Source organism: Papaver somniferum, chromosome 6 (genome assembly GCF_003573695.1).
Source record: "Papaver somniferum cultivar HN1 chromosome 6, ASM357369v1, whole genome shotgun sequence".
Classification (NCBI taxonomy): Eukaryota; Viridiplantae; Streptophyta; class Magnoliopsida; order Ranunculales; family Papaveraceae; genus Papaver; species Papaver somniferum.
This window is the reverse complement of record NC_039363.1, coordinates 50,369,006-50,441,094: the sequence shown is the minus strand read 5'-3', so window position 1 is coordinate 50,441,094 and position 72,089 is coordinate 50,369,006. Positions and strand designations below refer to the sequence as shown.

The 72,089-nt window shown below is 37.4% G+C and overlaps 1 long non-coding RNA gene across 2 annotated transcripts; it reads right to left on the bottom strand.

Annotated features, from left to right (window-relative positions):
- Positions 1-50,730: 50,730 nt before the first annotated feature.
- On the bottom strand, positions 50,731-53,971 carry LOC113285650. 2 transcript variants are annotated; one of them, XR_003328835.1, is made up of 5 exons: positions 53,845-53,971; positions 53,231-53,276; positions 51,989-53,100; positions 51,245-51,308; positions 50,731-50,957 (listed from the first exon to the last, which is right to left on the bottom strand). It is a non-coding gene; the product is annotated as an uncharacterized LOC113285650 (long non-coding RNA). The 2 variants fall into 2 exon arrangements; XR_003328836.1 differs by having other exon boundaries at positions 53,238-53,276.
- Between the last annotated feature and the right edge of the window lie 18,118 nt (positions 53,972-72,089).

Here is a 72,089-nt window from a genome sequence, read left to right as displayed (position 1 = left end):
GAAAATACTTTGGGCAGAAACTTCCAAAGAGAAACATGATTTATGTTTCTGGTACTCGTTGTAAGCTAGATAAGGCTTACTCCGATGCAACCTAGTTGTATGAAGAATGTGTACCTTCATCCAAATTTGTGGTCACATTTTTGGGATGAGGAAGCACATAAAACGAGAGCACGTGTTATTGTGTTTTTATCATAAAAATTGTGACAATTCTTGGATAAGTTGCGTATCCATCTTGTCTTTAAAAAAATATTCTTCATGTTTATCATGATCTTCCATAATTAGGTTTATTTGAAATTTTTGAATTTTAATATACCTTCCAGTTGTAGAAGTTTTGACAAAGGAAATAAAATATATTCTTAATATATTTTCGAAAATTCCATTGTATTTTTCGGTCCTAAAGTTGTCTATTCTAAAGAGAAACTTTCTCTTGCTTGTATTGTAAAACCCCTATTAATTCTTATTTAAATCCTTGAGCATGCCTCCAATAACTTGCAGTATTACAAAGGTAAATAAGAAGGAATTTCAAAGAGTTAAGGATTGTCAAGGAATCAATACAGAAAGGAAGAAGAAGATCATATCAAAAACCATGTCTGATTATGAATGTGATAGTTCTACTGGATCCCAAGATGAGTCATGTATGATGGCTTACAACCTTCAAGATCCAACAAAAACCAAGTGGATTTCTTATGATAGTATGATTAACTATATCCATGGTTTTGAAGAACTAAAAACCAATCTCATAATAACGGTTCGAATTCAAGATTGGCTGAAGGATATAATTGATGAAACAAAAGATGATCTTGCAGACATGAAGAAAAATGTTGAAAAGTTTGAAAAACAAGAGGTGGTTGCTGACAAGTCTCTCGAGACATGCTTCAACAGTTTGAACACTAAAGAAACCTAGTGAACAATCATAGCACCACTAGGGATTAAGTTATATGCTGTAATACTTGATCCACAAAATAGTTTCATTTGCTTCAATTATTGTATAAGGTCTATTTTGAATAAAACTATCATTATTTATCAATAAAATCATTTCTTTATAATTTTCTTGTGATAGTTACCGATTACATAGACTGTGAATGAATGTTTATATTTTTGCTATGTGTATTTGATTTATGGGATGTCTGATTTCGGTTTTCATTAACCTTAATATTCGATCTCACATGATGTAACCCTTATGGTTTGTGTGGCTTTTTGATTTAACGGGATTAAGTTCTAGCACATATTGGTAGCCTTTATCAAAGGATCATAAGGTGTTCCGTTTGAAACTCATATGTGAAAAATCACAATATGTTGAATCAATTTATGTTTACATGACTTATGTTTAGCATAACACATGTGTTTCGGGTTTTTCAACTTTTGCTATTGGCACGCATTAGTTAAAACCGTTTCAACCTTTCTCTGGTAAAGGTTTATTTTGTTGTTGTTCTTTTGTTCTTGTGAGAGGATGACAACCTACTGGGGGAGAGTTCTTACTTGAACTTTCGCTTAGTGGTATATCTTTCTGGGGAGAAGAGGCTGCGGAATATGAGGTAACAAATTTGTTAGTTAATCGTTTTCCTGTTTAAGAAAAGTCTGTTTATATTACATATATTTTGCTTTTTCTTAACAAAATTTCGGTACAATTGATATATTCCATTATTGTGTATGGATGTGTGTGTGTATGATTCAATTGTTTCCGGTTAAGAAAAACTGTGTCAATTTATTTGACTTATTGTTTCGTATATTCTTTATTGTTGGGTATCAAGTGTTTTTTCTTAACGAAATTCGGTGAAATTGCGGTGCTATAATGTCTATGTTTGTTTCAATTGCTTCCGGTTAAGAAAATAATTGTGTAAGTCAATTTATTTTGGTCTATATCTATTGTTTATGGCTTAACGAAATACGAGATCATTTGTTTAGTCCAAAACGATTCTGGATAAGAGGAACTAAGTTAATTATGATCTTAATTAGACTTATCAAATTGAAGGATTCGGTTATTCAAGTCTAACCGAATGCCTTGACAAGAAAAAACTAGTTAACTAACCTAGTGTTTATCTTGTCTAAAGAGAAAGGTCTAAGTTAGTATCTGAATAATTAAGAGCCTGATGAGAGAAATAAAGTTAATTCTGATCCTTGTTTTGGTCTTATCGAAATAAGTGATTGTATGTTTGCAATAAGTTTAACAAGGGAACTAAGTTTCTTAGTCCATTTGTTAAACTATTAGGGAAAATTTCTTCGTGCAATTGTTTCCTTGATAACATATTAAAACTAAATTACGTGTAGTTTCAGTTTTAATATTGGTTATCTAGAGTGGTATGTGAAACCTTCGTGGTTAACTCTTATAAGTTGTTTACAAGTCTTTTAGATTTGTAAGATCCGCTCGGTTTGTCCTTTATTTTCTCGAACTTTTGTCATTTTGTGACAAAAAGGGGGAGAAATATATGGAGTAAACAAGTGATTTGCAATCACTAATGAAAGTACAATTGTGCTTAAACGTTATATCTAACGAAAGAGTAAAACTTGACTAAGGGGGAGAAACATATCATATTGTTGTGTAGTAATTGTGACTACAAAAGGGGAATACCAAATATGTGAGCTAGGTAATAAAAATCTCTCATCTTTAGTGGGGGTATAAGCTTTTGTTATTCAAATGTCAACATTTATTGATTGAATATATGCAGGTTATTGTGCTGTTGAAACTTGGAATCAAGCGTATGTTAAATGAATTCTTATGTAATTTGTTTATCCATATGTAATAAGAGTTTTGTCACTAAAATTGACAAAGGGGGATATTGTTAGACCATAGCTCGGTTGAAAAACTCACCAAGCGTTGGTATGCCAAGTTTGGTTGCCATATTTTAGTGTGTCAAAACTCATCTAAAGTCGCTTGATTATTACTAGAGTCAACTTTGTTTAGGTTAGACTATAAAGTCTAGGAATTTTGAGACATACAAGTATTACTATGAAGGCCTGAAGAATGTGAAGAAGAAGCGAACTACAACGACAACATCATCCTTCCTCTTGAGGTTAGTAAACTTGACTTGAACTGTTTCATTCCTAACGTATCTTTCAAGTCTTGCTATACTGAAAACATAACTACAAAGTTGTATATACTTTACATATTGTATAATACTCTAGTGATGTGACATGGTCATATTTGTATGATCATAGTATTAGGTAATTAGACTACGAAGTATAACACTTATCTTTTGAACTTCGTAGATATGACATCGACATAATCTTGTATATACTATTATGATTATGTGAATGGGTTATGGTGAAGATTTCATACTTGGAAACAATGTTTTACATTTGTTTAAAGGAGGTACATTCATGAACTTTTGTTATGAATCGAAAGGGAAATTATTACGCTTATTGGTACGGCTATTCATTGCAAATCTTTGGATTACCAATATGTGTGAGATGGTAGAACCGATCGTAACTTTGTTATGTATCATGGTATAACTAATCACAATGCCCGACTTATGATTTGGTATGACTAGTTTTTATTAATTGGTGTAACTGATCCTAAGTAATCACCATGAGATGGTATGATCGATATTTGTAATTAGTATGACCGATCATAGTAATTGGTCTGACCGATCATAGAGTGTTGTGTAATCGATCCTTATAATTTGTAACCGGTCCTGGTAATTGGTGTAATCGATCCTAGTAACTGGTTTTACCGATCATAAGCAATACCATGAGAATATGGTAACCGGTCCTGGTAATTGATGTAACCGATCCTGGTAACTGATGTAACCGGTCCTGGTAACTTGTGTGACCGATCACAAGTATTTCCATATTGAGGTATAACCGATCCTAGTGATTGGTAGAACCGATTGAACCCATGTATGTGATTTTATATTTGATCAATCATATAGTAATCTTGGAATACAGGTGAACCAATTCTAAACTTGTTTGGAAGTGTGGTATAACCGATTCCAAGAATGTAAATCCATGTGAATATGAATAATGAATTACAATGGAAAGATGTCAACATACTTTGAACACGTACAACAACTCTTATCATTTATTGTTCAAAGATATTCCTTGTGATAATCCATTGTTAACAGACTCCGTTCTGTGTGTGATTGATCACAAGAGATTCAAGTGGTGTGTGCAGGTGCTTATTGAAGATCAAAGAAGATTTGAAGACAAAGAAGATTTCTTATTTAGTTCTCTTATCTTTGGTGTGGACAAACCTTGATCGGCTGGGATCCAACTAGAATCATATTTTTTCAATTGATCAGTTGCGTGAGATCGACATCACTTTATAATTTCTTGTTGAGATCTATACTGATTGATTGCGAATCTAAAATTGACTACTTTGGTAGTTATTGGATAGATTGATCCAACAAGGCAAAGGAGTTTATTAGATTAAACGGAAGAGCCTTTGCGTATGACTTTAGATATCTTTATCTTGAAATAATCAAAAAAGTTGTTACCAAACAGATTTGTTGTTCCTTTACTGTTTGGAATACGATATAAAGAAATTGTTCCAGTGCGTGAACTCATTGAAGTCGGAAGCGCAGGAATACTAAGGAAACAAAGTGAACTAGAAGTAGTTGCTTGGTCTCAACTATACGAAGTTGGTGTAGATTTTGTATAGCGGCTTAATTCTGAGAGTATTCAATTCAAGACTAGGTCCCAGGGTTTTTCTGCATTTGCAGTTTTCTTCGTTAACAAAATCTTGTCTTTTCTATTTCCGTAATTATAATTATTTACTATAATTAAAAGTAAAATATGCAAACGTTAACTTCGCATATACTTGATAGTGATCCTATAGAGTTTGGTTAAGTACGAACCTATTATCAAGTATCATACTTCGTTGTTGTATTGTCTCGATCTCGTATCCATAGACGAACACACGAAGTGTGAACCGATTTGTTGTGTTGTCTTGACTCAGTACATAAACAATCACGTTCGGTAAAGGACTTATAGGTGGATAAATAAAAGATTGTGGTGTATTTGGGTACCCTCTTCTTTTAAGCGTCTGTCTAGGTTAACCGTATGTCCTATCTCGTTTACATACTTCATTTTAAACATGAAAGTTGTTTTTTCTAAAGTCAGTAAGTTGAGGTAAAAATCCATTTTCCATCGGTGGAGTTGATCTTTTCGATGTTGTACTTGCAAATCCTCCATATCGTATGGTCGATGCACTATTGACTAAATGTGTAAAGAGTTCCTTTGGCCAATTGTTAGAGCATAGCTCGGTTGAACACACCAAGCGTTGGTATGTCAAGTTTGGTTGTCATATTTTAGTGAATCAAAACTCATTTAAAGAGTCGCTTGATTATATACTAGAGTCAACTTCGTATAGGTTAGCTTGAAAGTGTTAGGATATGAGACTTACAAGTATTACATGAAGACTTGAAGAATGTGAAGAAGCATGGATCTACAACGACAAAATCATCCCTCCTCTTGAGGTTAGTAATATTTGACTTGAACTGTTTCATTCCCTAATGTATCTTTCAAGTCGTGCATATTGAAAACATAACTGCGAAGCTGTGTATGATACTCTAGTTAGACATAATATTAAGGAATACAATACGAGGTTGATTGATTAACCATTAAACTTTGTATATAAGACATCGACATGAACATATGAATGCTATTGTGATTATGTATGGGTATGAGTGAAGATTTCATCCTAGGAAACAATATTTTACATTCATTTAAAAGAAGTAAGTTCATAAACTCGTTTTGTGAATCGAAAGGGAAACCACTGAGCTTATTGGTATTGTTATTCACTGCAAATCTATTTTGAATTACCAATATGTGTGTTTAGTATAAGCGCTCATAAACTTGTTTATGTATCTTGGTAAAACTATTCAGAAGGTCTGACTTATGTATTGGTATGACTTTTATTAGTGAAATCGATCTTAAGTAATCACTCAAGATGGTATGATCGATGCCTTGTAAGTAGCAACTTTTATCTAGTCATTGGGGAACCGATCCTAGTAAGTGGTGTGTTTGAGGGTGAAAACGGTTTCTGCTGGTTTTGGTAAATTCATGTATGTGGATGAGAAACGAGTCTAAATCCTAAACAATGTACTACACGGGAGTACTTTTGATTCGAGAGATCAATCTGTACAATCCTGTCCTAAACCAAGAAATGTCGTTCCAAGCTTGCTTCGGTCACAAAGTGAAGGAGAAGGGTTGGCCTTAGGGAGGGAAAGCGAAGAAAGTGTTGAAACCAGAATCGTTGATCCTGAAGGTGTGGTTGCTTATGACTTGTATCAGAAAGTAGAACTGGCTAGCAGAATGGAAAGCTACCAAGTGATATCTGGATACTATGTTGTTCTCCGACCAAAACTTGTTGTTTGGTGGAAATAGGTGAAACCTATTTATACAAGTCATAATAAAACGTACCCTGATCTCGTAGGAAGTGGAAACGAGTGGTGGAAGAGTGGAGTAACGTGTAACGTTAGAATTTATGCTTCCATGATGAAGGAAATGTTTACACCATTACTAACCACCCTTCTTCATGACACTTTCTTGTAACGGGCGTATTGCACGCCGCACGCTGTAAACCGCCAGACCAATACCCTGATGAGTATCCCCCAGTTTGTGACATGTTTGATGTCTCGAGTGTTCTTTGTGGAAAACATGTAACACTTTGGCAAGTCAAAATCACGAGACTTGCCGCAGGATAATAACATGTGATGCTATTAGACTCGTCTTGGATGGCCGCCTGAAACTTGCCACAAGTCTATCAGTTCGGTGGCGAACTTGGATGGATGAGATTGCACCTCATAAGGAAGGGTAGCCATTGATTATGGCTACCTTCTGTTGGCGCCTGATAATGGCACAACGACGCCTTTAGTGCATACCAGTGGCATTGCGGCATGGATGGCATAGTTTGTGCATGCTAGCTGCATGATGGTGTAAGTGGCGCCTGGCGTATCCATGGCCACGGGATTTAGGCGGCTGGTCGCCTAAAAGTTTCCACAAGTCTGTTAGTTTGGTGGCAAACTTGGATGGCCGAGATTGCTTCTTATGGGGAAGGGTAGCCGTTGATTGTGGCTACCTTCCGTTGGCGCCTGATAATGGCACAATGGCGCCTTTAGTGCATGCTAGTGGCATTGCGGCATGGATGGCATATTTTGTGCATGCCAGCAGCACGATGGTGCAAGTGGCACCTGGCGTAGCCATGGTCGCTGGATTTTTGGCACGTTGGTGTTAGATTCAAACGTGGTGTGGCAACATCAGTTTTAATGGCCACATTCATCCCCATGTTCTGTGGAACACTGTTTGGCTCGGTTGGCGTGGAAACTTTGCCTAAATTAGGGTTTGGCATGTTGAAACCCTAATTAGCGTATATGGCACGGTAGGTGGCACGTTTGGCATGTGCACTTGGCATGCCTATATGGCGTGTGCGATTGGCATGCTTATGGTATGTTTGGCATGTCGTTTGGCATGTGCGCCTGGCATGCGCGTTTGGCATGTTAGGCATGCCGTTTGGCATGTTTGGCATGCGCGTTTGGCATGTGCGTCTGGCATGTTTGACATGCCGTTAGCATGTTGGCATGGTTTTGGGAAGCCAACTTGGTAGGGTAACCTTTTGACACAATTTCCAACCTTTTTAAAGTTGTGGCAGGTTTAGAACAACCTGATTGGTCGATCAAAGAAGGGAGCCGGCTAAACATGAACGTGGCCACCCTTTTGGTGCGCGTGGCAGGTTTAGTGCGACCTGATTGGTCGACGGGAAATAAGGCCGGAAAATATGGACCCAGACACAACTTATGTGCGTATGGAGAGTTTAAGGCGACCTGATTGGTCAAGGGAAATAGGTCCGGTTTAGGATGGGGCGTGGCCAATGGCAAGTGGAGCCGTTTGGCCTAAGGCATGGCCACACCTCTCTTTGTTGCTGCTCCTATCCTGCGGCTCCTTGTTTTCTGATTCTTGGCAAGATTTTGCATCTGCTAATCCATGGCGGATTAATTACCTAGTTTGCCTAGGCTTAATTTCGATAAGCAAGGTCTGATATACTGCGCAAGGCGCAAAACCATAAATTTTTCAAATTAGTCAGGATAATTGATTGAATTCTATGTGTTGACACAGAGTTCTTTTAAGTTCGTTTCCAGAGAGCAACAAGCTTTCTGATTGAATAAATTATGCAAAGACCTTATCCTTGATATTTGGAAATTCGTGTTACTCTGCTGCGAGTGAACACAAATTGTCATGCCATATCAACATTAAGGGTTCAGCCGGGGAACATAGCACAGAAAGCATTCAAAGAAACTTATATTAATTAAGTGTAGGCAAGGTGCCAAAATTTACAGAATGCCTGGGATTGTTGCTTCATGAGCCAGTCAGGCTAAATTTCATGTAAGTATATTGAACGGATCAATAAACGTGCTAGAGGAGAGGTTGAAACTCATGGCTCTGTTTCCTCGCAGAGTGACGGCACATCAGATGCAAGGTTTTACAAATTTATCCCTGAGCTAAAAACCACCATCAACATTAAGTCCCCTGCTTAGCCCGTAACAATGGCATTGTTGTAGGGTAAGCATGAGATGGTGACAGACAAGGATAAAATCAAAACGGCAAGTCATGAAGAGATTGCCAGGAAAACTTGGCTAACCTTTGGCAGGAGGCATGAGGAATATGTGATCCTTGCGTCGGCGGCTCTGAGTAATTCCGGCTTGGCCATAGAGTGTTGGCGTCAGTGCTGCAACTTTGGATACTGATCGGCAGAGATGCCATTCCAACTTGGTCCGCAGAATAGGCGCTGGCTGGCTAGGTCACGAAACGTGCGGAGATGGTGCTTGACTTAGAACGGTGGAAACTGGAGAGAAGAAAGGAATAATTCTGCAAGGAGAGAAGACTCAGGGTCTTCTTTATATTTCACAAAGTTAACAAGATTCCGGGAAGAAAAGGAGTCTCTACTTGCCGTCTACAAAGGCTACAGACACGGGATGTCAATCAGTGGATGTTTATCGAATATTGGAGGGCAGCTGCCATGCAACAAGAAGGAACGCATCTTACCCAAGGAACAAGCCAGACTCCATCCTGGTAACACGCGCTGAAACCTTTCCTGTGAATTTCTTTTTATTTGTCACCATCTTATGCCTACCCCACAATAGTGCAACCATTATGTGCTAGGCAGGGGACTTAATGTTGATGGTGGATTTTAGTTCAGGGGTAAAATTGTAAAACTAGTATTAATGTGCTAACATCCTGTAAAGGGTAAAACTATTTAACCAGCGATAAGCGTAGAAAACCTCTTGCTTTATTTATTTGATTGAAGCAATTCAATAAATATACAAAATTCACCAAGAATGGTGCATGTATCAACAATCCCAAATTCTGTGAATTTATATCATTATTCATTAATGCATGAGTTTCCTTGTATTTCATGTGTTGTTCTCAGTAGGTTTCTCATTATTGGTGCGGCATGACGACTGAGTGATTACTCTCAGCATAGTAACACGAATCTCTAAGTGTCAATCATGAGGCATGCACGAAATACCCGTAGGCCCTACCATTCTCTGACAAAGAGAATCTCGTATCAACATGCTTATATTAGCCAAATCGAGCATGTTTAATTCCCCAATGGAAATCTGGACTGTCCATGTCAGTCTCAGAAACGATCACGGCCACGCAAGTTGGCCACATAATTTAACTAGCCTAGACGAACCCTAGCAGGAGCAGGCGACCGCCGCAACGACCACCGGCGGGCCCGCTTATGCCCCAGCCGGTCGAATATCACACGGACTCCTCCCAGCACGTCAAACGCCAACCGTAAAATAGAGTGGTTGCGCTGCTTTGGAAGAAGCTCGACGAGCTTAGATTGTTCAAGGCAGTCTTAAAATCATCACGACCGTCCAACTTCAACAGCCTGGTTGGACGGCTTAGATCATCCCGCGAATGACCAGTGAAGCGCTAATGCATACATTGGTAGGCCCACTCTGTACCTACCTGATCGGCTTGCTCACGACATGGTCACGGAACCATGAACGTTTTCCTAAAACATGATGGGCGTGAGGCTTATCGAGGGTCACGGAAATTCCACTAGCGTCTTAAATTGATCTCAACTATCCAACTTAACCAGCATGTTTGGATGGCTTAGATCGCGCCTAAGACCATCATGGATGTGCACATATGTTCACCGTCAGCCCAACGTGGGCCCCACAAGATCGATCTCTCCAAAGGAGAGGCATAGCTTGCTAAACCGATTAGCCAAAGTCACGCGTGCGTGACCGTTTTAAAACCCTAAATAGGGTTTGCGGCGTGGCATACATGTCGTAGTTTGATCACGACCATCCATCTTCGCCATCTTGGATGGAAGGTGCAGATATAGATTTAAGAGGTACCGAGAGTGTCAACGTGATCACTATGGGCCCACCTTTGCATGTGGCTGGCCGGCCTAGGAAGTCTAGGAGTCAGCACCTCGAAACGCGCTCCCCAAGGTGGCATGTCACGCGGCTTCCAAATCCGTTGCGGCAATGGATTTCTGTCGCAAATCGATCACGACCACTCATCTTTGCCAGTCAAATTGAGTGGCCTAGATCGAGCCTTCATGGGACGGAGAGGTATAGGCGTGCACAACAACATGCCGCCTTCATACATCGGTCCCACCAAAATTAATGCCCATGCTTGAGTTCGATCAAGCCAAATAGGGATGCTTGCACACCTCTTAAAAACCCTAAAATTCCATCAACGGTCGCAAATTTATGCCGTAAACTATCTCTTCCGTCCAACTTTGACAGCTTAGTCGGACAACCTAGGTTGAAAGCTAGACGACCAATGAAATACCTCGATAATCACCGTCCGCCACTCTTCCACATGGAGTGATCGTCCAGGAGATGGCTCTCCCAGGCGGCCTCCAAACGATAACTCGAAGATGGTTGTACGTGATGCTACTTTAATACGCTTAATCCGCGACTTATTCGGTTAAGCCTTAAAACATCGATGCGTCGTACATGTTAATTGTTTTCGATGCATTACATGCATCGAGCATACACGATATTTCATGAATATCGATTTCTTAAATAAATTAGTTATTTAACTTAGCACCGTATGCTACTTCTTGTGGGTCCCATGATTCACTCATTCGAGACATCAAGCATGTCACAAACTGGGGGATACTTACCGGGGTATTGGTCTGGTGGTTTATAGCGTGCAGAGTGCAACACGCCATTACGAGAACGTGTCAGGAGACATGGACGGTTAGCGATGATGGAAGAAGTGGGCAAAGACGTGATCGTGTGAAAATCACCTACACGACCCCACTACTCCATCACTTCACTCCCTCCACTTCCCACGAGATGAGGGTTGCGCTCAATGAATTGTATAAATAGGTTCTCCTATTTCCAAACAAGACAGACACAGAAACCAATTGTTGTCATTCGTATCCAGAAAACATCCAGAGCTGATTGCTTACATTATTGCAATCCAGTTCAACATTCTGATACAAGTAATAAACAGCCAACACCTTCACAATCTCAACACATTCTTCGCTTCCCTCCCTAATATCAACCCCATTTCCTTCATTTTGTGACCGAAGCAAGTCTGGAACGGCCATTTCTTGGTTTAGGCCATAATTGTATACATTGACCTCTCGAATCAAAAAGCACTCCCGTGCAGTGCATTTATTTAGGGTTTAGATTCATTTCTCATCCACACACACCCAAAATTACCAAAACCGGCAGAAATAGTGTTCACCCATAAATAACTGGCTTCAGTCCTCGGAATGGTGGAAACTGGCTTCAGTCCGCGGAATAGTGGAAGCGGCTTCAGTCCATGAAATGGTGGAAACGGCTTTAGTCCATGGTATGGTGGAAACGACACTGTTTTCTTGACCACGGGACGGGTAGAGATGGCGTTGAAACTTTGGCTCGACCGTGGAGTTGGAGGATGAAGATAGTGTTGATGGCTCCTGGTTCGTGGAGCGGTGGAAATGGCACTTGGTTTCAGTCCATGGAATGGTGAAAACGACACTTGGCTTCAGTTCGTGGAACGATGGATGGCGCTGCTACTTTGGCCACGGAGCGGTGATAATGGTGCTGCAACTTCGACCACGGAGCGATGATGGTGCTACTACTTCGACCAAGAACTGTTGATGTTGCTGCTCGGAGCGTTGGCGCTGGCTTGACCACGGGGTGCTGGTGGCATGGAGCGTTGGCGCTGGCCTGACCACGGAGCGTTGCAGGTTGAGCGACTGGTGTTCCTCGTGCTGGCGCGCTGCTGGTTCGGTCATGGAGCGGAGATATTGGCACACGGCTTGTTCGACTATGGAGCATGAGTATGATGCGCCCAGTCATCTATTCCCGTTCATGGAACAAGGAGGAATCCTTCTTCTGTTCAAACTCTAGAAACTCCGTTCGTATGAAAAGGGATATCGACCCTCTTTTGTTTTTGTTGCTCGTCCGACTCCGTGCTTTCGTCTGCAGCGTACGACTTCTCTTCATCATTTTTTAGCGGTGATAGAGCGAGCATTAACGATAACAAATCAATCTCCAGTAGTTATAATCAGCAGAAAGGCGAGCCTAGAGAACTCAAGGTAGGTGCTCTTTTCCATTTTGCGCATGTAGCCACTCAACAGTACCATCGATCTTTTCCAGAATGTGTAATAAGGTTCTAACTCCAGAAGAATGAGTATATAACCTCTCCAGTAGATTTCAAAATTTACCAAACTCCATTGCACTCTTGGGATGGATGGATGAAACATATGCTCGGCAATGATCATGTCATGGCTAATCTTGGAGATTGTGGTTGCGTTGTTGGTTCATCCTTGACTTTAGGTTATATGGTGCATGTACTTTCTGATTGCAATGATGATATATTGTGGATTCTTGCATGGCCAAAATCTTCTGGAGCCATTGGGTTAGGTAGACGAGCTGAGAGCGTTCCGTTGCCGATGTGCTGCTATCAAGTCTTCAAGGTCTTTGTTCCAAGCGACATCCTTTGAACCATCTTCTGAATCTTGAACTGTTGTATGGAATGGGATGCAGTGAGCAGTCCCCAGTTATACTTCTATTAGATCCAATGGCGTTGCCGGATATGTGAATGTATCTCTGTGACGTGCTTTTGGAGTATTTGATGCACGTGTACGGCTTCATGTTGAGGAATTCTTGCGGCTTGTAAAACTTCGACAGTGATGATGTTGAAATAAAAAATAACCTGGTTGAAGGGAGTGAAAGCATCCCATGTTGGTAGTCCCCATGTGTAATTATCCTGATCCTTTTTTCTCGTATAAGATTTGCTTCTACTGCATTCACCGGTAAGTTGGTGACTGCGTTCAAACTTCTAAACCTGAAGAAGTCTTCAGTCCCCAACTGTAGCCTACTTTAATTGCATCGCCTTGAATCCATGCTTATGGGATTTGATACAAGCTTATTATACTCTTCTGGATGTGATACTGGGATTCTTGGAATCATCTCATGGACGAAAAATTCTGGATATCGAAAAGGTAGAAGTGGGAGAGTTATGTCGTTAATCGTGGATCCCTGTGTCTCTTCAAGAAAAATGTTTCAGCCACTTCTCTGGAGTTATCTCATGAATGCTTGATTGTTGTCAGGGATGGACTGCGATGAGAAGTCCTCAGTCACACTTCTCTTTGGTTACTAAAAATTGTTTCCTCTGAGTAGGCTTGGGATCCGTCGTGGGCCTCGTAAAGTGTTGCACACGCCTTCTGGGAAGTGAGGTGATGATATCCTTACGCTACACATTTGAAGAGTAGATGACCTTGTCGTGGCTATGACTTTTGGGTTGACCGTGCCTCCTGAGCTTTGTAGTGGTTGTTGTTACAGTAAACCTCTGACTGGTATCAACAAACGAGCAACAACAGTTCTTGTAAGTAGATGTGATCCGAAGAGACTACATTGTCGTGGAAATAAAATAGGTTGGCTGGAATTGCATGGGCGTCCATGGAAGCAAAGGGATTGGATGTATGCATAAGCGAGTAAACTGTCAATGACCACGAGATTTAGAGAGATGGATCAAAAAGTGGCCACAACTATGAACCTTGGCTGGTTGTGATCACGATCCTTGACATGGAGGAGTGGCGACTTCTGGAGAGAACGTTGAAGCGGCTTCTGGAGAAAAAAATTGAAATGGCCCCTGGAGCGAAACGTTGAAGCGGAACGGCTTCTGGATCGAAACGTTGAAGAGGCTCCTTCTGAGTTGTGGACATGTCCATCTGAGTTTTGGCAAGAAATTCTTGTCTCTCCATCAAATCGATAATGATAATGGGAAAGGTTGGTTTACTCTGGCTCTTCCAGTCTCGCATCCTGACGAAGAGGTGGTGGCAGCCCTGGTGATGATTGGAGGCGTCATGATCTAAGAAATATTAGGAGTAGCGGCGGCTCTGGATCTAGTAATAAGAGGTGTCACGTCAGAGGGGATGATTCTTGTGTTGCTGGTGTTGGTGGTAGAGGATGTAACACCATGGTTTTGGTTATTCCCTTTTTTCTCTCGTCCGGTATGACCACATACTCTATTCTCTTAGGGGTCTCTCCACAAAACTGAATCTATCTTTTCTTGGACGATGCGCTTCAGAGCATTGTATTCACTGGTAGGAATTTTGACGAACCTGTGGTAATGGAAATACTTGAGATTTGCCATTTGTTCTTCAGTTGGTAGGCGCCTAACATGAGGTAGTTTGATGGCATTTTCTTGAATCCATACTTCTAGGAGTTCGATTACTTTCTCGATCGTGAACGGGAAGTTTGGAGCAGCATCTCCAGTTTCTTGTTGTTGCACAGGAATCTTAGCCGCGACCTTCCGGGGTGAAGCCGTATGATGCGCTGGTGCCATACGTTTGGGTTGTTGTTCCGCTGCTGAAGTTTTTCTCTTTCTTCCTTCATTAGCGATTGACTGGAGGTTGGATATTTTATTAGAAAGGCACCTGCTTTCCTGAAAGTTTTTACGAGCATCTTCATTCTGGAACGGTTCGGATCGATTGAGTAAAGCAGCGGCGGATTTCTTAGCAGCTTCTGATACCATATCAGAATTGATATTTTCCAATAAGGATGCACATAATGAAATCACCTTTTCATTGCGAGGAATCTGATGAGAACGTGATAAATCCCACGAGTCTTCTTTATGATTTTGAGGAAACATCTTTTGACCTTCAAGAGTAGACAAGTTAGCTTGGTGGATACCTTTCTATTCAGCGTGACCATAGGCTTCATTCTCCTCACTAGGAGTAGGAATATGAATCTTGGAAAAAGGACTACCACCATCAGCATTGATCCAAAATGAATGGTTGATAGCGTTTCCTACAGAATGAATACGTGTCGGTTCCTTTGACAGTTGATCCGTGAGCGCTTTCAGAAGTGTAAATACTCCGTCATGCGTCTTGAAAATAGTAGCTTGATTCTCGACAATATCATTCAGGATTTTCGTCAAATCATGAATAATTGTTAAATATCGAGACTCCATAGCCTCGACAATGGTTTTGAATGAAAGAACGGATTCAGGGATAACATATGGAGTATTTTCGGTGCCTGGAGAAGTAAAATTGGGATTGAGGGTTTCTGAATTATTCCTAAGATCAACCATCCTGAGAAATTAAGGAAATTGAAAATGGGTTTGAATTTGCAACCGAGAGATTTAATCTCCCACTGTGGTCGCCAATTGTTTGAGGGTGAACACGGTTTCTGCTGGTTTTGGTAAATTCGTGTGTGTGGATGAGAAACGAGTCTAAACCCTAAATAATGTACTGCACGGGAGTACTTTTGATTTGAGAGATCAATCTGTACAATCCTGGCCTAAACCAAGAAATGACCGTTTCAGGCTTACTTCGGTCACAAAGTGAAGGAGAAGGGTTGGTCTTAGGGAGGGAAGCGAAGAAAGTGTTGAGAGCAGAATCGTTGATCCTGAAGGTATGGTTGCTTATGACTTGTATCAAAAAGTAGAACTGGCTAGCAAAATGGAAAGCTACCAGGTGATTTCTGGATACTATGTTGTTCTCCGACCAAAACTTGTTGTTTGGTGGAAATAGGTGAAACCTATTTATACAAGTCATAATAAAACGTACCCTGATCTCGTAGGAAGTGGAAATGATTGAGTGGCGGAAGAGTGGAGTAACGTGTAACATTAAAATTTATGCTTCCATGATGAAGGAAACGTTTACACCATTACTTCTTTCCATTACTAACCTCCCTTATTCATGACACTTCTTGTAACGGGCGTATTGCACGCCGCACGCTGTAAACCTCCAGACCAATACCCTGATGAGTATCCCCCAGTTTGTGACATATTTGACGTCTCGAGTGTTCTTTATGGAAAACATGTAGCACTTTGGAAAGTCAAAATCACGAGACTTGCCGCAGGAAAATATCATGAGATGCTATTAGACTCATCTTGGCTGGCCGCCTGAAACTTGCCATAAGTCTATCAGTTTGGTGGCGAACTTTGATGGCTGAGATTGCATCTAATGAGGAAGGGTAGCCATTGATTATGAATACCTTATGTTGGCGCCTGATAATGGAACAGTGGCGCCTTTAGTGCATGCCAGTGGCATTGCGGCATGGATGGCATAGTTTGTGCATGCCAGCGGCATGATGGTGTAAGTGGCGCCTGGGGTAGCTATGACCACGAGATTTAAGCGGATGGTCACCTAAAAGTTGCCACAAGTCTGTTAGTTTGGTGGCAAACTTGGATGGCTGAGATTGCATCTTATGGGGAACGATAGTCGTTGATTGTGGCTACCTTCTGTTGGCGCCTGATAATGGCACAGTGGCGCCTTTAGTGCATGCTAGTGGCGTTGCGGCATGGCTGGCATAGTTTGTGCATGCCAGCGGCACGATGGTGCAAGTGGCGCCTGGCGTAGCCATGACCGCTGGATTTTTGGCACGTTGGTGTTAGATTCAAACGTGGTGTGGAAACATCAGTTTTAATGGCCACATTGATCCCCATGTTATGTGGAACATTGTTTGGCTCGGTTGGCGCGACAACTTTGCCTAATTTTTTTTTTTCTTAAATGTCAAAACCCTAATTAGCGTATATGGCATGTAGTATGCGGTAGGTGGCACGTTTGGCATGTGCACTTGGCATGCCTGTTTGGCGTGTGCGATTGGCATGCTTTTGGTATGTTTGGCATGCCGTTTGGCATGTGCGCATGGCATGCACGTTTGGCATGTGCGTCTGGCATGTTTGACATGTCGTTAGCATGTTGGCATGGTTTTCGGAAGCCAACTTGGTACGGTAACCTTTTGACACAATTTCCATCCTTTTTAAAGCTGTGGAAGGTTTAGAGCAACCTGATTGGTCGATGAAAGCAGGGATCCGGTTAAGCATGGGCGTGGCCACACTTTTGGTACGCGTGGTAGGTTTAGTGCGACCTGATTGGTCGATGGGAAATAGGGTCGACAATTATGGGCCCAGACACAACTTATGTGCGTATGACGAGTTTAAGGCGACCTGATTGGTCGAGGGAAATAGGGTCGGTTTAGGATGGGGCATGGCCAATAGAAAATGGTGTCGGTTGGCCTAAGGCATGGCCACGCCTCTCTTTGTTGCTGCTCCTATCCTGCGGCTCCTTGTTTTCTGATTTTGGGCAAGATTTTGCATATGCTAATCCATGGCGGATTAATTACCTAGTTTGCTTAGGCTTAATTTTGACAAGCAAGGTATGATATACCGCGCAAGGCGCAAAACCCTAACTTTTGCAAATTAGTCGGGATAATTGATTGAATTCTATGTTTTGACACAGAGTTACTTTAAGTTCGTTTCCAGAGAGCAGCATGCTTTCTGATTAAGTACCTTATGCAAAGACCTTATCCTTGATATTTGGAAATTCGTGCTACTCTGCTGCGAGTGAACACAAATTGTCATGCCATATCAACATTAAGGGTTCATCCGGGGAACATAGCACAAAAAGCATTTAAAGAAACTTATATTAATTGAGTGTAGGCAAGGTGCCAAAATTTACAGAATGCCTGGGATTGTTGCTTCATGCGCCAGTCTGGATAAATTTCATGTAAGTATATTGAATGACTCAATAAACGTTCCAGAGGATAGGTTGACACTCATGGCTCTGTTTCCTCGCAGGGTGACGGCACATCAGATGCAAGGTTTTACAAATTTAGCCCTGAGCTAAAAAACACCATCAACAAGGTGCAACAAATTTACAAGAGGGAATCGATCCTTGTAAGAGGTATAACACGTTTTTAGTAGATGAGGGAACCGATCCTATGAACATGTGCAACAACTTTATAGTTTTGGGGGAATCGATCCTATGGACATGTGCAACCGAATACAGGTAGTTACCGTAAGTTGTGGGGAACCGATCCTAGTACCTAGTCAATCGAATTTAGGTAACTAGCATGACTATGCACAATACTCACATGGAGGTAGAACCGAACTTGTTTTGGTAGACCCGTGAAACCCATAATTGGTGATTTGATAGGATAATCAATCACATAGTTCTTGGAATTCAGATGAACCAATTCTAAACTTGTTTGGAAGTGTGCCAAACCGTTTCCAATATTGTAAGTATGAAAAAGGACTTGCAAAGCAAAGATTTCGACATACTTTGAACATGTGCAGTAACTCTTATCATTAATTGTTCAAAGATATTCCTTAATAGCTAAAGGAGAATCACAGGATCGAAATAAATTGAGAATATTTTAATTAAGGTTTCTTAGTTTTTGTATGCTATTTAATTTCCAGCAATTAAATGCATATCTTTAGAAAATAATAATTAGTAAAGTGCATTTACTGATTATAGATTTTTCTATTGGGATTTCGGTCAATATTTGGACAGTGCATTTCTAGGAGTTATGAAAACCGATTTTGTGTTTATTGCATAACTTTGAGAATATTCGGTTTTGGAAATTCCTTGGTGTCCAAACTTCCTTGTATATAAATATTGAAGTTTGCATTTCTAGGAAACTAATCCCCAGAGCCAGCAAACCTACCTAGTTGTGTTGTTACTGGTGGAGCCGCCTATTCGGAGAGGAAAGTAACCTAATTAGGAGATATCTCTTACGACCGCTCGGTTTAAAGACTTCTTTAGGATTCATAAGCTCTATTAGTACCTTTGGTGGGAAACTAGATAATTGCGGTTTATTAGTAGTTTTCGATTGATTTGATTGACTAACGGTTGTTGAAATTTGATTGCACCTAGTTTGTTTATGCTTGAGAATCTTCTCTTCTGATATAAGATTCACTCAAACTAGATCGAAGTTTCGATGGGGATATTTATACTGTTTGTAGATCCAAAGACATCTTGTGATAATCCATTGTTAACAGACTCCGTTCTGTGTTTGATTGATCACAAGATATTCAAGTTGATTGTGTGCAGGTGTTTATTAAAGATCTAAGTCTGATTTTGGTTCATAATCTTTGGTGTGCACAATACTTGTTTCTGTTAAAGAGGATCCAACTATAACCGGTTCATCCTTTGTGGTAGATTGGATTGATTAGTTGAGTAGATCTGCATCAATACAATTCTTTGTGATTCAAAGTATTGATTGCAATATCTTGACAATTACTTTGGTAGTTGTTATTAAATAGATCTAAGAACTTGACAAAGGAGTTTGTTGGTTAAACGGAAGAGCCTTTGTCAAACTCATATCACGTTGTTTGAAAAGAATTGTTACCGAACAGATTTGTTGTTCCTTTACTGTTTGGAATACGAACCAAATGAGCTGTTCCAAGTGCGTGACTTATTTACAAGTTGGAGGCGCAGGGATATTGAGGGAACTAGGTGAACTATAGGTTTAGTTGCTTGGTCTCAACTATACGAAGTTGGTTTGATTTTGTATAGCGGCTTCATCCCGAGAGTATTCAATTCTGGACAAGGTCCCGGGGTTTTTCTGCATTTTTGGTTTCCTCGTTAACAAAATCTTGCTGTGTCTTTTACTTTTCTATTTCCGAAATTATAATGGTTTTTATTATAATTAGAAGTAAAATACACAAACATTAATTCCTATTTACTTGATAGTAGTCCTATTGTGTTTGGTTAAGTCCGAACCATTTATCAAGTAAACATACTTCGTTGTTGTATTGTCTCGATCTCGTATCCATAGACGATCACATGACGTGTGAAATGATTAGTTGTATTGTATCGACTCAGTCCATAGACAATCACTTTCGGAGAAAGGAATTATAGATGGAAAGTTTTAGATTGAGGTATATTTGTGTACCCTCGTCTTTTCAATTGGTATCAGAGCAGGCAAAAACGAAAAGATCTAACAATCTGTTTTTGGTGCGATCCAACCTATAAGACTGGAATCTAAAAATAGTTTTTATATAACCTGATAATGATTCAGTTAACGTAAAGCAACACATATAGAGTTTTATATTAACACTTGATGATGACATCTACGATTCAATATCTGAAGACCCTCATGAAAGGGAATCTACTAGACAAGTTCATCTTGTTAATGATGTAGAAACTGGTGATAACTGGGAATCTTGCCTAGAAAATGAGTTGGATGAAATATCCGATGATGGTGACTCAGATATTGATCGAGATGTGGATGATGAAATCTCAAAATACTCCAAGATACTGAAGCCTTTGGGAAAGAGTAAACTCAAAACTTCTGATGTCATTGATCTCATGACTCCTCTATGTCGACAGAACAAGAAGTTGAGAAAATTTTTTGAAGGACAATATTGTGGTTCTCGCACTACTGAATATCTTTTTAATGATCGTACAAACGATCAAAATTCTAAGAAATTATAATGTGAAAATCTTCGAAGAGATCTGTTTTTGTCGGAAAAGAAACATGCATAATCGGAAGCAATGTTTAATTCTCGAAAAATACAAGGTCTTGAAGAAAAAGTCAGTGCTAGTTTCTCTCAAACAAAATTATTAGAGAAAGAGCGTGATATTGTTCAAAATAATTCACTTCTTGAAAGAGAAACTTGTTGAATCTGATGCAAGGATTAACTCTCAACAAAAGAGTTTTGAAGATAAAGAAGGTATATATCTCTCACGAGAAAAACACCTTGAGGCTGATCTAGCTGGTGCTCTTGATAAAATCAAGATGTTGGAAGAAGAAAATTTTTACTTGAAAAAATCCAATGATAGCAGAAACAATTTATCCTCATTGTTAGAAGTAGGAAGATATCATGGTGATACACGGGGATTAGGATATAAGGAATCAGATGCTTCCAATGATAACAATGAGATAAAATTTGTTAAAGCTACAAATTCTTCTCAACCAGAGGCTTCCACTGATGATAAAGATGCTCATATTTCTTGTAAAGAATAAAAGTCTGTCAAGCCTAAGAATAGTGTTCAACCAACAGTAATCAAAGAAGGCATTTCTGCTAATGTCAAGAAAGAAACGTTGAACAAAGACAAGAAGAAGAAGAAAACTCTTCGAGATCCAATGCAAGAGGATCCACAAAAGGTAACATCAAAACTCATACTTCGTATATTTATACTAAGCATTGTTATTATTGTGGTAATAAAGGACACTTGCAATGGGGATGCAAAGTTCGTAAGATACAAGATGCAGTTTCTTTGGTATCAAACGAATTGGATAAGTTTTCTCCTCATAAGAACTCAGATCGTTATTGTCCTAAGTTTAGGAAAAAATTTGTTATAATGATAGTTCAAATTTTGCATATCGCTCGATAAGGTCATCTCATAAAAGACCCGAATATAGAAAGAGAGGTAACTTTGTAAATGCAAAGACAAGATCTGATATTCCAAATTGAAGAAAGGGTGTTTCACAAAATATTCAAAAGGACAATGATCCTAATGGTATGAAGGAGAAAGCTGCTCCTGCGAAACCCAACTCTGAATGGAGGAGAAAGATGCTCCTGCGAAACCCAACTATGAATGGGTCCCAAAGTCCTCTATAGTCGAGAAGGGACCAAAAGTTAGTCACAAGAATGACTCCCAGCTGTTAATTGTTGGCGACAATAATTATAAGAGTTTTCTTGAAAGACTAAAGAAAGACATCATGTCAGAAATTTCTTGTACTAGTAAACGTAGTGATAATGACACTCTTCATCATAAGTCAAAGAAGAAAAACAAGAGACGGAACAAGAAAACACAAACCAAGCAAGAGGTCAAGAATGATGATTTTGTCTTAGTCACTCGTGACGAACAAGACAAGGTTCAACTCAACACAACCTAGTTGTGTTAGAATGTGCATGCTCACCTTGGTGCTCAATCTTTTGAAAGGTGAGGAAGCACATGAAAAACTGAGCACATGATCTCTCGGTTATTATATGACTAATTAACATCTTTAGGGAGATTTCTTGTCTTATAATCTCATACCTTCTCTATCTATATTTGAACTTTTGATAGAAACGGTAATTTTAACTTCATGATGTTGATATCTACTTATCATATATGTGTAGCTCTTGTTTTTACAGTTAAAACAAGCCAAAAATCATTAAATTCGGACATCGTATGCAAAAGTTATGTCAAAAACAGTTTAGTATTGTGATCCTTCACTAGCAACACATGGGTACCGATCCTAGTGAGAGGTGCAACACATGGATACCGATCCTAGTGAGAGGTGCAATACGAAGGAGTGTAAAACTGTTTTGCCTATAGCTTCTTCCTCCGAACTCGGAATGACCTCATTCTTTTTGCGTTGGTTTCGTAATTCAATTTCCTACATGATTGAGGCAATTGCAATACTTGATTTCATGTTGAATATTTATGGTGTATTGCAAATTTAATTATGAGATGTATGTTTTCGGTCTTCATAACCTTAATATTCGATCTCATATGTTGTGGACCTTTATGGTTTGAGTGACTTTTTGATTTAGCGGGATTAAGTTTTATCCCAAGTTGGTAGGCTTTATCAAAGTATCATGAGGGGTTCCGGTAAACAATATGTGAAAAAGTCACAATATGTTGAATCTCTTGGTTTAGCATAAAAGCATATGTGTTTCGAGGTTTCAACTTTTGCATCGCATAGTTAAAACCGGTTTTCAACCTTTCTCTGGTAAAGGTTTCTCTTTGTTGTTGTTCTTTTGTTTTGGCGGGAGGATGACAACTTTAATGGGAGAGAGTTCTAAGTGAGATTGCGCTTAATGACATATCTTAAGAGGAGAAGAGGATGCAGAATTTGAGGTAACAATCTTGTTAGTTAATTGTTTTCTTGTTAAAGAAAAACATGATTTCATTTCATATCCTTATTGCTTTTGCTTAACAAAATTTCGGTACAATTGATGTTGATTCCATTATTTGTATATGGATGTTTGATTGTGATTCAATTGTTTCCGGTTAAGAAAAACTATTGTTATCTTTCGTTATTTTTTGGTATCAGTTGTTTAGGCTTACAAAATTTCGGTGCAATTGTGGTGCTATAATGTCTATGTTTGTTTCAATTGCTTCCGGTTAAGATAAATGATTATGCAATTTGATTTATTTGGTTTGTATGGATTGTTTATGGCTTAACAAAAGTGTTTCGGGATCATTTGTTTAGTCCAAGTGATTTCCGGATAAGAGAAACAAGTTTTTCGTATCTTAGTTAGACTTATCAAATGTGAAGGTTTCAATTATTCAAGTCTAACCGAATGCCTTAACAAGAATTGCTAGTTAACTAACCTAGTATTGGCTTATTTAAAAGTGAAAGGTCTAAGTTATTTTTGAGAATAATTAGAGCCTGATGAGAAAAATAAAGTTAATTCTGATCTTTATTTTGGTTTTATCGAACAAGCGATTGTATTTGTACAATCGTTTTAGCAAAAGAACTAAGGTGCTTAGTCGATTTTTGATGTGCTAAAATATTAGGGAAAATTGCTTCGTGAAATTATTTCCTAGATAACATGTTAAAACCAAATTAGTTGTAGTTTCGGTTTTGAAATTGGTTATCTAAAATGGTGTGTAAAACCCTCGTGGTCAACTCTTATAGGTTTGCAAATTCTCTTTGTGAGATTTGTAAGATACTTTCGTTTTGTCCTTTATTTTTTCGTTTCTTTGTAATTTTGTGACAAAAAAAGGGAGAAATATATGGAGTGAACAAGTGATATTGACTTGTTGTGAGTTGGTATCACTAAGGGAAAGGACATTTTTGCTAAAACGTTTATTCTAACGAAAATAGTGAAAGTATAGACTAAGGGGGAGTCACATACCATATGATATGTAGTTATGAGGAACTACATGAAAATAACAAAGACGTGCGGATTGAAAATCTACCTATCTTACCTTTAGGGGGGGTATTATCTTTGTTATTATAATGTCAGCAATGGCATTTAAGGATTGAATTTAATGCAGGTTTTGTGTTGTTGAACTTGGAATCAAGCATATGTGTATAATGAATTTTTGTAATTTGTTTATCCATATGATGTAAGAGTTTTGTCACTAAAATTGACAAAGGGGGAGATTGTTAGAGCATAGATCGGTTGAACCCACCAAGCGTTGGTATGTCAAGTTTGGTTGTCATATTTTAGTGAATCAAAACTCATTTAAAGAGTCGCTTGATTATATACTAGAGTCAACTTCGTATAGGTTAGCTTGAAAGTGTTAGGATATGAGACTTACAAGTATTACATGAAGACTTGAAGAATGTGAAGCAGTATGGAGATACAACGACAACATCATCCTTCATCTTGAGGTTAGTAATATTTGACTTGAACTGTTTCATTCCCTAATGTATCTTTCAAGTCGTGCATGTTGAAAACATAACTGCAAATCTATGTATGATACTCTAGTTATACATAGTATTAAGGAATAAAATACGAGGTTTATTGTTTAACCATTAAACTTTGTATATAAGACATCGACATGATCATATGAATGCTATTGTGATTATGTATGGGTATGAGTGAAGATTTCGTCCTAGGAAACAATGTTTTACATTCATTTAAAGGAAGTAAGTTTATAAACTCGTTTTGTGAATCGAAAGGGAAATCGCTAGGATTATTGGTATTGTTATTCATTGCGAATCTATTTTGAATTACCAATATGTGTGTTTAGTATAACCGCTCATAAACTTGTTTATGTATCTTGGTAAAACTATTCACAAGGCCTGACTTATGTATTGGTATGACTTTTATTAATGAAACCGATCTTAAGTAATCACTCAAGATGGCATGATCAATGCCTTGTAAATAGAAACTTTTATCTAGTCATCGGGGAACCGATCCTAGTAAGAGGTGCAACAAATTTACAAGATGGAATCGGTCCTTGTAAGAGGTAAAACACATTTTTAGTAGATGGCGGAACCGTTCCCATGAACATGTGCAACAAGTTTGTAGTTTTTGGGGAACCGATCCTATAGACATGTGCAACCGAATGCAGGTAGTTACTATAAGTTGTTGGGAACCGATCCTAGTACCTAGTCAACCGAATTTTGGTAACTAGCGTGACTATGCACAATACTCATATAGAGGTAGAACCGAATTTGTTTTGGTAGAACCGTGAAAACCATAATTGGTGATTTGACAGGATAATCAATCACATAGTTCTTGCAATTCAGACGAACTAATTTTAAACTTGTTTGGAATTGTGGCAAATCGTTTCCAAGATTGTAAGTATGAAAAAGGACTTGCAAATCAAAGATGTCGACATACTTTGAACATGTGCAGTAACTCTTTTCATTAATTGTTCAAAGATATACCTTAATATCTAAAGGAGAATCCCAGGATCGAAATAAATTGAGAATCTTTTAGTTAAGGTTTCTTAGTTTTTATATGTTATTTAATTTCCAGCAATTAAATGCATATCTTTATAAATAATAATTAGTAATGTGCATTTACTGATTATAGATTTTTCTATTGGGATTTCGGTTAATATTTGGACAGTGCATTTCCAGGAGTTATGAAAATCGATTTTGTGTTTATTGCATATCTTTGAGAATATTAAATTTTGGAAATTATTTGGTGTCCAAACTTCCTTGTCTATAAATATTGAAGTTTTCATTTCTAGCAAACTAATCCCTGGAGCCAACAAAACTACCTAGTTGTGTTGTTACTGGTGGAGCCGCTTATTCGGAGAAGAAAGTAACCTAATTAGAGAAATCTCTTACGACCGATTAGTTTAAAGACCTCTTTGGGATTGAGAAGCTCTATTAGTATCGTTGGTGGGAAACTAGATAATTGCGGTTTATTATTAGTTTTCGATTTATTTGTTGACCAACGGTTGTTGAACTTTGATTGCACCTAGTTTGTTTATGCTTGAGGATCTTCTCTTCTGATATAAGATTCACTCAAACTAGATCGAAGTTTCGACGGGGATCTTTAGGCTGTTTGTAGATCTAAAGACGTCTGGTGATAATCCATTGTTAATAGACTCCGTTCTATGTGTGATTGATCATAAGAGATTCAAGTTGATTGTGTGCAGGTGTTTATTGAAGATCTAAGAAGATTTGAAGATGAAGAATATTTATAATTTGGGTTCATAATCTTTGATGTGCACAATACTTGTTTCGGTTAAAGAAGATCCAACTATAATCGGTTTATCCTTGTGGTAGATTGGATTGATTAGTTGAGTAGATCAACATCAATATAATTCTTTGTGATTCAAAGTATTGATTGCAATATCTTGACAATTACTTTGGTAGTTGTTATTAGATAGATCTAAGAACCTGAAAAATGAGTTTATTGGTTAAACAGAAGAGCCTTTGTCAAACTCATATCATGTTGTTTGAAAAGAGTTGTTACCGAAAAGATTTGTTGTTCCTTTACTGTTTGGAATACGAACCAAAGGAATTATTCCAAGTGCGTGACTTATTTACAAGTTGGAGGCGCAGGGATACTGAGGGAACTAGGTGAACTATAGGTTTAGTTGCTTGGTCTCAACTATACGAAGTTGGTTTGATTTTGTATAGCGGCTTAATCCTAAGAGTATTCAATTCTGGACAAGGTCCCGGGGTTTTTCTGCATTTGCGGTTTCCTCGTTAACAAAATCTTGTTGTGTCTTTTACTTTTCTATTTCCACAATTATAATTATTTTTATTGTAATTAGAAGTAAAATACAAAAACTTTGATTCCTATTTACTTGATAGTAATCCTATTGTGTTTGGTTAAATCCGTACCACTTATCAAGTAAACATACTTCGTTGTTATATTGTCTCGACCTCGTATCCATAAACGATCACACGAAGTGTGAACCAATTAGTTGTATTGTCTCAACTCAATCCATAAACAATCACTTTCGGAAAAAGGACTTATAGGTGGAAAAGTTATAGATTGAGGTATATTTGGGTACCCACGTATTTTCACCAATATCCTATTGGTTCGCTTATATCAGCTGTCAATCCAACGCTTAACCACAAGTCTTTACTTATCGGGTCTCGTCATGTAAATAGTTATGGAGATACCTTAACTTTTTTTTAACAATATAAATTTTAGCTCAATTCTAAGTTGGTATTTACTATTTACGTATCCTGATATGTATATGAAGAAAAAACAGACGCTTATAAAGAAAAAAAGTCAAAAGTACTTCTTACTCGACGCACAATAAGAAAATAATTATATGCTACTTGCCCGTATATTGATGACTGGAATTGTTGACCAAACGTTATAGCGCGATTAACTTGAACGAAGCTGGGGCACATCATATTATAACAACCTGTTGTTTGGTGTCTATCATCCTGTAATTAACATTAGACATAAGAAAGTTATTATTTTATTTTCATGCTATAACGACTTGTTCTTTGTTTGTCTCACATACTTACAAATATCCGTAATACAAAACAGAAGGGGTTTTTGAGCTTTGGACGACCAGATAACATTTTGAGAGATAAACGTTGCATCCTACCATCCCAGTGTCATCTTAGCGAAAGACATCTGACGGATGCAAGAGTTGTAACCTATAATTATTATGATTATACATTAATTGGGTTCTATCATAATTAGTGTTAGAGCACTGCTCGGTCGAACTCGCATGCGTTGCTATCTCAAGCATGTTTGTCAATGTTAGTGATCAAAATTATAAGTCTTGATTTCTAGTCTACTATTAGCTAAGTCTCGGACTAGGATAGAAAGTGTAGTTAAGCTCAAGACTCCATGGCGATCATCATACAAAGACGAAGAAATTCTCAAGGAACTGGTGGAAATTCATCGACTAAAAGGTATGTGGAGACTTGAACTTATCTATCACTCAAAAGTCTATCTAATTTATCTCCTATCTTGAGACAAAATTCGTTTTGCTATATAGACTTTGATTATGCACATTTGCTATTTCGAGCCGAGTTTATCTCGCTTATCTATTTATTGAAATATGTGTTGGTAAGCTTTCGCTTTGGCCAAGTTCATCTTTAATAGTGACTAAAGGCATGTTAAGTTTCAATCACTTGAAAATGGCTTTAACGAAAAAAATGGTTTGTGAACAACAACTATATAACATCCTCAAAGAATGTTTCAATTATTGAAATGAGAGTTTAGATTATATAACTATTGTTGGATATAAGAATTGTGTGGTAACTCATACATGTATAAGTCCTTATTTTTTGAACCAAAGTATGCGTATTTTTCTGCTCAGGAAAAACCGGAACAGAGTCCGCGAACCCCGTCCGCATACCCGGTCCGCGTACTGTCGGAGGTTCTCTTCCCTAGAAAATATGCTGGAGTTTGTAAACTATTTACAAACTTATTCCGGGTACTTAAGTCCGTGTACTTATATTGGTTATTTTCTAAAACTTATTATTTGTGAACTTAAACTTATATAAACTAAGGAATGCAAGTTTGCAAACCGTGGCTATAAAGTTCATGAATCGATTCGAGTGAATCAAATCGTTTTTGTTTCAATTGTGTCTATTATAAAGATCTAAGCAATTGAAAAACTCTCTAACTAGTTCATTTGAGTCATTTGAACTAGTTGTGGTAAAGAAGAATATGGTTGATATGAAAGTGCTCATATGGCTAACCATTTGGTTAACTACTGTTGAACCAACTAAATGTACAAGCTTGGGTACGGTTACACAAACCTATAAACATGCATTTCATTTGTTTGTAACAAGCTAAGTTTCGATCTAACGGTTGAAAGATATTATCTTGAATCTAATCAGGTTTTCATCTAACGGTACATATTGAATGCTTTGCTACTAAGATAACATTGATTGCAAACTCTGATTTGAAACACTATATAAGGAAGAACTCTAGCAACTGGGAAACCTAATCCCCACACCTCCTATGCGATACTAGTTGTGTTAGCTAGAGTTGATTCTCCTTTAACCTTGGATTTCTATGATACTACTTTCTCGTAGTTGTGTGATCTGATCTTGCTATTTCTATCGTACTAAGTATAATCGTAAGGATTGACTTGAGATTGATTTCTCCGATAGGAAAGATATAAAAGTAGTACCAAACATCTTCGTCTCATCGTTTGTGATTCCACAATATCTATTTTCGCCATCATACTATTTAGACTTTTATGAGGTGATTGATAATACTGATATGTTCTTCGGGAATATAAGTCTGGTTTATCAATTGGTTCCTGTTCACCTTGATTTATCAAAAGACGGAACAAATACTCGTAGGTATTTCTATGGGAGACAGATTTATCTATTACCGTAGACTTTTCTCTGTGATACAGATTTGTTTATTAAAGTCTTCGACTTTGGATCATAGCAACTCTTAGTTGTGGGTGATATCATCTAAGGGAATCAAGTGCGTAGTATCCTGCTGGGATCAGAGACGTAGGACCGCAACTGTACCTTGGATCAGTGTGAGATTGATTGGGGTTCAACTACAGTCCAGACCGAAGTTAGTTTGTAGTAGCCTAGTGATAAGCATGTAAATGCTACATTTTATACCCAGATTTATATTAGCTAGGACTCAATATTTTGGTTAATAATACTATTTTAGTGCTTTTGTAGAAAGTACAAGTGAATTCGATCATCCAGCAAATAAACAACAAAATGTGAAACTTAATGTATCAGCAACCACAATGATGAAATGGGGTTGACCTGATATTTCCATGTCAGCAACCACAATGATGAAATGGGGTTGGCCTGCTATCTCCATGTATTAGAAACCACAATGATCAACTATCCTGGCCTGGTATTTTTATATATCAGCAGCACTTATTATGCTGGCCTGGTATTGCATTTTTATATATCAACAACACTTATTATGCTGGCCTGGTATTTCTATATATCAGCAGCACTTATTATGCTGGTCTGGTATTTTCTATGTATCAGCAAAACATAAGCCAGCTCGTCACCACCTGATTTAATGGAATAAAGAATTGTGTTTGGTTGCCAAACATGCCAGCTGCATAAGGGGTAGAAGGAGTTGGACGTGTCCATTTCATTTCCACATCTGCCTTCGTGATTCAAGCAGCATCTCTTTTTGTATCATAACAATAAAAAGAATGTTTCTCAAGTCTCATTTCTGAAACCAAGAACCATCTTCTGACAGACTCAGAGCTGGTAAATGGGAATTGTGGATGGTGTCATTGTCTACTAGCTAGACGCTGTGTACTTGCCATTGTCTACTAGTTAGACGTTGTGTACTTGCAGTATATTATTGTAGGTTTCCCAACCTACCAAGTTTTTGGCGCCGCTGTCGGGGAGTGGTAGCACAATACTCTCTTGGTGATACCAATTTTTCTTGTACAAAGTTATTTTACTTTATTTTTCTTTTTGTACATAATTTATTTTTATTTTAGTTCTTTTTACGCAGTTTGTTTGATTTTTTTTTAGGTACTTTAGTTTGAAGTGCGGGCGAAAAGAAAGTATGCACTCGCAAAACATTTGTAAGAGCCACTTGGAAGATCCATTAGAGGTTTGGTTAGCTCATTTTGGGTATGATTTTGATGATGATAGTGTTATTTGTGAAGTCAATGCCTTATTAGACTCCACACCACTGCTAGACACTAATAAATGGAAGCCCAAACTAGAACCTCTAGTTCTATCCGAATCTCGACTAGTTCAAATAGTCGAGAATGCTCCTACCTTGACCCATAAACCATTAAGTTCTGAATTTTTTTGTCTTGATGATATTCATAATGAAACCGTTTTAGATGATAATGGGTCTAAGAGTCGTGATATTATTGCTCCATTGAGGCCTTGTTCAACGAGTGAATTTGAAAAAATATTAGTCGTGGAAGTTATTTCCGCTGACTTAGAACCAGATTTAGGGAGTACAATAACTGTTCAATTCTTTAGGCAATCTTTAGTAATCATCTGCGAACCTAATTTACTTTATATTAAAGGTTCGAATTATGCTTTAAATAAGATTGAATTCAGTTTTATCTCTCCGGGTATTAATCTTTCTTACTCTAGGTTCATGTTTTCAACTAATCAGATTAGTTGGGTTGATCCCCAACTCTTCAGGCTATATATATATATATAATTCGCAGCTTACCCACATTGTTTGAGAATGTGCTACTGGCAAGTCGGAAAACAAATACATTTCGTTTCATGGGCGTCAACCCATCAGATTTGTTCCCTGCACTTTATCTTTTATTTTTAATTCTTTAGTTTTTGCATATGTATTTTAGAATTTCCCACCTTAATTTCTACGTTGGATGACTCAATTACATTGAGGACAATGTAATGTTTAAGTGTGGGGGAGTGGTGCTTTTGTTAGGATTTTCTTAAAAAAAATGCATAATATCTTTGTTTTGCTCGAGGACTAGAAAAATATAAGTGTGAGGGTATTGATAAGCATGTAAATGCTACATTTTATACCCAGATTTATATTAGTTAGGACTCAATATTTTGGTTAATAATACTATTTTAGTGCTTTTGTAGAAAGTATAAGTGAATTCGATCATCCAGCCAATAAACATCAAAATGTGAGACTTAATGTATCAGCAACCACAATGATGAAATGGGGTTGGCCTGGTATTTCCATGTATCAACAACCACAATGATGAATGGGGTTGGCCTGGTATCTCCATGTATCAGCAACCACAATGATGAAATGAGGTTGGCCTGGTATTTCCATATATCAGCAACCACAATGATCAACTATGCTGGCCTGGTATTTCTATATATCAGCAACACTTATTATGATGGTCTGGTATTGTATTTCTATATATTAGCAGCACTTATTATGCTGACCTGGTATTTCTATATAACAGCAACACTTATTATGCTGGTCTGGTATTTTCTATGTATCAGCAAAACATAAGCCAGCTCGTCACCACCTGATTTAATGGAATAAAGAATTGTGTTTGGTTGCCAAACATGCCAGCTGCATAAGGGGTAGAAGGAGTTGGACGTGTCCATTTCATTTCCACATCTGCCTTCGTGATTCAAGCAGCATCTCTTTTTGTATCATAACAATAAAAAGAATGTTTCTCAAGTCTCATTTCTGAAACCAAGAACCATCTTCTGACAGACTCAGAGCTGGTAAATGGGAATTGTGGATGGTGTCTGCATTTAATTAATCTTGAGAAGTTCAGGGAGAAAGGGAATTCGTGTTGATGGTCGATGTCGAGAAGAATCAGCGAGAGAACATTGTGGAGCTGGTGCTGTAGTTGGTTGCATGGAGAGTTTATTTATTGAACGTGACTGAGATCGAAATGGAGAAAGGTGTTGATGGCTAGATGGACAGTGGTGAAGAAGTTCAGTTTTTGTCGCCGGAGTTTGCTAATGGACTGAATTGCAGTCGACAGCCTGAGTGCTGTTGTCAGGTTGAGATGAATATACAAACAATGGTGGATGTGAACTGAAGTGTATGAGATGGGTGTTGATCGTTTTTGTTAGCTGAAGTTATTTATAAATGGGTTTGGTGGCTTATTGGCACGAACTAGAAGTGGTCTGCGAATGGACTGAGGCCGGCAAGAGTTGCTGTGGATGATTGGGTTTATTCTCAGTCGGGAGAAATGGTTTGAAGCAGCTTCCGTTGTTACATCTGTTGGCGATCATTTTTGACCGAGAAATCATTACAAGAAGCAGTGGTGTTCATCTGCCAAGGGTTTGCTGCGCATGAATGGAATGGAGTTTGATTGTTGCAGAGAAGAAGATGGAAACAAGAGCAGTAAGAAATGGTATTTTTGTTGCTGCCAGTCGAGAAGAAATTGCTGTCAGTGGACTCACTGGTGGTGGCTAGTTTGAATGGTGTTGATTGGATGTTGTTTATGTTGAACATGGAAGAAACAAAAAGGAAGGTGATGCTGTGATCGGTACTGTAGAGAGTTGGTTGTTCACGGTGAGAAGATGGGTTTGTTGAGCTGTGCAGTTGTGTCTGGTGGACGAAGTTATGTTCCAGTCGAGATGATGTCAGATTGGGAAGGACCTGAATTTGGATGGTTATCGGACTGGGCCTGGCAGTTGCTAAGGGTTCTTTTATTACTTGGGCTTTCGGACTCGCAATAGAGATATATAACTAGAGAGAAAAAGAGAAGATGGGGGGTGTGTGTGTGTGTTGCGGCTGAGAGCCAAAACCAGAGGAGAAAGGAGGCGGCTACACTTCCGTTTGGTGAGAGTGGAGCAAGAGGAAGACGACGACGATCCTTTGGGTTTAATCTCTCTATCTTGTCTTATTTGTTTTGATGGATTTTGAGAAATCCATTGTCATGTTTTGCTAGATGTTTTGTAGCTAGGGTTTATGGTTAAAACTACTTGGGTATTAGGACATTTTTAATTGAATTGAATTATGAAGCATTAGACCATTATGATTTGAATAAATTAATTCTTGATATTGTTTATCGATTTATTGAAAACGAGTTGCTGCATTGCCGGTTCTAGAAACCTATGTACTTAATTGATAATCTTACAAATATTTTTGGTCTCATTATTTGATAATTCATACTTGGGTTAAATTCTTTGATGAGTTATGCTTAGAATAGTCAAACAATATTTGTGAATTAATTATTAGTTTCGTATAACTTTCTCGCTGATGCGTTTTGATGGTGCATGCTTAGATTTATTCTTTTGATGCGCTATACTTAGGGTATACCAGTGACGTTTACGACTCTATGCTTATAATAGGTGATGCCAATAGAACAAAAGATAAATACATATTCAGAATTATGTTTCTTATCAGTAATTGAATAGAAATAGTAGTTGATTCCATAAAACCCTAATTACCGACTCTCACATCCTTGGTTACATTTTTATTATTTTGATTTCATTGTTTCAAAAAATTCTGAAATATTGAATTTGTTTGGTTACTTTTTGGTATTAGTTAGTAGCAGTATTTTCACACTCCTTGTGGAAACGACATGTACTTGCCATTGTCTACTAGTTAGACGCTGTGCACTTGCAGTATATTATTGTAGGTTTCCCAACCTACCAGCTAGTGTCTGTAGTGGCTTAATATAGTGTGTGTTCAATTTGGACTAGGTCCCGGGGTTTTTCTGCATTTGCGGTTTCTTCGTTAACAAAACTTCTAGTGTCTGTGTTATTTCTTTTCCGCATTATATTTTGTTATATAATTGTAATATCACAGGTTTTGCGTTTGAATCAATCAATTGGGAAATCCAACCTTTGGTTGTTGATTGAAATTGATTGATACTTGAACACTGATCTTTGGTACCGTTCAAATGATTTCTCTTGTATTCAATTAGACTCGCAGATTTCTATTTGCTTGAGTAAGTATTGAATCGATAAAGAGAGTTATAACTCTTTGATACACTTTCATTAAGATTAAGTCTAACTGACTAGTTGATTCTCTTAAAAGTATATTGGAGTTAGTCTATAGAGATTGCTAATCGAAATATTGGGTGTGGTTGTTAGACCCCCGCTTTTTCAATTGGTATCAGAGCAGGCAAACACGTTTAAAGACCTTACAAGTCTGTGTTTGTAGTGATCTGACTCTATGGACATGAATTCTATTTCCATAAACGTACCACCAGTCCTCGATGACTCAAACTACCTATGGTGGAAAATTGCTATGCGTACTTTTCTTCAAGCTCATGATTTTCAAACATGGGTACGTTTTGTTAATGGATATGATCCTCCGGTTAATACAAAAGGCGATGTATCTATACCTAAGGATATTTGTAGATATAGTCCAGAAGAAATCCTTGCTGCAAAACAAAATTCTGATGGCTTAAATGCTATTATACATGCCATTATCCCAGATCTTCAACACAATGTGACTACGTGCACTAAGTCTAAAGAAGCCTGGGATATCTTAGAAACTGTATTTGAAGGAAATACCAGTGAGAAATAAGCTAGACTTCAAAATCTAAATTCGGATTGGGAAAACCTTCGTATGGCAGATGAAGAAACATTTGATGAGTTTAATCACAAAGTGTCTGAAATTGTTAATGCATCTTTTGCATTGGGTAACACCATTCCTGAAAAGGACAATGTGATGAAAATTTTCAGATCGTTGCCATCTAGATACGATTCTAAGAAGCATGCCATCGTTGAAGGAAATAATCTCGCAACACTTTCTAGAAATACTCTGGTTGGGAAGCTAAAGATCTTTGATCATGAGCACACGTCCAAGTCCAGTAAGGATGTTGCTTTCAAAGCACTAAAGAACACTAAATTACTTGACAAAAGTGAAAGTGTTTACATCTCTGAAGATGATCTTTCTGAGGCTGACTCATCAGATGAAGATCTTGACAAGTCAGTCTCATTGATCACAAGACAATTTAGGGATCTTCTTTTGAAGAGAAGTAAACGGTTCTTCAGTGATAAATCCAAGTCATCAGATAAACCACATAATCGTGTTCCTCCTAAAAATAGGGATAATGATGAAACTGATGACGAGGATATGCCTCAGTGCTTTAAGTGTAAAGGCTTTGGTCATTTTGCAAATGAGTGTCCAAATCGAAAGAAATACACTGGGAACAAAGGTCTTGCTGCAACTCTTGATGAAATGTCTGATAACTGTGATTCTAATGAAGACGAAAAATCAAGTGTTGCACTTCTTTGTGAAAATATTGATTTTGATAATTGTAGCAATACATACATCAATCTTGATATTCTTTCAGAAGAAAACTCAACCAATCTGGAAGATAAAACTGACCTTTCTATTGGAAACTTATTGAATAATGTTTCAAGTTCAACTATGTGTCTAGCAGCTTGCACATCTCAGATGTCTGAGTTACATTCAAGGTTGACGTGTTCATATTGTTCTCTCAAAGTTCATGAACTATCAAAGTGTTACAAGTATAAACACAAATTGAGACATGTCAACAAACTTCAACGAAGATCAAATCGATTAGCAAACAAGCTCAAACTTGTTCAAAAAACCGCTGAGGTATGTAAGATTTTATCTTCGTCTAAGAAGTAGTTTCCAAGGATAAAACAAGACCATTAGAGAATAAAGTATGGTCCAATCGTTTTGATAGACTGAGGTCTATAGATTCCTCTCAAGAGGAACATGGTGGACAGATTTTTGTTCATCGCAACACAACTTGATTTTGTTGTTGTGTTGATCTTGTCTCACGTGCCTGATCAAAAGAGACAAGGTTGTGCACCTCTCAGGCTTTAAGAAAAGTTTTTTTTTCTTTTCTTAGTTTTGTTTTGATGCAAAATTGGAATTTCATGTTTGTCAATAAAGGAGGGATATTCTCGATAATTCCACTCTCTCTAGGGTTCAGAATTGTACGTGCACGAACCTATTAAAGGTTGCGTAACCCTATATTCCTTTTTCTTTCCGTGGAACTTCTTTTATCTTAAGACTGCTTGTTGATTTGAATTGTGATTTCCTCTCACAAACCATACGCTTATGGATACTCCAAGTATTATGTCTTCTTATGGAAAAGATGTTAATATGATTGTCAAGCCATCAATCATGAAGGAAAAAGAGAAATCTCCGTTGCCTCCAACTTTGAAAAGAAAAAGAAGGAATGTGAGGAATCCAAGGGTCGTTCCTTCAAATTCTCAGAAGTTTTCTGATGTTCTTGAAGTATTGAAGGAGACACGAAAGGAGATTCAACAGATAAATGATGTTGTAGTCAACACTCCTGAGATTCATAATGCCCTGGTTCGACATCAGTCAAGAAGGTTTATTGATATTAACTCCTATATTCGTGAACCTTATTAATGACTATTGATGACAAGGAGTTCGGGGACGATCAGTGGCGGAGCTGGAAAATAAAGGTTGGGATGGCTTGAAAACTAATTAGATTGGTTGGGGGTGGCTTAAGCCTATGATTTAGGCATGAAATTATTTTTCCAAAGTTAAAACAATGGTAAAAATTTGTATTTCTCTGGCTTAAGCCAGCCAAGTCTACACATAGTTCCGCCACTGGGACGATAAAGAATTCTTCAAAGGTCTTAATGTATAGTAAATCTTCTTATAAGAGTTTTATTCTTGTGTTTTTAGGAAGAATAACTAGAGTTTGAAATAGCCATTATTGTGATTACACATAGCTATGTCCAACGTTTTCATCTTTATTGTTTTTAGATTTATTTGATTAAATTATAAAAAGTTGTTTGGAAGATGATGCGTGTCTTAACCACAACAAATTAATCAAGATATTTCCCACTAATTAACTAGTAACATAGCGATAGTAAGAGATCCTTCCCAAAGAGAGTTGTGTAATTGACAGGTTATTTAGATAACAAAATAAGATAAAACAAAGGGGGATTGGTTTATGAAATAAATAAAAAGAATAAGAAAAAGAATAAGATAAAAGGGATGATCAAGGAGTCCTTCGCCGTTACCAAACGTTGACTCAATAGTATACTTATCTATCTTCGTTAGAACCATTCATCACCAACCGTAGGAAAGCAGTTAGAGCAGTGATATCCCCAAAGTTCCTTGTGTAACCGGATACCGAAGCGCTCGCATATCAAGTTCTATCCAACCGAACCACCAAGTAGTAGAGCACTCAAGGCGTAACCCAGCGGGAGCTTTAAGTAATGTGAACTTAGGTTGATCCTAGCAGTTAGACTCTTAGCGCAAGGTCCACTTACTAGTGTTGTCTTCACACACGATTGCTCCACAGAATCCCTCTGCGAGGTCTCACGTTCTCCACTTGTGTAAGGATTATTCAACAATTACAAGGATATCCTAACTCTTTACTATCAATAGAATGATCAAAAGATTAATCCAGCGTGCACTCCAAATAATCTAATTAATCAATCATAAACCCTAGAAATAGTGAAACAAACGATTATGTGATTATAACTCCGAATAGATTTACATAACTAATAATGCTTCACGCTAGGACATTAAATTCATCCTTAATCAACAAAAGTTTAGCTTCTCATGATTACACCGTTTCTCGGTTTCCTCCTAAAGGGGTAAACCCTAAAATATTGATGAAGAATAAAAGTGTATTATGAGATGTAAATGTATGATATTAGGTTAAGAATTGTTTCTTATATAGTCTCCAAATTGTACAAGTGCCCATGTCGAATCCCGTGCAAAGTAGGTTGCCAAATTTGGTCGGTTGTCAGCCGACGCAAAAATAATTTAAGTCCTTTCACTTCACAATTCTCTATATAGTAACAGAGTTTTTTTAAAGTGTTCTCATTCACCGGAGCTCCACGTTCACTAGAGCTCCACGTTGATTCTCACTTCTAGTTGATTCTGGTCCCACCAACTTTTTTTTTTGTAAAGTTATTAAATTTAGACCACTAAAATTCAAGGAAAATATTCTTTTATTCCAATAATAAAACAACTAAAAATCTTAAATATTCTTCTAACCCAAAATAGCTAGATTTTAAAAATCTCATAACATGCCAAATATATATTAATGGATAGATTAATCACAAAAACACGATTTCATCATGATAATCAACAAATTAAATAACAAAATCCACGATATCATCATGATAATCAACGAATTATGCATAGATCCCACAACAAATCAAATGATCATCACATACATAATAAATAAATAAGTAACGTCCAATGTTCAGTGTCCACTTAAAGTCTTAAAAAAAATAATCCTAATTACAACCCCGAACTATCAATGAAACTCCAAAATTGATAAATCGAAAAAGAACAGAAAAACTGATTAGACCGATCATGGGTATTAACCTTTTGCCCGACGATGAATCTCTTTTGCGCGTATCTTTGTTAGTGGTCCTGCACATCGGTTGCAAATTTTGTTAGTATTTTAGATAAATAAATGAGAGCAAAGGTTATAATCAAAAAGAAATTAACACAAAACATACGAGCATAAAAAAAACACCAAAACAATCAATAATCCTCCTAATTTCATTATTAATTTTCTTAACTTTATTTTTTTCCATAATTAAAAATAAATACCTAGAAACACTAATTACGGCAATATGAGGTTTCAATATTACTCTCTTAATATATTTCATACCATAAGAAAAAAAAAGATTGTTTCCAGTTAGTAAATGTTGTTATCTAAAAATATAGCGATTTTCCAAAACTAGAAAAGATTTATGGATCACAAATATTCAGTGCACTAGAAAAGATATTTTAAATTAAACACAATTGGTAACCGGTGCCAAAAATATAGAAAATATAGAAATTCTAAATATATATTTTAATATTGATTAATATCATTTTCAAAAAAGAAAAAAAGAATCTACAAATTTCCAACACAGAAGTCTTTTATTTATGGATTTAGTAGCTCTATATAAATCATCCGAGAAAAAGAAAAATCCTATTGTTTTCCATTTCTTTCACTCTAATAATATTTTGCTGGTTTTTTCTATTTCTTGCGTTGTCTGTCTGATCCCGTTTGTTGTTTGTTTTGCAGATATATACGAAACTGCAGTTGCCACAGCGTGTCAACGTCTGTTATTGGTTCTTTTGCTCCAGCTGGTACGAATTAAATTTGCATAAAAAAAATTAAATCATGTTCTTTTGGTATATATTCCTGGTATTTTCGATGATTTGGTTTTGCAGTTGGTGATACCTCTCCTCTGTAAATGATGAGGCGATGGAATAGATTTGGTTCAGTTTTGTAGTTGATGTGTGAACTAAATAACCAGAAAATACAAGGCCTTGCTACAAGGGTGAGGTGATGGATTTAATTTTTTGTTTCTTTTCTTTCTAGGGTGTCCTTTTTGTTTTGTTTTGTTTTGTTTTGGTTTACAATCTACAAATCAGAATATACAAGGAATTCTGTCACGGCATAGCATGGCTTTTGATAAATCCAATGTAGGGATATTTGTTCTCCCATGCCAGTAATAAACTCAAGTTAAAAAAAAAAACGCAAGTAAAAATTACAGCTCAATTTTTGTAATATACTTATATAGTATGGTATATATTTTTGTAACTTAACTGATGGGCATATTATTGTATATGATTCTTTTTAGCCGAAAAAATATGATTGAAATGCGTTACTCTTCTATTAGAACATTTCAAGTATTTGTGTCTTTTTGTAATTGTGCTGGAGTAATTTGGTGTGCTTTTTTTTTAATTTGTTTCAGAATTGAAGCTAGCAAGTGTTGATAGCTATTGTTTGTGCAAGCCTGAGAAGAGATGGTAGAAGCAGGGATGCAAATAAATGTAATTTTTGATGTATAGTGAATTGGCACTACAAATGTTAACTTTCAGTAGGATTCCTACAAGATTGTCGCATGGAAAGAGATTTGATAGCATAAATAGTGGTAAATCACTTCGTCTCTTTCAAATTTGGTGTCCAACGTTTGTGGCTCTCTATCTCTATGCTGAAACCAATTTTTGCCCGGGGTTTGAAGTAGAGATGAATTATCAAACTAAACACGTACAAACATAAAAAATCACAAGATGCATATATGGGATCAAATACACTGTTTTTGGGATTTTGATGTGCCAGAACTGTAGAACCTGTTACCTGCTACTCACTTCATTTTTGTATGCACGTGTTTTGTCAATTGTGAAGGATAGTGGGAGTTTAGTTGTTGCATGTAGTTTAATTTTTTCTAATCAATAACGAAATTTGACAAAATAAATGACAGAAAGTGGACTCGAAAGCATATCATTTTTTAAATGCATTAGGATTAAGTTAGTATTTTTTTTCCTCCTTGGTTAATTCAATGTTTCTGGATACCTTTTCGGTTGCTTAGTTAATTCTACTACATCGTTATATTGTAGCAGCTCTGTAAACCACAATCTATGACAATGTAACGTATTAGAGTAAAAAATATGTTAGTGATCTGAAAAAACAAAATTACATGCCGAAAGTGTGTATATGTGTGGTGGTCTTAGATTAGAAATACATCAACTTAAAATACGTAGTTCTTTGATAATGTGCATTCTAGCTAGCCTCTGCCTCTGTCTATATGTATTTTTGTATTTTTATGTTGCTGCTCAATTCCATCTTCACGAGTTTTAGTTGGTTAGTGACTCTCTGACTCTCTTTATTTGATTCAGTGTGATGCGTTGTTACTCATTTTAATTTTTTTTATCAAATTTGTGCATATCTCATTAGCTCATGTAGGATGTAGTCTTGGCAAAGAAATAATTTTAGGTTTTTGTAGAGAAAGAAAATCATAAAAAAAATTATTAGGTTATCAAAGAAAACCAATACTTGATATCCATTTCAAAGTATCGACAAAATCAAGTATAATCATGACGAAAAAGAGGAGTTTATGAAAATCAAATGGATGGTGTGATATATCTGTTAATGAAGCAAAGACATATAATATTTAGGTGAACCAAAGAGGTAAGATCATATAAAAAAATCAAAAGTATGGGCTCTCAAAATTTGGAGAAAACTTGAACGGCATAACTTTAATCAATTTGTCAAGTTGAAATAAGTATTATAGGCTCTGAGCAAGCCCATTTTTAGCATTGTGTTTTTTTAGTGTAATGAATATTTTATCATTTCTTTTTTATCTAATGAATATTTTCGAGATACTGAACCGTGCGTAGCGCGGGTGAGAAATTAGTTATAAATAATAATATAGTTATAAGAACAGATTCGTTCCACAGGGAGATATGGGTTGTTATTCGTATTTGAAAACTTAAGTAATCTGGGGGGATTTTTGATTGAGTCTAAAATAATTAAACTAATAATAATAGGAAAGAATGAATAAAGAGAATCAAAAAGTTGAGTATACTGGTTAAGGGTTCATCATCAATCATAATACATGCACTTCGACTAATAAGTAGTGTTGTCACTCAATCATTCATTATCAAGAGTCCTAAAGTACCCCATCGAGATCATACTCCGGTAAATTCCTTATATCATAAAATACTATAACAATGAATATGTGAATACTTCTCATCGAACAACCTAATGCAACGTGCTATTAGGTTTAATCCTCTAAGAGTCTTAAGTTCTATGAATTAGACTAATTCATGCAATAGAAATACTACGAGTAAACTATTTAATATGGGTCAAGCTTCTACTTGCAATCACACAAAGGTTTTGAATACAATTGGTAATCACAATATGCTACTTATGACAAGGTTCATCAACAATTACGTATCTCAAAACCCTAGTTTAGCAATAGATATGCATTCATTGTCATTTAGTAGCGCTCCTAAACAAATAATCATGCAATCATATATGGCGATAATAAATGGTAGAACAAGACAATAATAATTTGATTGAGAAAACAAAACCAATTTATTAATTTAGTAGCATGTTTATGATATCCGACTACATTCTTAACCAATATGGAGTGTTTAGCTACTCATCATGGATTTCTTAAAACCCATGTAAAATTTTAAGAAGAAATCAAATAACCAAACCCTAGGAATCGTGATAGCAATCGCAACTCCAAGCCCTAGATCCTCTTTTTCTTCTCTTCAAAAGTATGATATATGATAAAAAAATATCCTTGATAAAAGATCTCAATTCTCTTTTTATAATGCCCGTGCACCAATTCCCGTGTTGGATGGTCGCCAAGACCTTCCATAACACGAGTCGAATAGCTCACTTCCTAGGGGTGTGCAACGGACGAACAGATGCGGGTTAGGGGTCACCCGCGTCCGATACGTCAATGTTGCGGATTTGAAAAATCCAACCATGTCCGGTCCAATCACCTGTGGATTTAACATACGCGGATCAGCGAGTGTTGCGGACCGGATGCAGATTAACCACAAATTTAGTCAAGAATAAATAAATAAAACAAATAAAAATATGTTGGATTAACCGTGAATTTAGTCAAGAAAAAAGAAAAGAAAATGTAAAACAAATAAAAGTACGTTGGATTGTGGTACATATATCGCATGAGAAATGTAATTTCCTCTGTACAACTTGCTGTTACTTCCGTTCATGAAATGGAAAATGAGTTCAACATTTGGTCCTTCAATGGAAAGCTACTGTACACTGTACAGGCACTCAAGGGATCAGACGCCTTAGGAAATACAGCAAGAAGAGATTAAGGACCAAGATGTCAGTGCTCAATTGAGCGAGAATGATAGGAAGGAAGCTGCAAAGATGGTAACAAATGCATGAAGTGGATAAGGAAGTGTGGCCAGTGATGATGAAGAAGAATAATATGAAGCCAAAGAAGTTAAGGTCGAGGAAATTTTGGATGTTACGAGTTTGATCAAGAGTGTAGTTGAAATTCTACTGAAAGTTTCTCTGATAGAGACTCCCAGCCCCAGGTGTGAATGTATTTGTGTAATAGCATAAAAATATTACCCTTAATACTTTTATAATTTTTTTTATTGTCCTACGGTGCGGGTGAATCCGCGGGTTTCAAAGTCCAACCGTAACCAAACCACTAAAAATGCGAATTTGGAAAATTCAACCGTGTACGGCCCATAAATCTTGCGGATAGGGTTTCACACGTAATTTTACGGAAAGATACGGATGAAATCCGTGGTTCCAGACTTTTTGCTCACCCCTATCACTTCCATAAGCTTACGGGTAAAGAAGTGCTAACACAACCATTGGGCTTGCATAGGTTGCAAAATGCCCAATCCTATGGTTTCTCCATCCACGGACGGTCTTGTATCCATGAAATAATTTTTTCCCTGAGTTTTATTTTTCCAGCAACAACTCCCAGGGCACTTCTCCGTTCTTCACCAGCTCAGAGGCCACCAACCCTGTGAAAACCCAATCAACTCGAGCTGAGCTTCATCACTGCCATGACAAACGTCTACAGACTCCATCACTACACCATGAGAATCGCCGGCAGCCACCAGCCATCATTCTTTATCACTGCCATGAACGGAATGACAACAGTCTCGAGCTTTTCTTCAATCTCCCTGACCTGCTAACTCTCTGCCACTGAATACTCAGAAATCGCAGATGCAGCAACATCTCTTTTTCTTCAGTTTCCAACAGCAGCCATCTGTTGGATTAACTTCAACATAGAAGTCACTAACAAGCTGGTTAGGACAAGATTAGGAAATTGATGTAATCCTAAGGGAATTAGAAGTCATCTAGTTCTAAGAAAAGGTAAGGCATGTAATAAGGTAATAGGACTAGGAAAAGGAATTCATAGTTCTATATATATATGATCACCAAAGTTGTGGTCTGATCATATGAGCAAGATTAGAGCTTGTGTTTAGTTTTGAGAGATTTTCTAAACATCAATAAAGAGAGATGTCTTTATATAAGCTAAGTTTCATCTTGAAGTTGCCATTAATTGGTATCAGAGCTTGTTTCTGAGCCATGGAAAACGAAACCACCATTGTGGGTGCAAAACAGTTCACGCCACCATCAATACAAGTTCCAATCCTCAACGCCACAAACTACACAGTATGGGCCATGAGAATGAAGGTACTGATGAAAATCTACAAAGTTTGGGAAACAATTGATCCTGGTACGCTGGACCCAGACAAAAACAATTTTGCCATTGGATTACTCTTTCAAGCAATACCAGAATGTCTTGTTCTACAAGTTGGTGAACAGGAAACTTCAAAGAAAATTTAGGATTCAATAAAGGCACGTAATCTCGGAGCTGATCGAGTTAAAGAAGCCCGTCTGCAAACCTTAATGTCTGAATTTGAAAGAGTGAAGATGAAAGACACTGATACTATTGATAGCTTAGCAGGAAAGCTATCATAGATAGCCTCAAAAGTTGCGTCACTTGGACAATCCATTAATGAAGATAAACTGGTAAAGAAGTTTCTCAATAGTTTACCAAGATCCAAGTATATTCATATCATAGCTTCTCTCGAACAAGTCTTAGATTTAAAGAAGACTAGCTATGAAGATATAATTGGAAGATTGAAAGCATATGAAGAGAGAATCCTTGATGAAGAAAACAATGGAGAAACTCAAGGAAAACTCTTGTACACAAACTCTTACCAACAAAACTCTGCGACAAGAGGAAGAGGTCGTGGAAGAGGTGGTAGAGTAAACAGAGGCCGAGGAAGGGGAGGAAGGTTTAACTCACAAGATATAACAACAAGTCAGAATGATCAAAACCAAGGGAAAGAAAAGAAGGATATATCAAACATTATTTTTTTACAGATGTGATAAACCAGGACACTTCTCCTCTGTATGCCCTGAAAGAATACAAAAGATGGAAGAAGCAAACAAGAATGAAACAAGGGAAGCAGATACAACTCTTTTCATGCTCGAAGTTGTGTTCTTAAACGAAGGGAAACTAATACCAAAGAACTACGAATCAAAGGATGGAGAAGAAGGAATCTGGTATTTAGATAATGGAGCCAGCAATCACATGACTGGTAAGAGACACTACTTTTCTGAACTCAATGAGAAAATCAAAGGACAAGTGAAGTTTGGGGATGGATCTTCTGTAGAAATTGAAGGGAAATGATCAATTCTATTTCAGAGCAAGACCGGAGAACAGAATCTTGTCACAAACATCTACTTCATCCCAAACTTACAAAGCAACATTCTAAGTTTAGTACAAGCTACATAAGTTGGATGTGATGTTAGAATGCGACAAGATTATCTAACAATTCATGACCCAAGTGGAAGACTTTTAGTTAGAGTCTCACGCTCACAGAATAGACTCTACAAGATAAGTTTCATGATTGGAAGTCCATTGTGTCTGAATATGATACTGGAAGATCTGACATGGAAGTGGCATGCAAGGTTAGGACACATAAGTTTCAGAACCTTAAAAACTATGTCTCAGAACAAGATGGTTCGAGGGCTACCACAACAAAACGGAGTGGTGGAGAGGAGAAACGGGACTCTAATGGAGATGAAAAGAAGTTCTTTAAAGGCTATGCAGGTACCTAATTATCTATGGGGAGAAGCTGTACGACACTCCACATACCTGATAAACAGGATACCTACGGAAGCTCTGAAAGACATGACTCCATATGAAAGTTTGTGAAAGAGAAAACCAAACATAGATCATTTAAGAGTGTTTGGTTGCAAAGCATACGCAAAAGTTGATTCTGCAACTCTTAAGAAACTGGATGATCGATCTCATACTCTTGTGAATCTAGGAATTGAGCCTGGATCCAAAGCTTACAGATTATTCAATCCAACAACGAAAAGAGTGATAGTGAGTCGAGATGTGGTATTCGATGAAAAAGCAAACTGGAACTGGAAAGAAACTAATGATGGACCAAGTAGGGATCCAGGAATGTTTCACATGAGATGGGGTCAAGTAATTGATGAAGGCGAAGGACCCATAATCATCAATACCAATGGAAACAATGATGTTAATCAAGAAGAAGAAGAGAATAATGAAAACACTGAGAATAACGAAGAAGAAGAAGAAGAAGAAGAAGATATCGATGAAATAACTCAACCCATTCCACTGCGAAAATCAACAAGACAGATATAAAAGCCACAGTATCTGGAGGATTATGTTCTTCAAGCTGCAGAAGAATGTGAGATTATGCTACTTTCTGTTGATGACGAACCAAGAAGATTCAAGGAAGCAAAGATTTCTTCTAAATTGACACAATCATGTAGGGAAGAAATTATTTCAATCAACAGAAACAAGACTTGGTTTCTAGTTGATAATCCAGGTGGGGTAAAAGTGATTGGTCTTAAGTGGATCTTCAAAATAAAACGGAATGCTGATGGTACTGTCAACAAATATAAGCAAGACTTGTAGCTAAGGGATACGTTCAAGAATCAGGCATAGATTTTGATGAAGTTTTTGCACCAGTTGCTAGAATTGAAACAATACGCTTATTATATGCAGAGTACACGCAAGTCTCATGGTGATGTAATAAAGCAGATATTGAGATATCTAAGAGGAACAATCAGCTGTGGATTGAAGTATGGTCGAGGAGGATCAAGAGGAATTGTTGGGTACAGTGACAGCAGTCATAATATTGACCAAGATGATGGAAAAGGTACAACTGGTCATATATTTTATCTAGGTGAAGCACCTATTACATGGTGTTCACAGAAGCAAGACACTGTATCCCTCTCATCCTGTGAAGCTGAGTTCATGACCGCAACAGAAGTAGCTAAACAATCAATATGGCTTCAAGAACTGTTGGGTGAAACCAAAGGAATAGAACCTGAAAAAGTTCTCATCAAGATTGATAATAAGTCTGCAATTGCACTCACTAAAAATCCAGTGTTTCATGGGAAGATGAAACATATTCACAAAAGGTATCATTTCATACGAGAATGCATCGAGAAGGAGGTCATTAACGTAGAACACATACCAGGAACTGAGAAGAAAGCAGATATATTGACAAAGGAATTAGCTCGGATCAAGTTTGAAGAAATGAGGCAACTGATTGGAGTACAAGATATGTCACGGGTAAGGTTGAAGCTTAACGGGGAGAATGTTGGATTAACTTCAACATAGAAGTCACTAACAAGCTGGTTAGGACAAGATTAGAAAATTGATGTAATCCTAAGGGAATTAGAAGTCATCTAGTTCTAAGAAAAGGTAAAACATGTAATAAGGTAATAGGACTAGGAAAAGGAATTCATAGTTCTATATATATATGATCACCAAAGTTGTGGTTTGATCATATGAGCAAGATTAGAGCTTGTGTTTAGTTTTGAGAGATTTTCTAAACATCAATAAAGAGAGTTGTCTTTATATAAGCTAAGTTTCATCTTGAAGTTGCCATTACCGTCAACCTATGAACGTTTCCATCGACTCGAGCTCAGCTTCGCAAAACTTCATAACCAAACTCGAGCTTACTTTTCCTAATCTTCTGGAACTCAGTCAGTTACCTTTACCAATGACAACGCAACATCATGCTCTGTTTTTCGACCTTCTCATCACTGAATGGAAGCAACCAACGGAAACAACACCACTCATTCCCTAATATTCCATCCACAACTCACCTAGACTCCATATCTCAGGCTATCACTTCCAGCAAATCATCATACTCCACAGCTCCGTTGCTCTATATAATCAGCAGTTGAATCTCCGTCTCAGGCTTTGACTCCCATGATTATCATGCAACAGCACATCTCACCAACTATACAGCCAATATTCATAATCTCCATCTACGACAACTACCACCAGCTACAGCGCCACCGTGACAACACTGCCATCATCTCGATCATCAACACAGACCCATTCTCTCGTCAACAGCATCGCTTCCATCTTCCATCAACAACTGACAGTTCAGTTCATCTTTTGTGGCTGCCCTGAGCAATTCAGGTACCCGCCTTCATCAATTTTGTGATGTCTCCACTTTTCGATAACTTCGACTCGCTTCAAATGCTTATAGATTCCTCACACGAGGTCGGATTAACCTCATTCTTTCAACATTAGCTTCGTCTTTTCGCCCTCTTTAAGATGATGTGAAGAAATCCCGGATTTGAACGAATTTCACTTCCTTTGGTTAAGATAACCTCAAACACCTAAGAAACTTAAAAGAAAACAAAATCAAAGCATAATGATACAAAAACTATCAAGAAAGCAAAGTATTTGAGTACCTAACTAGTGCAAATATTGCACCTATAAAAATTCTAGCTAAATTCCAAATTATGTCACGTCCAAAGGGTTGGCCATGTGGAAGAAATCCTATAATCAGCTAATGGGCCACGTCCAAAGTTAGAAAAGTCCAGCCCACGTAAATTTCAGCTGCTTCAAATGGCCTGAGAGTTCTGTGGAACTGACAACCTATATTCTTCTTCTCTTATTACGTCTAAGTTTTCTAGCCGGAACTTCTTCTGTAACTTTTCCTCGCAATTTCTACTTTTCAATCACGGCTGGGTTTTATATACGTAATTACTCCTGGATTCCATTCACTTCTATGCGGCTAAAACCTTCCAGCCGTAAACTTCTCGGTTCTCTATCGTCTCTACTGATTTCTTCTCAAACAGCGATAACGAGTGCTTCTCTGTCCATCCACCAGTAATGGAACCAACCTATCGTTCACAATCATCTTCACAGCAAAACCCATCTCCTTACTCGATAATCCACAACCTCTTACATCATCACGACCATGTCATCTTGCAAGTCTTCCCTTCGTTCCATGCTCTAACTCGAACTCGACTGGTTCTTATCAAGTCATAAACACCAATCTTGTCCTCTTAATCACCGGAAATAATGGCAACATATCTCCCATGTTTATCTTAAAGCTCTTCTCGTCCTTCTTGTCACTGCCGATGGAAGAAACTCTATCCAGAATCACAATGGTCGAGTTCTTACTTCTCAAAGTCGAGCAGCACATACTTCTCACTGCCTTATCCCTTAACTCCCGCTGCAGCCTAAAACTCGAACTCAGATAACCAGACCTTCACTGCCGTAAATCATCCCATCACAGCTCCATCAACTGCCACTGCTAATGACTGCCAATGGCCGGCAAACTCGTCTTCCCAGCCAACAATGGGTATCTCTGTTTCTTCAGTCGAGTTCCATCAGCATCTCGAGTTCTTCACCACTTCCCCTGTTTTACTCGGAAACCAACAAATACTCAGCAGAGTTCACTTCTCGTCATCGATAAACCATTACGATCACCTCTGCCAAGCTCCATCGATCGGAAAACTACCACCATCTCAAATCCGGATATCTCTGACCTCGTTCTCTGCATACTAGTAATAAGAAGTTATAAATACCAAAGAACATATACTCATTCTTAAATGTTGAGTGAGAAATAACCACACCATAATGAGAGAACGTGTGTTTGAGAGTGATGAATAAGCATTTCGCCTCGACTTCTGCCTCACTTAAAAGGATTTTATGATAATTGCACTCAAAAAGACGGCTTTTTTATAGGTCTCACATGTGTGCAGGTAGAAATGAATAGAGAATCCTACACACGTTGAATGGTGGGAAGGAAACCTTCCGAAATAATTTCTGGAGACTCCACAAAATCGTGGAAAACAAAAGACTTTTTCTGATGATTTCTAAGAAAGGAAATCAACCACTATTATCGAGGATGAGAGTACTTACCACCTTCACATCCGATTGCAATGATGATAACACCACTCTCACAACATCCAATAGAAATGTCTTCGATCGACTCGTCTTCTTCATCTTCTTGGTCTTGGTCTTCGGTATTCAACTGCTAACGATAAACTCTTGAACTTCGTAGAACTCTGACAATTTGTAACTCTTTCTCTTCAATTTCCTTGTTTCTTGAAACTTCCTTATAGATTTTTCTTCCCCATGGCCTTATTGAACAAATAACAACCTAAATGTAAATCTTTTTGTATTTTTTTTTGTATTTTTATTTTTTTTCTTTTGTCTTTTTGTCTTTTTTTCTTTTTGATAAAAAGATTGCAACTACAAAAATAATAACGAAATTAAAATTAACATGGCCATGAAAGAAGTAATTTACCACTTTGTTCTTCACAACTTGTATTGTCTTCGTATCATAAACTTCAATATCTCTCATCTTTTGATTTTCTTCACTCTTGTACTTAGTCTTCCACTTTAATATCACTACACCAAATTTAGTGATTAGCAACAATAACTGGCAATTGCAAAGCGGGGTTGCAACAGTTCTCCTCTGTTACGAAAGTATGTTGCAATATTTCGCAACGGATACGTTGCCGTTACGAATATTTGGTCGCAACAGTTAGCAACTGTTTCAATGTCAAAAAGTCACAACTGTTACAAACTGTTGCGAAACTATAATTTGGCAACAGTTCCTCGCAGTTGCGAAATAGTGGTTTTGATCTGGTCAAACTAAGTCAACATCAAGTTTCCACCTGCTACAATTCCCTGTAATACAATCAGGTATCCAATATACACTCGGAAATCGAATTGATCCAACAAAACTATCAAAAGTGCTTGAAAATAAAATGTTGATTCAAATTCAATGTTTGAAAAGTATAACCAGCTTCATTAATATGCGAGTTTCCCCGAAACAAAAGAGTCAGTCCACTCGAATGATTGTTACGACTGATGTAATAATGAATACACAGATCTTTTACCAATAACTTCTAAAGACTGATTAGTTATGATGTGCTTTCATGTACTATCTCATCTTCATCCAAGTCAGCAGATTGATCAGTCCGCCTACAGTCTGAACCTAAGTGCAATGAATGTGCTCTTCTGAAACATGTACAACGAAGAGAAACCCATGAGACAGTATCAACAACTAAAAATCCTGAAGTTGTTTCTATATGTTTGTGCTGTAATATCACGGCTTCTGTATTCCTAAAAGTCCATTATTTCGAGCAACTTTTACTTATCAACCAAAGCCACAAGGAAAGTGTTTCGATCAAAAACATTGTGACAAGCTATAGGTACTAAATATTTCATAAACCAGTGTTGATGTATTATAATTCAAACTAGTTTACCAAAGAAAAACTAAACTTTTGTGCCTTCATATAATTTACCTTTGCTATTAACGGTTTCCTTTACATAACCATCTTCGAACTTCACTCTTTTTACATCGAGCCCCTGAACTTATAAAAATTTATTAATCATTACAAGGATTGAAAATAAAACATCAAAATATTACAAAGAAAGAATTGTTAAAACGCAAAAGGCAATGGTCTATGGGAGATGTTTCGACAAACAACCTCATCGCCAGTGTTGATATTACTGATACTTCATATGATTCAATGAATCAATTTTATATTTAATGATGATGGAACAAGACAAAAATGATATGCACATAACCATAAAGTATCAAAATTTTAGTCTTGGTAAGCAAAGGAATATAAGTTGTATATATTAAGATAACAAGAACTATATAGGTAATGGGTTAGTCCCATAACAAATACCAGGGAATGAATCAACTGTCATATTCTTATTACGTGTATGGCGTAACTAATGTTATTCAGAGATGTTTTCTAGATATCGAAGATTGCAGGACAGGAATAGAAGAACAAAACTGAGTGACAGGTGGTTTAAAGCAATCATTTAAGGCACAATTAAGGTCTTCTAGTACACCAAAAAAAATACTAGGTGAGGTCAACACGACACATTGTAGTCATGTCTTGACCTTGGGGTTTAAAATGAAGAGCTTACCAGAAACAGGGGATACTTTCTGAAGAACGCTAATGAAAAAAACGTCAGTATTCTGATAATAGGGCACTATCCTCACCCAACGTTCTAGACGGAGATCTGAAACTTACATTTCCTAAGTATCAGTTGGACTCGCAGTGATCTCACACTTCTTGGTGACATGATTAGAAACTGCATTACAGACATTTTGACGTTTCTCCTCCACATTCTCCATCTGATTGTCATTTCCAAGAGGAACTACATTTTCATCTAAACCCGAAGGAACCATTGTCTCGGCACCAGAGCTTTGACCGGAAGATGCTTAGTCGCAGTGGCAGTTCTATGGTACGTAGACACATCTTTGTAAAAAGATAACCCTACACCCTTATCACGGACCTGCTATACAAATGCCAATTAAATGATGTTATATACCTCATACACAATAGTATCAGTTATATCGCTACATTAATCATCCAGGAATCTCTATCTAGAAGTGTACATGAATAACAATCATAGATATCAGAATATCAAAGGTTGAGTATACCATTCTTCCACCCACTTTAAGCAAAGCAGTACCTGCAATGAACTACATGAATAATTTTGGGGAATTGATAAATATTTATGCTCTTAAAATGCAAGTCCTAATTTCAGAAGTACTGCAACCGTAAAGAAGAGATCAAATGACACTTAATAGTTTATAGAAATCAAGCTCAAGTTTAAAAGATAATCTACATCATGTCATTGCAATTGAGTACAATTTGCATTCAAAAACAAGCATTATAAGATAAACAAAGGTAAGGATTGATGTACACTTATCTCCTTGTGAAGTTTGTCGATCAACAGATGTTTCATAGCTGCATGTTCTTGTTATGCTATGAGAAACCAGCTTAGAGTTGAAAATGACTTTGAAATGTACAGTTGTAGAGCATAGTAGACAACATGACTTGTATCTCAACAGTAAATATAGGAACAACAAAGCTCAAGCAAAATCACTAAGAAGAAAATTAACGTCCTGTAATGGCAGTTGACATTCAGATAACGAACACTAATTAAAAGAAAATATCAACTAGATTGCTTACCAATATGCAAAGAGAAAAAACATGCTTCAGTCTGTGCAAGATTACTACAACATCACAGTCCAAGGTACCCCATCCTGTCAAAGCTAACTCCTCATCACAAGAATTCATAAGACATACCAGTGAGCAGTGATTTTCTTCCTTGTTCATTCTTGGACCTCGATGCACTGTTTCATCACCACCACAACACCATCATCACCAAAACCCTGAATGAAGTTCAATCATAGTTACCTGAACAAGACCTAGTAGCATAGATTTTGAGAAGAAGTAAAGCGCTAATTAAATGAGTCTTATCACCTCAAACCTTATACTCATTAGCTGCATTCACAGTCTACTCCAAGACCTGAATCTCCCAAAACATAAACAGAAAAAATATTTCAGAGATCGAATATAAATAAATTACACATACTTAACCAATCAAATACAAATAAATTACAATGAATGAAACATTAGGGTCGACTCATCTAAAATAAAAAAACACTAGATAGAGAAAAAAATGGTGGATTCAAGACAAAGTGGTGGTCAGGATGACAAAGATTAAACACCTAAAACAATTTTCAGCTGAACAAAAAATTAGATGGGCAAGCTTGAAAATTATAATAATTTTCCAAACCAGAATTGATTCAACGGGTAGTAGAGTTTAAGATGGACTGAATTCATATATGAACCTAGATTTTCAGTCATAGTTATAAATTAAAAGATAGACCAAATTTCTGTCTGAAACCCTAGAAAAATTGTGACAAAAAATTTCAAAAATTTTAACTCTCAAAATATAGACTAAGATTTTAATCTCAAAAGATAGCTAAGATGCGATATCTATAGATATGTGATCTAATCATAAATCAGACACGAAAATAGATATGAAATCAAAGAAATTAGGTTTTCGAACTAGTAAGGAATTTTTCTGATACCGTTTTTAAATGAAAGATTCATCTATCATTTGCTCCAGTGATATACTAAACTCTGTATTGAACTTAAGAATATTTTTCAACCATGAGAGAAGAGGATGAGATAGAGAATGAGAGGGTCTAATCTTCTTCGATAATAATCGATAATAGAAGCGATAGAGAACCGAGTCACTTTTGAAGCAGACTCCCGAGTATCTGAATAGGCTGACTAGTGAGTCAGTTTAGAAGTGTGGGCAGCAACACTAACGAGCGACACATGTGGAAATCTAATCTGTTGCTAATCGCAACAAAGTGAAACAGTTACGAGTTTTGTAACTGAGTAAAACGTTGCTAAAGTTTTGCAACTGCATTTCGCAACAGAATATTTTGCAACAGGGGCTAAGCTGTTGCAAAATCTAGTTACTAATCCTTGAATTTGGTGTAGTGTATAGAATTTTGCTCCTTTGTATTGTAAGTCTTCAACATGTATTTAAAAATATTCTCCTTGTATGTTGCTTTACTTGGATATGAAATTTGCTCCTCCTTGTATTGTTGCTTGTAAACCTCAAACGTCTTCAACTTTCCTTGTAGATTTTGATTTCGCTCCCTTGTTGATGATGATGGTGTTTCTATGGATCTGTTGTTGGAGAGAGAGAGAATAATTCTAAACACAAATCAAACTACAAGAAGGTGGTTTTCGTCTATAGACATCACCCTCATGATTGAAAATAGCACTCAAGAGATCAAAGAATAGTGCTTCTATTGGTGGGAGGTTGGGTAGCTCACCATTCTACCCGGAATTAACGTACGGTGACACACACTCAAAAGAAAGCTCTTTAGTCAGCTACAAAGAAAATTTGTTCTGGTACCTCTGTTGATTTGAAAATAGGTAGTATCCACTAATGATCGATCAACAACTCTAATAATGCATTTCTCCCTGCTCCTTATTTGCATCACCGGCATGATTAAATCCATTATTTAACACTCTAACAAGCAAGAAATCCAACGTAGTTCCCTAACACTTCCAAGTTCAGCTATGTCGGTCAGAATCTCTATGTAGACATACCTACTAGTATGGTAGTGACTCTAAAATCTCTACAACTTGGATGTTTTTTTATGCAAAAATTTGAAAAATCGACTCAAAAATGCTAAAAACTCTATATGCAAAATATCCAAACACTCCCCCACACTTAAACTCTACATTGTCCTTAATGTAATTGACTCATCCTAAGTAAATTCAAGGTGCGAAATCCTAATATGATATGCAAAAGAAGAAAACTAGAAACAAAAAGGATAGAAAATATAAAAATTATGGGTTGCCTCCCATTCAGCGCTTAGTTTAACGTCCTCAACCTGACCTTTTCATTAGCGTCCATACACCAACAATCTGAAAATCTGGTAGTCCATCCAGAAAACAATCTGCAATTCTAATAACAGCTTCATAAAAACATTAGCACAAGATATAAATATAGAAGCTATCGCTTTATTGAAGTTTCCCCCACACTTAGTTCTTTCAACACTCGAAAGTGGATAGAGAACATAGAATTCGGGAACTTCAAAAGGTTCCTCATCTTGGTGAACCTGCACAATGCTAGAATCAAGCACATCAAGTGGTGGATACTTAGAAGCAAAATAATCCGTTAAAACTTTGGAAGCGCACAACTCCAGTCCTAAGTGAGGTATTTTCCTAAAAGTTGGGTGAACAATTCTTTTAGAAGCTACTTCAATTGGATGGAAAGGATCAATAGATATAGAATTACGCAAAAGATTAGACAAACCTTGTATCGGATCCTCATCTTTTATATCTATTGAATTATTTACCTCAAGTATATCGTGTTCCTCTATCGAACTCTTAGTTTATGCTTCAAACAAAATCTCAGTATCATTATATTCCTTGGAAAGCTCAATTGGGTCTTCCAGAAAATCAATCAATTCAATTTCATTCTCAATCTCAATATATTCAACAACCTCGTCATTGAAATCGGAATCCTCTTCAAAATCGTCATTATCACAACGACGTTGAAATTCCAATTCTATGACCCTGTCAATTTCTTGAAGAGTCACTTCCGACGCTCCAATTTTTTACAGTTGGTTGTATCGCGTATAGAGTTTTCTGACGTTAATACGCTTTCCACCATTAATAGAGTTTCTAGGCTGTATCTCCTATTTTGGAAAGAGTGAAGGAAAAGCACGATGAAGAGGAGTATATTCCAAATTCTCTGTGTGCACATTACTAAAGTGGATGCCCCTTAGCCATCTTCATTCCAGCTTATTATTTTTTCGCCCATAACTTCTTCATATGACATGAGATTGACCCTATTCTTTCGCCGTTGGCTTCGTATTCGCATCTTCTTCAAGATGATGGGAAGAAATCCTGACTTTGAGCGAGTTCCACTTTGTCTTTGGCCTTTCTCCACTTGTAGACTTCACTTTTATAGCTCTTTTCACTTCTTTTTGGATGTTTTACCTAGCAAAACATAAATAAAAGAAAACAAGAGTAATATACAATAATTCGCAAGAATGAATAGCAATTACTAGCATGGATTCGACACTAAATATATGCAAAATATGCACTCAACAGAAGATGATTTTTGCAGTATTAATCTTTATGGTTTTATATATTGCAAACTTGTTATGGGATATGTGTGTTTGCATTCGTGAACAATGATTGTCCCATACTTTGTCAAAAGTTAAGTCTTTCGTATGTCGATATGCATGTATTGATAAAAGAATGGATGAGATTTTGACATTACAAAAGTTTTAAGCCTATTATGTCATTATGCAAATATTGATGGAAGATAGGATGAACTTTTTTTACGAGGATTATATCTATTGTATGTCATTGTGCAAATAGTGATGAGAAATAGAATGAATCCTTCTCTATTCCGTAGTATTGAACTTCCCTGATCCATATTGTATGTATAAATTGTGCGGCTCCGTAAGTTCTCTTATGTCGAGCATGACCTATTTAATTAATCATGGGTTTTCTTGTGGTTAATTTAATTGAGTATTTTTGGATTCAAATTCATATTCGTATGTGATTTGTTATGTCCAAAGAAATCCTTCTTTTATTGTGAAAGTAAGGTCGCTCTTGGTATTCTTTCGGGAATGACATTTTATGGGGGAGAGTTCTTAATTGAACTTGTGCTTAATTACCAAATCTTTGTGGGGAGTGCGACTGTGGGATATTATAGGGATTATCTTTTATCTTAATAAACTCCTTGATGAATGCATTTAGCTTCGGCTATATGATGATATCTAAAAAGTTGATATGTGCTTACTTTTGGTCATGAAATGTCTCTATGGAAATTTCATTAGGATCCCACTAGTTTTCGTACCTTTGCCAATTTTATTAACCAAAAGGGGGAGAACTAATGTGTAGTTCACACTACAAATACATATGGTTTTCGGATCATTATGTAAGGGGGAGTGGTTTCCATGTGAGGTGAACTATTGAATGAGGGGGAGTGATACATATCACCATAATATTGTTGTCGAAGTTGTGATACAATTGAACTTTGATCCTGTATAATAATACTATGACACTGTATAACAATGATTGAGAATTCTTGTTTTCTCATTGTTATGACTACAGATTTTCAACAACGGTGATATTAAACTTACAACCTTTGGGATCATTGGAGTACTTGGAAGTGATGAAGATTTCGAGTAATGTTGAAAAACCAAGAAGATCAGGCATGTGGAAGACAATCTACAAAAGTTTGTTTATCTATTTTTGTATTCCATATGTATTGATAGTTTTGTCACTAAAATTGACAAATGGGGAGATTGTTAGAGCATTTCTCGGTCGAACTCGCATGCGTTGCTTACCAACACATATTTCGAGAAATAGATAAGCGAGATAAACTCGGCTCGAAATAGCAAATGTGTATAATCAAATTCTATATAGCAAAACGACTTTTGTCTCAAGATATGAGATAGAGTAGATAGACTTTTGAGTGATAGATAAGTTCAAGTCTCCACATACCTTTTAGTCGATGAAGTTCCACCAGTTCCTTGAGTAGTTCTTCGTCCTTGTATGATGATCGCCATGGAGTCTTGAGCTCAACTACACTTTGTATCCTAGTCTGAGACTTATCTATAATAGTAGACTAGAAATTAAGACTTATAGTTTTGATCACAAACATTGTGACGAAAGTCATGTTAAGTTTTAATCACTTGAAAATGGCTTTGGCGAAAAATGGATTATAAACAACAACTATATAACGTCCTCTAAGAATATTTCAATGATTGAAATGAGAGTTTAGATTATATAACCATTGTTGGATATAAGCATTGTGTGGTAACTCATACATGTATAAGTTCTTATTCCTTGAACCAAAGTATGCGTACTTTGCTGCTCAGGAAAATCGGAACAGAGTCCGCGAACCCAGTCCGCGTACTGTCGGAGGTTCTCATTCCTGAGAAAATCTTCTGGAGTTTGTAAACTATTTACAAACTTATTCCGGGTACTTAAGTCCGCGTACTTAAGTTGGTTATTTTCTAAAAACGATTATTTGTGAACTTAAACTTATATAAACTAAGGAATGCAAGTTTGCAAACCGTGGCTATAAAGTTCATGAATCGATTCGAGTGAATCAAATCGTTTTTGTTTCAATTGTCTCTATTATAAAGATCTAAGAAATTGAAAAACTCTCTAACTAGTTAATTTGATTCATTTGAACTAGTTGTGGTAAAGAAGAATATGGTTGATATGAAAGTGCTCATATGGCTAACCATTTGGTTAACTAATGTTGAACCAACTAAATGTACAAGCTTGGGTACGGTTATACAAACCTATAAACGTGCATTTCATTTGTGTGTAACAAGCCAAGTTTTGATCTAACGGCTGAAAAATATTAGCTTGAATCTAATCATGTTTTCATCTAACAGTGAATATTGAATGCTTTGTTACTAAGCTAACATTGATTGCAAACCCTGATTTGAAAGACTATATAAGGGAGAACTCTAGCAACTGGGAAACCTAATCCACACACCTCCTGTGTGATACTAGTTGTATTAGATAGAGTCGATTCTCCTTTAACCTTAGGTTTCTACTGAGATCTTGTACGTTAATGACTTGAAGACTTCATTGGGATTGTGAATCCAGACTGATACTACTTTCTCGTAGTTGTGTGATCTGATCTTGTTGTTTCTATCGTACTAAGTACAATCGAAGGATTGACTTGAGATTGATTTCTCTGATAGGAAAGATATAAAAGTAGTCACAAACATCTTCGTCTCATAGTTTGTGATTCCACAATATCTATTTTCGCCATCATACGATTTAGATTATTGTGAGGTGATTGATAATACTGAGTTGTTCTTCGGGAATATAAGTCTGGTTTATCAATTGGTTCCTGTTCACCTTGATTTATCAAAAGACGGAACAAAAACTCGTAGGTATTTCTGTTGGAGACAGATTTATCTATTACCTTAGACTTTTCTGTGTGATACATATTTGTTTATTAAAGTCTTCGACTTTGGGTCATAGCAACTCTTAGTTGTGGGTGAGATCAGCTAAGGGAATCAAGTGCGTAGTATCCTGCTTGGATCAGAGACGTAGGAGCGCAACTGTACATTGGATCAATGTTAGATTGATTGGGGTTCAACTACAGTCCAGACCGAAGTTAGTTTGTAGTGGGCTAGTGTCTGTAGAGGCTTAATACAGTGTGTGTTCGGTCCCGGGGTTTTCTGCATTTGTGGTTTCCTCGTTAACAAAACTTCTGGTGCCTGTGTTATTTCATTTTCACATTATATTTTTTTATATAATTGAAATATCACAGGTTTTGCGTTTGAATCAATAAATTGGGAAATCCAACCTTTGGTTGTTGATTGAAAATTGATTGATACTTGAATATTGGTCTTTGGTACCGTTCAAGTGATTTCTCTTGTATTCAATTAGACTCGCAGATTTCTATTTGCTTGAGTAAGTATTGAATCGAGAAAAAGAGATATAACTCTTTGATATACTTTCATTAAGATTGAGTCTAACTGACTAGTTGATTCTCTTAAAAGTATATTGAAGTTAGTCCATACATATTGCTAATCGAAATATTGGGTGTAGTTTTTAGACCCCCTCTTTTTCATTCGATCTTCCTGGATTCCTTGACATCAGCTGGTAATATACCTTTGTCAAGGTAATCATGGATTGGAGTCCTCCATCGTCTTCTGCTTCGTTTCCACTGTCCTCTTCTGGCATGGATTGATCTTCGTCAGACTCCTTTGTTTCCTCATCCGATTCTTCTTTTTCTAGGCGTGTTTCTTTCGTCTCTCTCATCGCTTGTGTTTGGACAGCCAAGGTCTCCTCGGTGCCTGAGATAGGTCCTCCTATCGAAAGTTCATATATCCTCTCGATTTGTACCGTCGTGGTGTTTTTATCCCTTAGCATTGAAGATATGAATGCCAGGGCATCCGCGTGCCTATTGTCTTTTCAGCAGACGTGCCTGAATGTCACGTTGATAATTTTGGACGCATGCTCCTGGGATAACTTCAGATACGAAGATAGTACCGGATCCAGAGTTTGATATTTCATCTCGATTTGTCTAATGACTAGCTGAGAGCAAGGTAGTTAATATCGCGTATCGGTATCGTATCGGTCGGGTCTTATACACCTATACAAGTGATAATATCTGTTTTTACAGGCGGTACATCATTTAATATAAAATTTCAAATAATTATAAAACCATAGTTAAAAATAACAAGAATCATACACATATCTCAAATTTCCAAAATACAAGGTGGTTTATTAGCCAACGTTGTGATTGTTGTCCCATTATGTCGGTAAATCTTTTTTATTATCCTTCATATTTATTTTTTATATTTCTCTGCCTTGCAATCGAAATATGGTTTCCATCTTATATGTTACCATATAGACATTGATTTTATATTATAAATATATTATGGCTTTTTACCTTCTCCAATTGACATTGTACTTGTCCGTAAAGACTAGATGCATGTTGATGAAAAAAATATTCATGAAACCGATATTATCGGTGTACAAGTAAAACCGATATATCGGTCTGTACCGGCCTGTACAACCAATAATATCATTTCGTCTTTGTATCGCCGATATTTTTGATACTGTATAGGTATTTTCCGATATCGGATAAAAACTTGTAATATCGACCTGTACAACCGATATTGACTACCTTGGCTGAGAGTCACTAGTTAACCGAACATCTGACAAGCCTAACTCCCTTGCCAAGTGCAGACGATGTATAATTGCTTCGTATTCTGTGATGTTGTTGGTGTATTGTTCGAATTCTAACCTGAATGTGTAGATTAGTCGATCTCCCGTAGGGGTTGTTATTACAATCCATATGACTGCGCCTTGGCTATTGGAGGATCCATCTACGAATATTTCCCACCTTCGTGAATTCTGAGGTTCCAGCAGGTCTTCGGGTTCTTGCTTGTGTTCCTCCATTTCTGGGATGTCGTCTATTTCTGCTTCTTTACTGAGAGGCAGGTCTGCTAGGAAATCTGCTAAGATTTGTGATTTCTCAGCTATCCTGGTTTCGAAGATTATATGGAATTGTTTAATCATGGCATTCCATTTTGCCAATCTTCCGATTTTCTCCGTGTTATCGAGGATCTGGCCAATCTGAGCCTTTGTGAAGACTTGGATGGTGTGTGCGTCAAAATATATCCTTAGTTTTTGAGTTGCAATCACTAAGGCATATATATAAGTTGTTCCACCTTGGTGTAGTTACGCTCCGCTGCATTGAGTGTTTTGCTGATGTAATAGATGGGTTTTTCTCCTTGCTCCTGGTCTCGTACCAATACTGCGCTCATAGTATAGCTTGTTGCTGCTAAGTATAAGGTGAGTATCTCACCTGGATCCGGCTTCTGTAGGACGGGTATTGAAGCCAAGTATTCTTTGATCTTTTGAAAAGCTTGTTCGCATTCCTTAGTCCATACGAACCTGTTTAGTGTGTCGAAGAATGCTTTGCATTTATTAGACAATCTTGCTTTGAATCTTCCCATGGAGGCTAAGATTCCATTTAGATTCTGTAATCCTTTTAGTGTTTGTGGAGATGGCATTTCCATTATTGCTCTGACCCTTTCAAAGTCCACTTCTATTCCTCGCTTTGTCACCAAGTACCCTAGGAATTTTCCTGAGGTAACTCCGAACGCACACTTCTCCGGGTTTACTTTCATGTGAAAGCTTTTCATGGCTTCGGATATCTCCCTTAGGTCCGACAGATGATTTTTCGCCTCTTTGATTTTGACGAGCATGCCGTCTACATAAACCTCCAGTATATTGCATATCCACGGTTTAAATATTTTGTCCACCAATCGCTGGTATGTTGCCCCCGCGTTCTTTAGTCCAAAAGGCATCCTTGTATCACAATACAAGACTCGTGGGGGTAAAGAACGCATTATGCTCTTGATCTTCTTATGCGAGGGCGATTTGGTTGTAACCTGAGTAACCATCCATAAAGGACAGCCTCTGGTGTCCTTCGGTTGCATTGACCAGTTGGTCAGCATTGGGTAGCGGGTAGCTATCCTTGGGGCATGCTTTGTTAAGATTTCTAAAGTCGATGCAGATGCGCACGCCTCCGTTCTTCTTAGGTACTATCACCATATTAGATATCCATATGGGATACTTAACTTCTCGTATGAATCCTGATGCTAGGAGCTTTTCTAATTCCTTCTCTACTTCTTCGTGGTAGATATCCGCCACCTTGCGGATACGCTGCTTGAATGGTGCAAATTATGGTTTGAGCCGAAGGTGGTGTGAGACCAGATTTGGGCCAATCCCTGACATATCTTCCATTAACCATGTGAAGACATCTAAGTATTCACTTAGTAGCCTTTGTAGTTTCGTCTCCTCATCCTCTTCTAGTAATGTGCCGATGCTGATCATCCTTGGTTCTGCCTCCGTTTCGATGTTGATTTTCTTTGTTTGCTCTACCGGGACAGGTTTTTCTTCGGAGGTCATTGAGGAGCGCTTTTCTGTAATTGTCATTTGGCGGAAACGTTGGCTCCTGGGGTAGCGGAGGTGCTTGCATCCGGGGCCAATGAGGCCTCGGGAACCAAGAAGTTTACATCCTTCACTTCCTTAGTATTTGCTTTTCGTCTTTTCCTTTTGTGTTATTGTGCAGCGACTCTTTCTTCGTTAAGTCTGACCTCCACCAAATTACATAGCCTCGCATCTTTTTGATCCCCTTTGATTGAAATTTCTCACATGGGTGTGGGGAAACAGAGATATTGATGATAAGTTGAAGTTGTTCCTCGTAAGCGATGGACCCATAGCCTTCCCATAATGACATTGTATGGCGAAGGTGCATCCACAACACAGAATCCAGTGTTTGTCACCAAAGGTCCTGCTCGTACCTATAAAACAACTTCTCCTATTGGTCTTGAAACCGCTCCATTGAAACCATAGATTGTGCAAGTGGATGAATCCATTTGCTCGGCTGTTAACCCAATACGTAGGTACGGTTCGTAGAAAAACACATTTAATGAGCTGCCCCCATCAATGAGTACCTTCGTAACGTTCCATCCATGAATTGGTGTAGAAACCCAAATTTCGCACAAACGTTGGGTCTAAATTTAAAATGTTGTTGCGAACCGAATCTAACAACGAACGTACGGTAAGCCCATTATACCGTTTAAGCGTAAAATGAAGAACTATGATTTTGGGCATACTGAAATCTTATTAGGCATACTGAATAAAGACAAAAAAGGATGTGAAATAACAAAATCAGAAATCCCCTTAACCAATTTTTTTAATGACAAATCTACCCTTTACGTATTAGTGTTAGTAATCTGGAATAATGATTAAAACTTTTGTTTAGTGATTAAGATAATTTTCAGAATTACAAAGGTTTGTTTAGATGAAAAAAATTGGGGAAAAAAATAAATCAAAGTTTTTATTGAGAAGGAGAGAAGGAGAAAGTGAGAAAAAATTTCTTCTTGATTCAATGGAGGATGAGGAGGGCCATTCTTCATCTAAAAAACCTAGGAAAATACATATCAACTACAAATGATCCATAAATGGATGATTTCTTAGATTGTGAGAATGATTTTAAACTACAAAAATGATCCATAAATGGCTGATTTCTTAGACTGTGAGAATGATTTTACACAAACTCAAACTCAAGATGATGATTTTTATGAGCCAAATCCATATGATGAATACATAGATGAGGAACCCAATGCTTCTAACACACATGTACACTTCTATTTTATGTTTAATCTCACTTTTGTAGCTTGAAATCATCAAAAAAATTGTATTTTTCATCATGGTTCGGCAAACCAGGACTATGTTCGGCTTAAAAATATAAGCCGAACCCACTAAATTGATGAACAGTTCGGCTAGCTGAATTTGTTAACGTTATACGCCGAACCTTCATTTTCCAACTTCCAACCTATTTGCAAGATCCTAGTTCGGCTTATATTAAAGTCTAATAACAAGCCGAACTTATTCTTGAGCCGAACTATATATTTTTCCAAGTTCGGCTCATATTCAAAAAATCACATCAGTCGAACATGATACTGATTTTCCATGAAACACTCAAATTCGTACACATTTAGGGGTTAGGCTTTTTATTACATATGTTTTCTATTGTGCAGCATTTCCATAGGATGAACCAAACAAAAAAAAGTGGAAATTACTAAAAGTGTTAAGAAAGTGAAGTCTAATGATGGAGAATACCAAGGTCGATATTAAACTCATTAAAATTAATTAGATCTTATCTTCAACTTCAAGAGAATGAAAAGAACAAACACAACGCAAAAATAATGAGGTCATTCCGACATCAGACGAAAAAGTTATGGCCAAAATAAGATCGAAAAACTTGAGTGCGCAAAGAGAAGGTTCGGTTGATAACTCAACAACACGAGCTAGCCGAAACTAGATCCTGCAAATCAATATTTTTGAAGTGTTTACAGAGATAGGTTCGGCTTGAAAATGATCTAATCGAGTCAGCCGAACCTGACAACCACCTGGGGTAAATTTCACTTCTCAGGTTCGGCGGGGAAGGTTTGCAAGGTATTAGCCAAACCTGACACTGTTCTAGGACGTATTCAATACACATTTTGGGGTTCGGCTAAAAATTGACATTTACGGTTTAACCGAACTGTTCATAGACACTTTCAGGGTGAAATTTCAAGAATAGTTCGGCTCAAAACTCAACTCAATTATCAGCCGAACCCGCTACTGTAACCGTCAAAAACCCTAAGTTTTTAGCAATTTAACCCATTGAATCCATGAAAAACAACAGATAAAAGATTGAGTTTGTAGGGAATACCTTCTTATCCTCATTTCAGTATTTGGAGCTGAATTTCCGATTCAATTTCCGGTTCAATTATAATTTTTACACCTTCATCTTCAACAGGTTCTTCTTCTTTAGTTCATGGATTGGAAGAGGATTTAGAACACCTGAAGTTTGCTTTTTTCTTTGTACGATCCATTATATAGTTCAATTTAACCGATGATCGAGTTTTCACGAATCTATAATTAATTGCAGTAATGAAAAATAAAATCTAAGAGAAAAGGAAGGTGGTTTAGCTGGAGGAAGAAGAAGAGATGTTTGAATCACCCAATAGACATCCCTTATGAAATCACCTAGGATGGAAAAACTATTTTGTATGTCTTGAAAGTTTTTGGTATGCCTAAAATCATAGTTCAAAATGAATAAGTTGGGCCAAAATGAACTCCTAGGGTTGGTCCACTTTTGAAAATCCACCGAGTAGTGCCAAGGGTCCTTAGCTGGACGTCTATATCTGTAGTGCGGCAAAAGTTAAAGGTCATCAGGACTTGCCCGTTCCCATGAGTCTAAGCTAGTCATTTGCATTTAGCTAGCCGTCCTCCCAAATGTCGACATATTTGATATAAGGTTCCTTTGTTCCCAAGTCTTTCCTTCCAACTAAGATCCTGGGCTTATATGAAATCTTTTGCATTTTTGGTATTAATATCCAATAAATTTATAAATATGGGAATAATACTTTTGGAAATGAGTAATAATATTTAGGTTTTAGAGTTCAACCGTTTGATCTTAGGCATTGAATTCTAGGGTCCTAGATGATTGGAGGAGACTATAAATAGGGAGCTATTTCATGAGTTTTGGGGAGGAAAAAATTCCCAGAGAATTAGGCATTCTAGTAAGAGAAATATTCATAGAGATTGGACTAGAAAGATTGAGAAAAATAATAACTCATAAGAAAGTTGGAAAACGGTGGTATTACGGTAGCTAGATTCGGTTCGCGGAGCATCATCGGTTGGTTCTAACAAATCCAAGTTACATTTTCTTATCATCTGCTAAACAGGTACACGACGTAATCGTTTGGAGTTAATATATGATTTGGTTTTTTTAGCGCTTGCTGTGCAATGATGCTTTGATGATGGAATAAAACGAAATACTTTGGTCGACTGTTCATATACATGCTGAGAGTGTTAGTTCTTTTCCTATACAAGATGATTAATTAATTTGTTTCTTATTAATCCATTGTTCCCATTACAAGCTATTGATCTGATTTCCCTTGTATTTATAGTGCAATAATATACGTGTCTAGCAAACTTGCATTAGGCTAGATCTATTTTGATTTTCTTTAATGCTTGTCTGTTAACCATTCAATGATTTGGTGATAATGATACGAACATGGTCATGGGTGTTTTGTCTTCATCTTCATAGTTTGTGATAACAGGTGTTTGCAATAAGCCTAGCTAAGCCATTTAGGTACCCAAGTGAATGCTTGATATTTGTTACGCTGAAGTGCATTGAGTTTTGTTCTCGTGGTGCATTGCATGAATCCTAATCGCATCCTATAAGCGACAAAAGCGTTATGTCCCTGTGTGTTTCATGCTGCAATGAGATGATATGTGTTTCAGTGGTTAATAATAATAATAATAATAATGATGCTTGGTTGATTAGCGGAAATGCTATTCAGTGCTCTAATCACAGCACTATTTATAGCTCAAATCCATGTGTCCCAGTATTATTGGTCAAGATTGTTAAGCTGTGACCCACCTTTTTACCAAAATCCTCAAATCTAGGGTCTGGATGTGGTTGAGTGCTAAGTAGTGCTGCAATAAGTATGTGAAATAGCAGCTCCCGTTGATTAGTGGTCAGTGATTGATAGTCAATACTGTGCTCTGTTCCATGCTTTTTTTCATCTAGATTTTGCATAATAATAATAATAATAATAATTGAGAATAACAAAAATAATAGTAGTTTGATCAATATTGACTTTCAGTGATAATAATAATAATAATTGGTAATAATAATATTGGTTTAGTTGATATTTCGGTTCTTGGCTCCATTTAATAATTCTTTTGCAGTAATAATAATAATTTCATGATAATATTTCGATAATAATAATAATAATAATGTTTTTGGGATACTAATTGAAGTTGTTTTCTTTTACAGGATATAGTGAATATAATTATTGGCTAAATTTAATTTATGAATATTTTCTTGCTGCAAATTGAAACCCTAAATTTCCCAATTATAAAGTAGAGGCCGATCTTCGGATTGGACGGTTTGGGTGCCTCACACCTTCCTAACTCATATCTTGGTTCCCGGACCTTTCTCTGTTTTGGACTAGTGCTTATTTGGGTCACAACTCCCTAAGTTGGGTGGCGGCTTCGATAATTAATAATTTCCACGTGATTCCCATTATAGATATTTAGAGCTCCTAACCGATTTCGACGGTTACAATTGGAAGGGTGATCACCAAAGGATCGTTGTGCATCTCAACCTCTTGGTTGACATCTCTTGTTGAGAATGTTAATGGCTTATCCATCCATTCTTCCCAAGTGTTAGTTGGTGGTCCACTTAGTTTGAAGACTTCGTGGGTTTCCAACTTTCTCATGTTTCGAGCCAATTCAAGGATATCTTCGAGTAACTCCTCTTGCCCCCCGTTAGAGAAGGTGATCATGTTGATGTATTTGTTGTCCTGTGGTAGCTCCACCATTTTCTTGGGGGATATTTCAGTATCAGCAGGTTGCACCTGCACGTACTCCGTGAATTTTCCTTCATCGATGAATCTTTGAATTGTGTTCCGCAGGTGGTAACACGTGTCCGTTGGATTCCCTTAGTACTGATGGTACTCACAATACTCCTTAACATTCTTTGTTTTGTCAAGTTACTTTCCCCTAGTGTTAGGGTAAGTAAAACCCGGCTTTGCTCCTTCCTTGCTTAAAATGTGGGAGAACGTGGTGTTTAGCTTTGTGTAGATTTTATCTACGAACTCTTCTCTGCCTTTTCCCCTGCCTTTTCCATCTCCGTACTTTGATCTTTTGTATCGAGAGCAGGTTCTTCCTCCGGTTTCATTTTGTCGCTTAGGTACTTCCGGAATTGGTTCCAGAGAGTTTGTACGCTGCATAGCCGCTGCTGCTTTTGTTTGTGCCCTTGTGTTTTCCTTTTGTATCTCCTCGAGCTTGATGTAACGATCTTGAACAACCCGAAGCTCCCCTTCGGAATCCAGAGCTCTGTTGTGAAGCTCAACGAAGATATCTGAGGTTCTGTCAAGTCCGTATTTATAGCAATTAATGCTAATTTCTGGATTGACCTTTCATATTGCTTGGCACGTCTTCTCTCACCTGTATGTGTATTGCATCAATGTCTCCCTGGGTCCGATGGCTAATTCAAATAGCCTATCTAACCCCGCCTTTGGAAACTTGTTGTACATGTATGTCTCCAAGAACACCGTAGACAATTGCTCAAAAGAATCAATTGAGTTTGCTGGTAAATTGTTATACCATGCCAATGCTGATCCTGTTAAGCTTGCGAGAAAGTACCTACAAAGTACTATCTTATCTCTTTCCCAATGGGCAAGGACACGAGTATAGTAACGTAGGTGAGATGCGGGATCTGAGGTACCATTGTACGCCTGAAATGTAGGTACCGGGCATTTCGCATGGATAGGCTCCCTTAAAATGCGAAAAGACAACGGAGATTTTGTCGCTTCTTGGACTACTTCTTCTAGCCTTGATCCTGCGCGGTCAGTTTTCAATCCTTATATTTCTTTACGCATTTTCTTCATTTGCTCCATGACCATGTTCACATTGTGAGCATCTCTAGAAAATGTATCATCATAATAAGACTGAGATGGCTTGTAAGTTGGATCTATCTCATTTGGATCGTGTTGCATTTTACTTGTTCTCCCTGGTGGGTTACCTTTAGCTGGGTTGAGACCCACCCTTCGTCTGCCTGAGATGACTCCGTTCTCACACTTTTTAAGAGGAGGGTGAGTTTAGGAACCCTCAATCTGATTGTCCAGCATGTCTTTGAGGTTCTGGTTCTCCTGAGCCATGGCGTGCATTGCGTCTTCATTCTCCTTGTTACGTAGTAGCAGAGCTGCTACCTGCGCTGCTATTTGTTCTTCTTCTTGATTTCCACCACCCTGAGGAGTGCTGTTGTCCGGGTCCTCAGAGCCATATACGTCTTCTTCTACTATTGGAGCGTCAGGGTAGATATGTGTTGGTGTTAGGTTTTCCAATCCTCGTCCCGTGGGGGTTAAGGTTCTGGGTAACCCTCCGTTTACCGTAGGTGGCTTTGTAATATTTGGTCGCTCCGGTAACGGCATACCGTAGATTGGTTGTGCTTCCGATGTTTCCCCCATCCTTTCAGTGGGAGTATGTGGTTTTGTAGTAGCCGTTTTTCTTGCTATCTCGCTTTGTCCATCCTCTGCTTCATTTCTTTGGTTTGTTCGATATGGATTCTGAGATCTGCCTCATGTAACAGCAGGTCATGAGCTTGTTGGTACATTATTTGGTTTCTGCATGTCTTCGGATTTTTGTTACCTTGCGAATACAGAAAAGATAGAAAATTTTGCTACTCGGGTGCCTTCGTTGAAAAGTAGCAATTAATGCCTGACACAGAAGACGACTAAGCATCTTTTTCAGAAAACGTACTTGAATGATGTCTGAAAAGATAGGTACTTAATTTTTGACGACAGCCTTGGAAAAACAACCTTCAATGTTGAAAACCAGTAAAAAAGGCTGCCAATCCCAAAAAAGGAGGCTGCATTAAATGCTTTGTAAGAGATTTTCTCCTCAAACGGTCACTGAGATTCCCTAGTATTCAAAGGTGCTCAGATCTAAAGGATATTTTGTTGGGAAACGTTACTTTAGTACAAAACAAAAATTTTGACGTTTTATGAAAAAAGTTTTGGTAAAACTTTGTAGATCTGAAAGGTTGCAAGTCTTTAGAGGCTATGAACTCAAAGAACTCACGTAACTTTTGGATGAACGGGTCATTAGGAAGTGATATCCATCCTTGTTATACTCAGATCTCTTCGTTAATGAAAATAGCGTATGCCAAAAAATTAAAGGATCGAAAAATCTCAAGCTGTTGAGCAAAACCTTCTAGCGCCAAACTGTGACTACTAATTTTCCCATAGTCTACGTAATGTGTACAACTCAAAGAATCGTATACTAAGTAGTAAAGATACTTCTGTTGAACTGATGATACTAAGTAAATAAATGGTACTCTAGATCAAAACTATAACAAAGAATAATAAGTAATGCAAATAAAGCTAAGTTATCATATGACACAAGAGATTACGTGGTTCGACTATTTAGTGTACGTCCACAGGGAAATGAATGATTGTTTGTATTAAGTTTAGGTGGTTACAAGAGATCTTAAATGCTTCCCAAAGTAATAAAGAGAACTCAAGTTGTTGTATCTACTTAAGTTCTAAACATTAAAGAGGTATAAGCTTAAGACAGATCTTCTTCTCCTAATAATTGAATGCCTTAATTTGTTGGTGAGGCTTGGTATTTATAGACCCTTCTAATCCAGGTATATCTTTGCTTTCTTGGAGTCCATCGTTATCCTGATATACCTTCCGTACAAATGGTACCTTCGTTCACCGCATGTTTCCTCCAGTCGAACTCTACCACCTCAGCTGACCCACGTTCATTTGGGAACTTCCCAGTCTCAGTACAGATTGTACCTTCGCTCGCCGCTAGCTTTCTCCAATCGGGTCCCGCCACATCATCTCTCTCCACGTGCTTGGATTATACGTGTAGATAAGAGATTTGTGCATTTAATGCTGATTAGATTTGTTATCTAACTCTGTCCCTTCGCCAGCTGCCTCTCCCTAGGCAAGGCTTTACTTTATCCATCTTGACCGTCGAGACATTTCTTCTTTTGGGAAGATAAAGTATATCTACGAAGGTATCCTCCGTTGCTCAGGTTGCTCTGTATATCGAGGGCTATACAGTTATCTTGTATGCGACCGCCAAGATCGTGACACGTGCTCCCCGAAATATTGGTATTCACATTCACCTAGAAAGAAAGTAGATGAGTAAGGCACAACCTAATTTGTATCGTTAATGAAATCATCTCATTTGGTTGTCTCTAACTATGTACATGAATCACTAATGGAGGACACTCTGAAGTTTAATGATTCCAGAGAACAATAAAATCCTAAAAGGTTATGAGAACAAACACGAGTCCATGGAAAGATCGTGCGAGCATATTAATGATTGTTTTTATATATAGTTGCTCAACAAAATAGAGCACGACGAGATCGAACCAAGCTTCTTATTTTTTAATGTCAACAAAGAGCATATTTTTCCTACACAATCCAGGTAGAACTTGGTTCTTTGACAAACATACAGGTATTTGGTGTGGTAGTGCTAACCAACCAATTGTAAAGCCTATGGGACATACATAATTATTTGTCATAGATCACAGTAGGAAGAATGAAGTCTCAAAGTATTAAGACTCACCTAGTGGCGCGAGGTTTCTCACAAGCCCTGGAATTGTCCTCTTGTAATGAACATTATAGTGTTCCACTACTTAGTTAGTTTGGTAATTTCAAAAGGACTTGAAATCCAACATATGTAAGTGGTTATTACGTATACCTGAAAGAATCAAGATATAAAAGATATTTTACAAAAGTACATGATAGCCTTTTTTTTCCCAAATCAAGTGACTCTAAACCACAGAGAGCGTTAATAGTTAGATAAAACGCTCAGTTATAGATTGAAGCAATCAGGCGGATGTGGTATACCCGTCTAAGTGACTATTTTATTTGGAGGGGATAGACAAGTAAGTTATTTGTACTTTCGCATTCACAAAAAAGTTCATGATTTTGAATTGTAGCTATCTATGTCGATGGTACATACATGATGGGTACTCTTGATGTAATAGGAGACCTTAAAAGTTATTTGAAATCCGAATTTCAGATGAAAAATATGGGGAAATCTCGACCAAATACTGAGCTTGTTATGAATACCAATATTCTGTGGAGCACGTGTCACGATATTAGTGGCCGCATACAAATTCAATCGTGCAACCTTCGCTAGA